This window comes from Lycium ferocissimum, chromosome 9 (assembly GCF_029784015.1).
Source record: "Lycium ferocissimum isolate CSIRO_LF1 chromosome 9, AGI_CSIRO_Lferr_CH_V1, whole genome shotgun sequence".
NCBI classification, from domain to species: Eukaryota; Viridiplantae; Streptophyta; class Magnoliopsida; order Solanales; family Solanaceae; genus Lycium; species Lycium ferocissimum.
This window is the reverse complement of record NC_081350.1, coordinates 38577058-38647067: the sequence shown is the minus strand read 5'-3', so window position 1 is coordinate 38647067 and position 70010 is coordinate 38577058. Positions and strand designations below refer to the sequence as shown.

Below are 70010 nucleotides of genomic sequence, written 5' to 3'. Positions count from 1 at the left end.
TAAAACGATCGTTTGACTTCTTTGTAATCCTAGAGAGTACTATTTAAAGAAAACTAAAGAATTTTGAGGATTTACCGCTATTTTTTTTCGTATAGTGTTTTGATATGTTTTTTCTTTAAGCTGAGGATCTAGCAAAAACAAATTTTCTACCTACCAAGATACTAGATAAGGTCTGCTTACACACCTAGCTCAGTAACTTCACCCGTGAGATTTTGGTGAGAGAGTATATCTTGTAAGGTGGAAAGTAGTGCAGAGAATGATTTCCCGGCAATGTTTTTTTATGGATAAACTTTGTGCAAGTAGTAGCTAATACAACTATTAGATTCCAATATTTTCCCAATGGAATCACAGTCCTCAAAACTTAACCATTATCGTCATCTTCTTCGTCATCTTTCTCTTCTCGCCACATACATACATAATAATATAGATAGAGAAAATTATCCTTTTCATCACGCGAAATTTCTTCAATGTCGGAACCGGAACAAGACATGAATAACACTCAGTTTTTCCGTTCAAAGCCGAAGGACTCGTCACAGCCGTTGATGATGGATCTGGATTTGGATCTGGATGCTTCCTGGTCGTTCGATCAGATCTTCGCTGCGGCTTCGAATCCTATGTCGCCGTTTCTCGTATCGAATATTAATACTAATTCTGAGCAGCCTAGTTCTCCACTTTGGGCTTTTTCTGATGATAAGACTACCGGAAATGCTCTCTCAGGCGACACTCTAAAGCTCTCCAGCTACCCTAGATTTCTCACTTGTAAGCCACGAGCTTATACTTTTGGAACTATGTGTCAAGTTTAGTCAATGGCGTCTCAATAAAATTAGTGGCCTTAGGAACAAGTTTTAATCTGCAGACTTAAATACTTGTTATCTAAAGCCTATCCTTAATACTTTTTGTTTTCTATGTTTTTGGACATATGTTTCAAGTTTATTCAAGGGCGTCTCAATAAAATTAGTCCCTCAGGAACAAGTTTTAATCTGCAGCCTAAAATACTTGTTATCTAAAGCTCTCCATTTATCCTTAGTACTTTTTGTTTCCAATGTTTTTGGAAATATGTGTCAAGTTTATTCAAGGCCGTCTAAATAAAATTAGTGTCTTAGGAACAAGTTTTAATCTGCAGCCTTAAATAGTTGTTATCTAAAGCTCTCCAGTTATCCTTAATAGTTTTTGTTTTCAATGTTTTTGAAAATATGTGTAAGTTTATTCAAGGGCGTCTCAAAAAAATTAGTGTCTTAGGAACAAGTTTTAATCTGCAGCCTAAAATACTTGTTATCTAAAGCTCTCCATTTATCCTTAATGCTTTTTGTTTCCAATGTTTTTGGAAATATGTGTCAAGTTTATTCAAGGGCGTCTAAATAAAATTAGTGTCTTAGGAACAAGTTTTAATCTGCAGCCTTAAATACTTGTTATCTAAAAAATTAGCTTAGGAACAAGTCCAGTTATCCTTAATACTTTTTGTTTTCAATGTTTTTGGAAATATGTGTAAGTTTAGTCAAGGGCGTCTCAATAAAATTAGTGTCTTAGGAACAAGTTTTAATATGCTACCTTAAATACTTGTTATCTAAAGCTCTCCAGTTATCCTTAATACTTTTTGTTTCCAATGTTTTTGGAAATATGTGTCAAGTTTAGTCAATGGCGTCTCAATAAAATTAGTACCTCAGGAACAAGTTTTAATCTGCGGCCTTAAATACTTGTTATCTAAAGCTCTCCAGTTATCCTTAGATTTCTCACTTGTAAGCCTCGGGCTTATACTTTTTGTTTCCAATATTTTAGGAAATATGTGTCAAGTTTGGTCAATGGCGTCTCAATAAAATTAGTGGCAACAAGTTTTAATCTGCAGCCTTAAATACTTGTTATCTAAAGCTCTACAGTTATCCTTAGATTTCTCAATTGTAAGCCTTGGGGCTTATCAATACTTATTGCTTTATCCAATATTTTTGACTCAAGTTAATTGACGTAGCAAATATTCTATTGACTCTTTGAAGAGAAAGATAGATGATGAATATGAGAGTATATAGTAACACATCGTATTAACAGTTCTTTTAGCACAGTACATAATAAAAATACAAGTTATGCCAGTTAGCTCCCATTTGGCTATAGGTTTTGATGTTAAAACTTGAAACTTGAAACTTGAAACTTGAATTTGAGTTTTTGAAGTTGTGATTTTGGAACTTGAAGTTGTGTTTGGACATGTTCATTTTACTTGGAAATAATCTGTGAGTGGAATTGAAATTTCTCCCATGAGCCAGTTTTTGGAACTTGAAAATATTTTGAAGATAATTTTTCAAACTCAGATTGAATTTCATGGCCAAACAAAAATTTAAAGATAAATTTTCAAAATCTGATCCAAAACCTGTGGCCGAACGCTAGCTTAGTAATTGGTTTAATTGTGAAAAAAAGGGGCTGTCTCTTGGCAAATTCAACTTTATAGGCTGAAGATTGCATACTAATAGGTTTCTGTCCTAGAACATTGATATAGCACGAGATCAAAGTATGTTCTTTTCTTCTTTTGACAAGTGCAACAGGTTAAACTTTTTTTTACTCCTATAGATTTCTGTCCAATAATATTGACCTAAACTAGTTGTTACTCGTGCTATAGATTTTTGTCCAGTAACACCCGTTTCCAATGTACAAGCACTTGATTATGTATGTACGAGTGTTACTATGACGTGCAACAGTCTTCTACAATTAGACTATGTTGGACTAGCTACACCAAGTGATTAATGTTGAAATCTTTAACATATATAATGTAAAGCTGAATTCATATGATCGGCCCCGACTAATATTGGGATTAAGTCGTAGTAGTTGTTTTTCTAAGTGAAATATAATTGAAATCATTTGGCTGTTGACACCAACGAAGATTCATATGTTATCTTTTTGTGTTTGGAGCAGATACCCGTGATCATGAGGCTGCACCTGAAACTCTGTCTGTCACTGACGATAAGAAAAGAATTCCTCCACCAATTATGGGATTAACCCCTTTAGATTATCGGGAGGGGTCTTGCATAATCAAGGAGCGGATGACACAGGCACTTCGATCCTTGAAGGAATCAACGGGAGAACAAGTGTTAGCTCAGGTCTGGGCACCTGTTAAGAATGGCGGTCGTTATGTGCTTACAACTTCAGGGCAGCCCTTTGTTCTTGACCCGGACTGTAATGGGCTTCATCAATATCGAATGATTTCTTTGATGTATATGTTTTCTGTGGATGGGGAGACTGATGGAGTTCTAGGACTTCCTGGCCGTGTCTACCGGAAAAAGTTGCCAGAATGGACTCCAAATGTGCAGTATTATTCCAGTAAAGAGTTCCCTCGTCTTAGTCACGCCCTGCATTACAATGTTCGAGGAACTTTGGCTTTGCCAGTATTTGAACCATCTGGTCAGTCTTGTGTTGGTGTACTGGAGCTCATAATGACCTCCCAGAAAATCAATTATGCTCCTGAAGTTGATAAAGTATGCAAAGCACTTGAGGTTGGTTCTTGTATCATTTCTGTTACATATCTCTCAGACTAGTTGGTATGTCTCTCACTGACACTTGACAGCTTGTTTGCTGCACCAATTCTGTGGTGTCTAAATGTTACAGTTATCTATTAATCTTATCATACTCGCAAACTTCTGAGGTTATATTCATTAATCAAAGTGGTGACAAATTTTCCAAATTTTCTGTAAGTGCTATGCCATCCATCATTCTAAAATTCTTTATGGAAGTGCGCATCTCTGGCTTGCTGTATCATATTTCTAGTAGTCAGTTTAAATGTCTTTTCAAGTCATCAATAAGAAGAGCAGAAGGAGGCGGTTTTTGAAAACTGATATCTTGCTTTTGATTGCTGTGTATTAGTGTCAAAATCTCAAACTGGACTATGAACAGGCCACTGTCCAAAGATTTTAGAGAATCTGGATGAATAACCTGTGCCAATTTCAATTAAGTACGTTATGCCATTTAGAATGAATCTCAGGTTATTTGTAAATATATACTATAAATCTAGATTTGTAGTTGTATTCTAGAATCACAGACTGGATGACGTTTCGTTCTTGTGGCGAGCAAAGCTAGTGAGGAACTGAGTATTTCTATTAGTGTATTGCAACTTACCAGTTTTCAATAATATTTCTATTAGTCTATTCATCATTCTTTTGGATATTTTGTAACTCTGTTGGATGCGATCTGATGAACTGGAATCGCCCTGTATAAGATCACAGCTGTCTTTTGCTTCCATATGCATGTAATGGATTGCTTTCTGTCCTCCTGTGATTTGATATTTTTTGCTGGTTCGTGCATGTGCTCTTCACTGCATGGGATATCAAATTATCAGCTAGTGTTGATTAAACTATTTTTATAAGTACTTGTGTAGTTACTAAGAAGTTTTTACCAGGAAGATGCATCTTCATGTAAACCAAATGCATAGCTTTTTCAATCCCCTTTTTCTACATTGAATATGAGCTTAAAAAAATCAGTTTTGTTAAATGACTTCAGTTTTTCTGCAGGCAGTGAATTTGAAAAGTTCAGAGATATTGGACTACCCAAACCATCAGGTGAGAAAAAAAAAAGTTTCTGGACACATCTCATCTAAGCTGCTGTTGATTGTTGTCTGAATAAGTCTATGTCGTTGGCTATTGTGTGAACCAGATCAGCAATGAAGGTCGGCAGAATGCATTGGTTGAAATCTTGGAGATATTAACAGATGTATGTGAAACTTATAAATTGCCTTTGGCTCAGACATGGGTTCCATGCAGGCATCGCAGTGTTCTGGCTGATGGCGGTGGGTTTAAAAAGAGCTGTAGCAGCTTTGATGGAAGCTGCATGGGGCAAGTTTGTATGTCCACCACAGATGTAGCATTTTATGTGGTTGATGCTCACATGTGGGGTTTTCGCGATGCCTGTGCCGAGCATCACTTACAAAAGGGACAGGGAGTTGCTGGAAGGGCGTATGCTTCTCAAAAATCATGTTTTTGTGAAGATATAGGGCTGTTTTGCAAAACGGAGTACCCCTTGGTGCACTATGCACGTTTGTTTGGGTTGTCTGGCTGTTTTGCAATCTGCTTACGGAGCACTCACACTGGCAATGATGATTATATTTTAGAGTTTTTTCTGCCACCAAGTGATGGAGACTACAGTGACCAGCTGGCTTTGCTGAACCCGCTCTTATTGACGATGAAGCAGCACTTTAGGAGTCTTAGCGTTGCTTCCGGGGAGGAACTTGAGAATGACTGGGGTTCAGTTGAGATTATCATAGCATCCACGGAAGAGAAACTTGGTTCGAGGTTTGAATCTGTGCCAACCACCAAATCTCTTCCTCAGCCTGCTACTGTAGTAAATGGAAGGACGCATCCTGATCTAATGGAAGAGCAGCAGTCTCCTGTGGCATTGAATGTGGCAAAAAGTGCAGAAGGCGTAAATGGTACAGCTGAAGCCCACAATCATGCTTCTTTCACTGAGAATAAGCAGACTGGTAAGAAATCAGAGAGAAAACGTGGAAAGGCTGAGAAAACAATAAGCTTAGAGGTTTTGCAACAGTATTTTGCTGGAAGTCTTAAGGATGCAGCAAAGAGTCTTGGTGGTACGCTGTTCAAAATATTAGGAACTTCTTCTTCTCTATGTTTTGCTTACAAATAATGTCCATTTTTTCCCTTTCCCAGTGTAGTAGCTGATTTGACTATTCTCGTTAATGTTCTCGTAATTACAGTTTGTCCAACTACAATGAAGCGCATTTGCAGGCAGCATGGAATCTCTAGATGGCCATCTCGCAAGATAAACAAGGTTAACCGGTCCCTTTCAAAGCTAAAACGTGTAATTGAATCTGTGCAAGGAGCTGATGGAACATTCAGTCTGACTTCACTTGCACCAAATTCACTTCCTGTTGCTGTTGGTTCTATTTCTTGGCCTGCAGGCATGACTGGTTCGCCGGGTAAAGCTTCTGAGTACCATGAAGAGAAGAATGAGTTCTCCAACTACGGAACGCCAGGAAGTCATGAAGAAGCTGAACCCTCGAATCAAATGCTAGGAAGCAGGATTATTGGGAACGGCGAGCTCTCTCCAAAGCAGAATGGTTTTGTGCGTGAAGGGTCACATAGGTCCAGAACCGGTAGCTTCTCGAGAGAAGAGAGCACAGGGACACCTACCTCCCATGGATCATGCCAAGGTAGTCCTTCTCCTGCAAATGAGTCCTCCCCTCAGAATGAGCTGGTCAATTCACCTACACAGGAGTCGCTCATGAAAGTGGAAGGCTCTTTGGAACCAGTTCGTCAGACCACAGGAGAAATAAATTTATCCACTGCATTCCTAATGCCTGGGCTCTATATTCCAGAACACACCCAGCAACAATTTAGGGGAATACTAGTTGAGGATGCAGGCAGCTCACATGATCTGAGTAATCTTTGTCCGGCTGGAGATGCTATCTTCGATGAACGTGTCCTGGAATACAGTTGGACAAACCCACCATGTTCTAGCGGAATTACTAAACATCAGGTTCCTCTTCCTGCTGAGAAGATGCCACAGTTTTCTACCAGGCCTGAAGTAACTTCCGTTACGATAAAAGCAACATATAGGGAAGACATCATAAGATTCCGACTTTGTTTGAGTTCTGGTATATTTAAGTTGAGGGAGGAAGTAGCCAAGAGGCTGAAGTTAGAGGTGGGAACTTTCGATATCAAGTACCTTGATGATGATCACGAGTGGGTTTTGATCGCGTGTGATGCAGATTTGCAGGAATGTGTCGATGTCTCAAGATCATCAGGCAGCAATGTAGTAAGGTTGTTAGTTCATGATATAATGCCCAACCTTGGGAGCTCTTGTGAGAGCTCAGGTGAATGATTAGAATTTAGGTCGTAAATATATAAAACTAGTAAAACCATTCTTGTAGTGGTAGAGTTTTGTCTTTGTGGAGTGTAGGTTTTGGTAATGGCAGCTCCTCTTGTAATTGTAGAAAGTTGTCTTTTCAATTGTGTTCTTCTTGTAAGCCTAAGGAAATAAGTGTTTGCTTTTTGTTGGTGTAACTTCCACCTCCTTTTTATTCAGTATTCATTATATTGTTCTATTTTGAATATTAATATGGATACAACAGATTCCTATAGCCCATCTCAATTGATTTAAGAGTGGAGCATGATTTTCTGGTTATTTGTTTGGAACCTTGAAGTACAGTAGGAACAAAGTGAGGTGATGTGTCATTGAAAAGATCCAGTTTTAGTGCCTAAAGACAACATAGAATAAAAAAAGTTGACGATTCAAACTATAGGATTTGACAACTTCGATGTCAAATCAACTGAGAATATGAGTTGGATATTTAGTTGATACGTGTTGAAAACTCAGACAACATAAAATAAAAAAAGTTGACGATTCAAATATAGGATTTGACAACTTCGATGTAAAATCAACTGAGAATATGAGTTGGATATTTAGTTGATACGTGTTGAAAACTCAAAACCACTATTAAAATCTGGAATACGTCCCTTCCACATATATAAGGAGTAAGTCAAATATGGCAAGCTAAATTGAGTTACTTACCAAGGGCAAGTTAGGATTTTAAACTCATTGACTTGTTATTACGTATATATAGAGTCAATGTCCTTTATGGACCGATCAAAAAGAGAAAAAGACTTGGATAAATGATACTATGATTAACAATATTTCTTTTGATCACTTTGCAAATACGATGGAACAGATTGAGGATAATCAATTGCCTGTGATCAACGATGATGTTTATGAAGTATATACATCATCTGAGTTCATGAATTACATAGGATCACCATTATACTGCTCTGAAGAACGTTCTAATTTCCATTTAATGGTTTTCTGGAGCAACAACGAAGCTGAATCTAATTGTCCAAACAATCTTACAGAAACATGTAAGTAGTTCCAACTCACTGGTCTTTAATTCCTTTTCTTTTGCTTCGGATTTTAAGTTACATATACGCTGATAGTGTAAAGAAATTTTACTTTAGTAGTAAAATTTAACTGGCTATAGCAGGTTATTACTTTATTTTCTAGGTTACCTTATTAAGCTTGTCGTGAAAAGTGTTATAATATACTGTTAGTGCATAGAACGTAGGATGTGTTTGGCAAATGTTTTTCAGGAAAATAAGTAGTCTGATGTTTGATAAGTAAGCATAAATTACTAAAATACTGCTCGAAGAGCATTCATATATAATTTAAGTAAACACTATGGGTGTAGAGCTGGAAGTTTGCGGAGGGGGTAGGGGATGTTGGGATTTATTAAATTCACCAAGTAGTGAGCTTTAAAGATGAAGTGTGAATTGGAAAACGGAGGGAAACAAAATTGGAGGGAAGTGAAATTTTGGATTCAGTGAGCATTCTACCACATTGGTGGTGGAAAATGATACATATGTACTTATATTTAGAAGCACATCTTCTAGCTCATAAAGGGTTAAGAAGAGGATCTCTTCTCGTGCCGTTGTCGTTGCTCGGCTTTGGACAAATGATTGATTGATAATCTTTTTGGACCAAATTTTGTTTTCCATTTTCATTATTTAATTTCCCACATCAGTCACCTTCTTCCCGAACAGGTACCTTTGCACCTTTTCAATTGCTATAAATTTTTAGAGGCTTCGCCTCATTTTCAAACACTGAAATCACTGAAAAAAGTTCGAACTGAAAAACTCACCCCTCTTCTGCATTCTGCATATTTTTCAAAAGAAAAACGTAAGTGTCTAGTGTGATTTGCTGCTGCTCTTTGAGTTTGCCGAAGTTCTGCGATTTGCATTGGCGCTATTGCAGAATAGTTTTCCGTTCTATCCTGGGAGAAATTAATCCATTAACCTTGTCAATAGTAATGGCATTAGATTTCTTAAGAACACACAAGAAACTTGTGGGCTCGGAAATTTTCAATTTCATTTAATTTCTGTCTTTAACGTTTTTTTTTTTTTTTCTAGTTTTATAAAACAAAAACTTGTTTTGGTAAATTACTGTTAAAATTACTGGTTGTAGTAAATTTCTGGTAAACTACTGCTTGAACACTTACAGAAATAACAGGGGAGTGGTGTTGGGGGTGGGGAAGAAACATCTTGACCAACCAAATATGGGAAAATTGGAAAATATGTTCTTTCATACCAAACACACCCTTAATGATGATGTAATTTTGTAGCCACACAAATGTCTATGATATGTTTTAGATTACAAGTTTCAAAAGTTTTTTATTTCTTAAAACTATGTGCCTAGTTAAACATCGAGTGTCACTTTACTTTCCTATGTTGCCTTTTTAGGCTTGTCGTGAAAAGTTACATGTTGTACGTCAACTTAACATGATCAAGTAAAAAAATTTATGCGTTGTCAGAGAACTTAAAATCGGTTTGCTTTTGGTACCATATTTTGTGATTCCTAATTCAAGTATATTTCTTGAAGCTGTAAAGCAAAAGATCAAAGCAGCACTTCAGAGAATAGAAACGTCCCAAGTAATTCTACTACAGTTTTGGGGGTTGGAAAAGATTGAAGGTAGACATTTTCTAACAACTTCAGGACAACCTTTTGGTCTTAGATATCTATATAAAGGACTCTGCTGGTATAGAAAACACTGTCAAGGTTATAAATATAGTGTTGATAACGGCGAAAGTTGTGAACAAGCTGGAACTGAAAAAGGTCATCTTTTCGGTCCACCTGCTCGAGTTTTCCAGCAAAAATTGCCTGAGTCAAGTACTCATGTGGGGTATTACACGAATGAAGAGTTTCCGATGAGGGATCATGCTGTCCGGTGTGGTGTTCGGACCTATTTGGCTTTGCCTGTGTTTGAACCTATTGAAAAAAATTGTATTGGTGTGATTGAGCTCGTCACAGTTTGGAAAGGTGGCTACTTGACTTATGAAGTTGATCGAGTACTCAATGCGCTTGAGGTTCGCCCTATCTCCTTATTTTTGGCTTTTAGACGGACACATATATATAATCTTAAGTTAGTGAGTGCATGAGTATCACTGCACTCACTACTCCGTTGGGTTAGTGGCTGCGAATTTAACATATAAATATAGTTCGAGTGGCACCATCAACCTTGTATCTGCAAATTTTTTTGAGCTAATTGGCTAATTTAAGTGTATGACAAAATCACGTAATTAAGGTTATAGTCTTGACCATGTTGGAGATGTCGGTTTGATTTAAGATGTTGCTCAGACTCTTCAAAAATACCGTTGGGTGTGTTTCAAATCCTCCAAAAGCTGTGCATTTTTTGAAGGATTCGACACGGGTGTGACAATATTTTTGGAGGGTCCGAGCAACATAGGATTTAAGTTCCCTTAGCAGACACGAGCGTTAGTGGTGCTTCAAACTCTCATTTTTAAGGCTCTTTACAATTCACAAGCATTAGATCATATAGTCGATTTTGTACTTTTGGACTAATATTTCGATCTCCTTGCAGGGAGTAGATCTCAAATGTCCTAAAATTTATCTCAATAAAGGTAGAAAAGTAAGTTGCAACTTCATACTTTTGATCACTTTTCCTTCTGAGTAGTAGTAATTTTCATATGAACAAGATCCTTTGTAAGCAGGTACAAGCAGGGAAACAAAGAGAAAGGGAGGAAATCAAAAGGATGTTAAAAATCGTGTGGGAAACACACAAACTACCTTTCATTCGAGTCTGGATTCCCTGTATGAATCTTGAAATGGACCATAATGGCATGTACGTTGGCTGCACCGAGCATGTAATATCTGCCAGTAATGAAGTTTATTTTGTCGCGGACGAGGAAATGGATGCTAACGATCATGTTTACGACGACTATTACTATGACGATATGTTATGTTTCCGAGACATTTCCAAGCTACAACCCTTGCAGAAAGATCAGGGTGTTGTTGGGAAAGCGTTTTTTTCTGGCAAGTTGTGCTATTGCGAGAACATAACTGAATTTGGCATAATTGAGTATACATTGGTACATTATGCGCGCTGGTGTGGATTGACTACTACTTTTGCTATTTGTTTGAAGAATAAAGACGATGCCAATGCCTACATATTGGAACTGTTTCTGCCCCCTGATAAGGCAGATCCAAAAATCTTGCTTGGATCAATTTTGTCTACAATAGGACAACATTTTCGGAATTTCAAATTTACTTCTGGTCAAGAACTAGGAAATGATTCAAGTGTTCAAGTTATTAAAGCTTCTTCAAATAAGAATGTGGATTATTTTCATATATATCAAACTAGAGAAAGTCCGTTTATGCCTGAAGTATTGCACGCTGAAGAGCGAAGGAACCAACTAATGGAAGGCAGCGAAAATCACATGGAGGAAGAAGGTAGGATGAAGATTTTTAAATTTGAACAACTAACTTGATGGTACTAAATCCGTTATGATAAGTTTATTTTCATATGCAGCTATGTCTGAGTGCATGGTTCGGAACTCGGTGGATAATGGACAACAACCAATGGTTCAGTCTGATGTCTTAAATACCTATTCAAAAGTTATTTCGGAGAAGCAATGTGTCAGTGTTACTCATTTGCAAAAAGAAAGCAGAGCCAGAACTAAAGACTCTGTAAACTATGATGATCTCAAACAGCATTTTAACAAAAACCTTTCAGATGCAGCTGAAAGCCTTCAGGGTAAGTTTTCTTGCCATTTTTTTCTTCAGTCCGAGCCTTTTTTAGGTACAAAAACGAATATGCCATTGGGCTGGCTGAATAACACTGTATATATAAGGTCAAATTATTTTTTCTTGTTTATATAGTAGTGACGAATCCCTTGGTGAAACTTCTGCCACTGGGCTGCACAGGTGGCACCAGGTAACATTTTCCCTAGCATCACACGACCTTTTATTGAGGATTTTTGATCCAATAAAGATAGTAAGATTTGGAAGCAAGGAAAATATTAAGAACCTAAAAAAAAATAAAAAATAAAAAGTATTCCATTAGACTTCATATAAGTAGGTTCGTACAAAGCAGTAAACTTGTCTATTGAGAAACTATTTTGCATGAGGCCACGGGAGTTGACGTCTCCAAGCTATATTTCTTCGGATTTTAACTTACGTACGCTACGTCTGTAAACAACTTTATAGTATCAATGCAGTATAACGTGTTATAGCAGGTTGCTTTTCTTATTCTCACCTTATTAAATCCACTTAACAGTTACCTATAGTTATCTTTTAGCTCACCTAACAGTAGAAGTTAAAACTCAATTTCTTCTTCTTCTTCTTGTTTCAGTTAGTCGGTCTACACTGAAGCGATTATGCAGAAAGTATGGTATTCGAAGGTGGCCATTGTCAAAACGAAAGAAGACTGGCGAATCCGATTGCCAGCCATTAACTATACTTCCAAAGAAGAACAAATCAATAACTTCAGAAACTACACATACAGATCATGAGAGTAGCAACAGTTTCACAGTGAAGGCAACATATGGAGATGATATGATGAAGTTTAAACTGTACTCATTCTCAAAAAAAGAAGATTTAGACAAGGAAGTGGCTAAAAGATTGCGATTACCAATTATAAGGTTTAGAATAAATTACATGGATGAAGATAATGATTGGATATGGATTGCTTGTGATGATGATTTGAGTGATTGTTTTAATAATGCTCAATCATTAGGGAAGAACACAATCAAAATGTTGGTTTTACCAGCAGCCATAAATCATCTTGAATTGTAAACTTTGTGAGTTTTATCAAAATTTAGTGATTCTTTTAACATCATTTTCCGGACCCTGCAGCCTGAACTCGAGATGCTTCGTGCACCAGGTTGGCCTTTTCTTTTAGGTGCTCATGTACTTATTATTTTGTCGTTATAGAAAACATTATATGATAATGTAAAATGTAGTGACTGAAAGATCACAATTTAAATTATGTTGTTAAAACTCACAAGTTCGAAGTTTAGTGACTCCACACTCCATGAACCATGACTGCTACTGTGCAGTTATTAACTATGTTGAAAAAATCCCCACATGTAAACAAGAGATCACAATTTGTTTAAAATGAATGACACCTTTTCTTTTTTGAAGGCTATTTAATCTTCCACATTATCATTTCATCCTTGATGACATACTTGTTGGACCTTCACCACTATCCATTTAAATGAAAAAGACATGTGGAACTCTCATCACCTCTTGTTTAAAAGGATCATTTTGGTACTTTAAACCTTTTCTTTTGTTTCTCATCTCGGCGTTCGATACGGGACTCGACTAATACTGATCTGCACCACTAAGTCCCATTTTTTTTCCCGGGTGAGTTAAAACACTTCTTACCACGGACGATTTCATTTTCAAGACTTGAACCTAAGACCTCTAATTAAAGATTGAGCGATATTTACCTCTCATACAACCATTCGATAGTCTAACTCTATGTTCAATCAAACACGGTTAGATAAAATGAGAGGAAGGGAGTATTTGAAACCTCCTACACCATTAAGGAGTGAAAAATAGGGTACAAAAGAAAAAAGAAAAAAGAAAAAGGTGGAAGTCTCAATCAAACGTGGCAGTAACTGAAGTGAAGACCACGGAAGTTCCAGTATTCCTAGTAGCATCTAATAACCCCCCCAAAAAAAATTAAAATAATAAAAAAAAAAATCTAACACCCCCACTATACCAAAATTATTCTCCCCCTACCTTTGACGACCACCAACCGAAACCATTGTTTGGAGCATTCCTCAGATCTCTCTTAAAGGTACCATCTTTACCATTTATTGATATGTTAAATCAATTTACTAATAAAGGGTATTCGATTTTTACAGTTTCACATGTATTTTTTGAATCTAATTTCTGCATTTCTTGTTTCTGATTATCCCTTTGAGAGAAAGATTCAATCTTTATTGTTTGGATATAATCTTTATGAATTTTGAACTGATTATTACTTGGTTAATTAGCAAAAGAAAGCACCCCATACAAGTAACAGTATTTCCACATCATCCTGGATTTTTTTTGGGGGGGGGGGGGGTTTCAATGGGGTGGGGTGGGCGAGGGACCTTTTTTTATTTTTTGCTTATGTTTTGATTTTTATGTTTATTAGTTGCAAATGGGAAGAATAGAATGGGCCCGAATATTTAAACAGTGGCAGAACCAGGAATTTCGCTAAGGGTGTTCAAAATTTAATATATATGTACAAAAAGTATCTTCACCCAACTGACCACCCTTCGGGGTACGTAGAGGATTTATATAGCAGACACCAAATAGTTTAGGATTGAGGCTAAGTTTGTTGATTGATTGATAGGTGCAAATAGCCAGCAATATGTGTGGAGATTTGGATTGATAAAATTTTAGTGAGATTCGAAATTTGTGAGTTTTATCCTCAATGGTCTTATGTATATGGAGTGGAAGAAATAGTATTATTCTGCGTCTTGTGTGTACATATTAGGTCCGTGTTTTTTGGCTTAGTTAAAATGGTGCTTGTTCTCTACTAGTATGTGTTTATTTTCAAAGAAGCTTGTAAATCTTCTTTGGTTGGTGGCTTGTTCGTGGTGAGATATTTGACTTAATGACACAATAAGATCTATTTTTGCATTTGCTGTCTAACTCTCTCCACAAATAAATCTAGCTTCGGAAAAACAACTCACTTAAAAAAATCATTATAGAGTTTGTAGCCTCTCCTCTTTTGCATAAATAGCTCTATACCTTTACTATGATTTCATTTCCTTTCTCTTAAATAGCTGCGACCTATGTACAAACCAGAGTCATCGGAATAAAGACGCGGTATTGTGAGTAAGAGAATTTAAGGGTAAGATGGTGTGAGACCATTACAAGTATGAGTAATTCATGCCTCTAACCAAATCTTCTTTTTGGTTTTGATTGCTTTGATTACAAGTTGAAGATTGCCTAAAACTATAAATCATTTGAAAAGTAATGGGTTGTAAATTGGGGTTGAAATGGTTCTGTAGGAAATGCAAATGCTACCAAAAGGCATGACTTTTTTAGATTTTTATTTATTGCATCTAAAATATTGATATGTCGTTAGTGGTAGAAACTTGAAACTTCTGTGTTGATAGTCTAATTGCTTTTAACCTCTTTTGCAATCTCGTTCTTGGTAAAATGAAATTTCTGTCGATCGGTGGTCTTATGCTGACCCCAACTTGCTTAGGATTGAGGCATAGTAGTAGACGCTGTTGTCGTGGCTTTGCACAGCGTTTCTTGTTAATTCCTGACAGGTCACAGAAAAGTAAACGTGTTTAGCTTTCTCCCTTTTCCATGCTATATGTTGGTTTCTGCCTATATTAGACTGTATCCAATTATTAGCAGGATATCTAGTGTTTAACTCTTCTAGCAATACTCAATTTAATTGCTAACTATTGTCATACGCTTATGTCTCAATTATTGTTCATATACCTAAGTTTGTTTAACAATTGCAGGATATTTCATATAGCTTGTCACACATGGCCGCATTCAAAGCATTTTTGAACAGCCCTGTTGGCCCTAAAACAACTCATTTTTGGGGTCCTGTAGCCAACTGGGGATTCGTCATTGCTGTATGCCTATCTACTATAAAATTTAAATTCTGTTATTCGCTCCTTCTACATAGGGGTGTCAAATGGTGGGCGGGTTGGTCTGAATTTGACGCCTAAAAGTTACTTGGGCTGAAATAGGTTGGGCTAAAAAGCAGGTAATAACCCAACAACAAGAACAACATACCCGGTGTAATCCCACAAGTGGGGGATGGGGAGGGTAGAGTGTACCCCCTACCTCGTGGAGGTAGAGAGGCTGTTTCCGAAGGAAGCGGGTAATAGCCCTATCCGCTCAATTCTTACTAAATTTTAATTTCTTTGTTTGTTCTTTTATAATTTTCTAAGTACCTAACAAATTTTTAATTTTTTTGTTTTAATTATGGCTATCTATAACATATCAAATAAAAAATGCCATTTTGAAAATATTTTGACAATTTTTCTCATGGATCAATTTGGGCTACATATCGGCCTAATTTTTAGATGGGTTGAAACGGGTTGGGCTAAAATGGGTCGAGCTAATAAATGCGCTCAAACTTGGGTGGGTCATGTTTTCTTGGGCTAATTTTGGCAGCCCTACTTCTACATTACTCTTATTACTGAGTTGCATTGATGGTACTTTGCAGGGACTGGTCGACACGCAGAAACCACCAGAGATGATATCAGGCAACATGACATCAGGTAGAAAATTTGTACTTAAATGGACGTTGATTTGAAATGATTTAGACCCACCCTCATCCTTCTTTTTCCTTGGGGTGTTGCAGCAATGTGTGTGTATTCTGCATTGTTCATGAGATTTGCATGGATGGTACAGCCTCGGAATTATCTTCTTCTGGCATGCCATGCCTCTAATGAGTCGGTGCAACTCTATCAACTATCACGTTGGGCAAAAAGTCAAGGGTAAGTGATCAATTGCACTTAAAAAGAGTGGAACATTCTGCTACCTTCCCAGAAAAATAGTACTTCCATTTTATTTTGCGTGTTTTAGTTTTACTAGATACAGAGTTTAAGAAAATAAATGAGGCTTTTGAATCTTGTGTTCTTAACTACGTCCTCCTGAACACGCAATCTCTGCTCCTCCTTCTAAACCTCTTTCTCGGCTGGGAGGGGACGGATAGGTGGTGTGGATATTTGTTATAGCCTTATCTATGATCTTAAGAGTTGAGATTGGACTACTTAAACATTCTTGCGAAACTAGATAGGTTTTTTGTTTTGTTTTGTTTTTTTAAAATAACCGTGGTGTCTGGGCCGCTTGCGCGCACCTCGACTAATTCCACGGGTTACCTGCTCTCACCAGCATTAGTACCAGGTAACTCTGTCCACCAAGGCCTACTTAAATATTCTTGCGACCGTAGATAATGTGAGGATTATGTCATGCTTTCAAAGTTTCTGCTTGCAATTACACACAAATAATGTTTTGTAGCATGTGCTTTTCATCTGATAATCTTGATCTCTCTTTTCCCTGCAGATATTTGCAGCAGAATGCAGCCAAAGCAGAGTGATTTAGTTTTCTTTCTTGTTTATTTTTGGACATTTTTTGCCTGTCGTTTTATGAGTTTTTTCATCAATTGTTGCAGAAAAACTCGCCTTTGATCATCAAAGAGCTGAACTAACAGACTACTCCCAATTAAAATCTTAGTACTATTAGTACTGGTACCTTTGGGATTCATTATCATGTCTATAAGAATTGCCACAATAACACAACACATTTTCAATGCATGACATGTTCATAAGGAGGCATTAAGGTTGCAGTTCGAATGGCTTCCAAAATTTAATGGCAGTTATTAAACTTATCGGAGAGGTAATGATTTTTGGAGTCTGTCAAAATTTATTTATAATAGTGATAGTAAATTCAAGCTTTGGTTAAACCATACCAAGAACGGTTCTAGAAAGAAGTGCAGATATGATGACATCATATTTGTATGATTGTATCTCATATAATAACATTTAATTAATTAAAAATAGTATTATTTAGTTAACTTACTTAAATCTGATCATATGATATCTAATCCGTTTGAATTCAAGTATTATGTCAGTGTACTATAAACTCATGTTGTTGCATTTATCTGATAAGTTCGGTGTTCTTATAAAGTACTACTCCTACTACATCATGAATGGTCCAAATCTTCGAAGTGAAATTTTGATAGACGAAAATAAGAATTTTATATAATAAAATTAGAGTTTAACTTTTTTCTTGCTAATTAGGTATGAAGTTGAAAGAAGACTTATGCCATTCGGATTCCAAAGTTAGTTGTAAAATCGTGAAATACATTAGATCGTTAATTGAGCGTAATTTTCTTTGTATCCATACTTGTGGCCATTGATCATTTTACTCGTTTTCTAGTTAGTTTTATCTTTGTTATTTGTTAAAACAAAAATTAAATATTGAAAAAGTGTTTGACTTAGCGTAGTTGGTGATAATTCCTTACTTGTTTAAATCACCTAGTATATTGTTCCCAATGGGATCGACCCCGACTCATAGTTGGGTAAATTATATTGCATACGACCGTGTACATTTTCTCTTTGAGGAGTGGATTTGGACGTTATCAAGTGTCTGATTGAATTTTTTCAGCATGACTGATTCGATCTCATGCTGCTTGAGGCTGTGCCCGGTGACGGGTGCTTCAAACATCATTATATGCACTTCAGGATCAGTGGTACCGTCGTATTTGGGCATGTATGGCTTTTTGAATTTCCTGAGAGTGGACGCCGGGGTCGCGCTTTTCGGGTACGGTAGTATACCATACTTTCTAGCTTTTGCGCCTTGGGGCTCTTGGGTTTTAGTTCATTCGCTCATTCATTTCCCTTTCGACCCTAAGTAACTCCTCGGTAAATGCATCCCCTCTTTCGCTGTCTCGATTTTTTTTAGTTTGTGGGGTCGTAGGGGTTTTATCCGCGCTCTGATTTGACGTCGGAGTCCCTACCCTAGAGTGCTTAGCTATGATGTGAAGGTCATGTTTGGATTGCGGGTGGATGAAGACCCATTATACAGTCGAGCCGAGCCTCCTCCTAGTCGCACATGGGAGACAGAGTTGACTGAGGCTCACCGGTTCCTGCCTCGTGGACCCCAACACTATTTTGGGACAGCGTCGGGTTAGGATTAGTCACCTCTGCAATTATTTGCGCGGCTTAGAGCATGTTCACGACGGCACTCAGCAGGTGGTTGTTGATTGTCATGCCCGTTTGTGCCTACTCATTATATTCGGGGGCATCCTATTCCCAAACACGTCGGTTTTGAGCATTGCATAAGCTGATCTCAAGTATAATTGCTATATTTCTTGCACTGGTTATGTTCATTAATTGCTTTGGGTGATTTTGCTAGTTTTTAGAAATTAAGGGTATAAATCATATTTTATATGTTTTTAGGAATAGTATATTTTAACAATTAAATATTATTTGTAAAAATTATAGCCAAACACAACTCCAACTTCAAAAGTTTAGGAAAAAGTGATTTTTTATTTTATTTATTTCTATAGCCAAACACTATTATTAAGTGTATAGACGTAGATATATAAAGGCGGGAATCCAAATGCGAAAGAAGTGAATTCACTTTTTAGACTCAAACGAAGTGACGGTTATCTCTCTCAAACACTTCACATTTCTCTCTGCAAAACACCCCTATTTTTTCTGCAAAACACTCTCATCTCTATGTCTCAATATGACGTACTCACTGAAAGCAAACGTCAATCAATGCTGGCCAACGCACCTAGTAAGTGGAATCCTCGATCAGAGGCGGAGCCAGGATTTGAGGTCTGGGGGTTCGAAATTTTAAGATAGGACAACGACCTCAAGCTAATGTATAACAACCAATGGCGTCTCAATAAAATTAATGGCCTAAAGTTTAATTTTAATCCGAGACATTAAATATATACACACACATTAAAAAAAAATCTAGTCTTGCCTTTTTTTTTTTTTTTTTTTAATAATTGTTGCATTTACTTTACATAGCAACATTATTATTAATAATTATAATAGCGAGGATTAATTCAAGTTAATAAGTAAATACATTACCTTAGATGTTGTTGTAAAAACTTTATTTAATTATATGAAAATTTTGAGTAATTTAGTTCAAAGTTCTAAAATATTTCTCTTAAAAAGTAGATAGTTTTTTCCCTTCTTTTATTATATAAATTTTGTAATTCTTTTTACAATCTTCAATATTGTCTAAGAAAAAATAAAATTATAAAATTCATCCGTAAAAATTTTGAGGCCTCAAAAGTTTGGAGGGGCTAAAGCAAAGGTTTTACTAGCTTCACCTTTGAGCCACTTCTGATAACAACCATCAAATTAATGAACAAGTATCAGTATTTGATATATTTTAAAAATTTAATTTTGGGTTTCGCTTTGTGAAAGAAAACGATGAAAAAGAATGGTAGCAGCAAGTATCGAGAGAATTCAATTTGCTTTTTGCTTATTGATTTGTCAATTTTATAAAAAAAAAAAATTAAAATATAAGTGTTAAAAGAAATTCTGTATAATATTCTATATGATAGCAAAAAAAGGAAAAAGTTACCCCCAAAGAAAAGAACTACACGAGTTCAATTTGTACGTTCTTTATGGTCATTTAAATTAAGTGAATTAAAAGAGGAATGCTATCTTATTATAACAAAAAATATGAAAAACCTTGATAATTGGTGGGGTTTTCAAACCCACATCTCTCTGGAAAAGAGATTTGTTTTTCTTTGGGTCTAATTGTTTTTCTTGGTGAATTCTTCAGCTGGTTGTGGTACCGTTTCTTGACTTTCGCTCTTATTTGTGTATGTTGATTGCTCAGTCGCTCTGAATTGTAAATAATATCTGCCTTTATTATTTTTTAGATACTATATTAACCAATTTCTGTCCCTATTGTTTTGCTGTCCTGTTAAACTACTGATTTGGCCCGAAAACTCCCTTTTAACACTGTAGCTCCGCCCCTGTCGCCGATGCGACGTGGTTGGGTGTGAGAAACAATGCCATACAATGGAAAAACTACATGATCACTACCAAGTCCGGCACCGTAAATGGAAACTTACACGAGAATTCAAGTGCTTGCGGTGCGGAAATTACTTCCGCACTGCAGGTGAAAAAGCAGAGCACCATGATTTTTATGGTCATCATCCGCCTCCACATCATTAATCTTGGTAATTTTTCCTTGGGAATTTGAGTTATTATAGTAAGGTTTGATGATATCTTGGTATTTTTTCCTTGAGAATTTGAGTTATTATAGTGAGGTTTGATGATATCTTGAGAATTTTCCTTGAGAATTTTTTAATCTTGGTAATTGTTTTCAATCTTACTGATTTCTTGGTTCATAGGAGATTTTTTTTTTCTTGGGGTCTAATTGTTTTTTCTTGGTGAATTCTTCAGCTGGTTGTGGTACCAACAACTTTCTTGGTACTTTCGCTCTTGTTGCTGATAGTCTTCCTTACGGTCGTGATTTTGATTGCTCAAGTCGCTCTGAATTATACTTTCTGTTGTGTTTAATTTCATAGTAATTAGATGGTGTCAGTGCTCGTCCTGTTATCCCTTTAACCATACTTTCTGTCCCTATTGTTTTGCTCGTCCTGTTATCCCTTTTGAATTTTTTATCAGATAGGCCCCGGTTTTAACTCTACAAATAGTTGCAAAATTGAAGTTTAAGAACCTCATTTGATCTGGAAGACAAATTCCCTTCCATACCATCGATGGGTGAATTCAATTGCCTAGAGAGAAAAGAGTTAAGGCGCGCAATGATTTAAGGGAGCAGGAACTACTTAAGGAGGAAGCTAAGCAACAATTAACTATTATGTAGAAACGTTAGTTTTTTATCTCAAAATAGCCTCTAATATGTGTGTGTGTGTGTGTGTGTGTGTATATATATACACACACACACACACTCTTAACGGGTTCTTGGACTTACGTTCGTCGGTTTCTTTGTTTCCTGAACTCAGATTGGCATCTGCCTGGGAACTATGGTGAAAAAACTCAAGGCATCATTCTTACCCCTTCTTGACAAGTTTTTGCCTAATGTATCACTTATGTGGGTAAGTTATTCTCTCTCTCTCTCTCTCTCTCTCTCTCTCTCTCTCTATATATATATATATATATATATATATATATATATGATGAACTATATGTATAAGTAAAAAGTGACCCAATTGATCTAAACTGCTAGTTTAACCAGTCTATTGACTTTCCCTTTACTTTTCGACATACTTCTGTACAGAGTAAAGATAGAACATCAGATGAAAGAAGAATTCCAGTGCACCTTTTCTGTGATATTGCTGAGCAGTGCTGAGAAGAAGTATTCAGGCAAGTTTTATGTTATATTCAATGTCTTATTAGTCATAATAAGCACAATGGGCTTAGCTGAACTTCATTTTTGATTATTTAAAAGGTACTATGAGGACTGGACACCTCTCCTGCCTAGAGTTTACTATCATAAGAATTCAGATGTTCCACAGGTTTTATTTTCCCTTCTTTCACAGCTTCTTACCTAGTAAGTCTTTAGCATATCCTTCAAACCTGACGTTCTTTATTTTGTCAGATAGTGGCAACTGTAATTGGTATTTGTGCTGAATTCGGAGCAGATTTCCTTAAGCCTTATACTACAGGTAGTTTTCTGCAATATAATATGCTTAAGATATTTGTTTTCTCCACTAGCAGCACTGACTGTTTTCTAATGTTGTTGCAGTAATATCCGATCATTTAAAAACTGTAATGGAGCATCCTAATGCAAAACACCTGGATAACATCACGGCTTATGAGGCTGCTGTTTCTACCTGTGGCAAGTTAATCCAGTTTGTCTTGGAAGGCATCCACACCTATGAGGTTCTCTCTTACTACTCCTTGCTCTATCATTCTTATAAATAACACATTCCAAAAGAAATTTCATACACCAGAACACATGACAAAGACTCATCACAAATTTACAACCTGTTGATTGTGGTTTTGATAAATTTGTCATTTATTGACAGACCTATTATAAACTTTCTCGTCTTTGTTGATTTACGGAACTGTTTTACATGGCAGTTTATCTTGCTTTGGCTTAGCCACTTACCAACAAGGTGTAATCTGGATGAGGCGAAAATCAGTCACGAACTGCTTTGTTCAATGATGGAGACGTAAGTATTCGCCGTAGCCAGCAATAAGCAATCAATGATTATCAAAACTTCAACATTCTTATGCGTTGCTTGCACTATGCCTTGCTCTTTCAGGTCAGAACAGAAAGTTATTGGCCCTGACGGATCTTATATACCGAATATGATAACACTTTTTGCTGAGGTATTTTCCCTTTTCTGTATCCTGATGTGCGGTTCCATATATCCACTAAGATATCCTCCATTTCATATGTTTGTCTTTATTTATTTTCCCCTGTAGGTTTTATGGGCAGGGAACAACTTGGCCACTGATGAAACTACGAGTGGAATTATCAATCTATTGAAGAAGTTCCAAAGAAAGCCTCCTGTCTTGTCCAAACTATTTTGAGACCTTACCTTTACCACATCAAAACATGTTGCGCACCGTCTTGTCTATCGTATAAATTGTTTCTGCATTCTTTGAATAGATAGATTCATACATGTGTATAAAACAGAAGTAGCTAACAGGAAAAGTAGCAGAGTCTTACTTGTAGACAGAGAAAGATTACTGTAAAGAGTGTGATTGTTAAATCCCTTCAATATAACTTCTTCGTAGGTTTACTTTTTTGAAAAAATATTTTTCATGTTTGGTTGGTCAAAATATTTAAATTCTTTACAAACAAGGAAAATGACTTTCATAGTGAAAGCAGGGCGAAAAGGCTATCTTTCAAGCTCATTATCTTCTCCTCTCCTCCCAAACGACCTCCAACACACACCCTTTGACCACCCCACCCCCTGCGATCCCCAAACCCCACTCCCCACCCCATCCATCCCTATAGTATTTTTCTAGATTTCATAAAAATGCTCTTGAGATAATATTTTTTGCTTATGCATCAAACACTTAAAAGTATAAGAAACTCAATTATTTTCCTTCGTACAATCACATCCTTTGTTTCACCTTTCGTTTATTCATCTTGTCATCTGGGGTCAAGGATAAATGCAAGATTTTTCCTAAAAAATTGGGTATGAACGAACCAAAAGTGAAACACCAATATAAAATTAAGTAACTTCTACTAATATAATAATTATTTAGACCTTTATAAAATGTACTCACTCTGATCCAATTTTGGATTATAAGAATCAAATGAATTACTCTTTGATTGCAATCTTTTCTTGTCTTTTAAATATTTTAAATTATTAATTATTCTTCTCTCTCTATACCTACCATGGATTTCTCTCTAATCAAGATTATGTTCATCTTCATTTCTTTCGTATACCCACAAACCAAAGCTCTCATATACCCTCAAGATCTCATTACCCATGACTTCGTTTTCGATTTTTCACCATTACCGTCTCCAATTTTGAGAAGGTGCAAATATACCCCTCGATTTTGCGAAAAGGTGCAAATATATCCTAATAATGACTTTTATTTTAATTAAAAAAAATTCCGTCAGTAAAAAATGTATATTTGCAGCAATTGTGTGACGGCGGGGTATATATGTACTACTTTTCTAATGAGCGTATATCTGCTCTAAATTATAAAATTGAGGGTATATTTGCACCCTTTTCCTAATTTATATAGCTTAAATCATTTCTTGGTATACAAAATAATAGGGCAATTTAAATGTTTGGGCTAATAGCACTTTGGTCCCTAAATTATTGATAAATACTAATTGTGATCCTTATAATATTTGATTAAGCACATTTAGCCTTCAATTAATAGAGATGTTCACTTTTAATCCCATTGCTTGTGAATATCCACAATTTGTTCATAATTATTTATCGCTCCGCCACTTAATTACCCATTTATTATTTTAAGCTTATACCGTTGCTTCATATTTGACGGTAATATTATTCTAAAAATAGTTCAAATACAACAAACTTCTTACATAAAATGACTAAAAACATCACATTTGGGTTAATTAAAGGTTAAAAATGTGTCAGATATCACAAGAACCTAATTAGAATATACCTACAAATCAGTGACCAAAAATACACTATACATTTCCTTCAGTTGGTTATATTCCCCGCCAAAAGCAGTTAAATATTAGTACTGTTAGTTTTTCCTTAAACTCTCTGTATCTACAATGGATTTCTCTGTAATCAAGAATCTATTCATCTTCATCTTCATTTCTTTCATGTACCCACAAACCAATGCTCTCAGTTACCCTCAAGAACTCATTATCCATGATTCTATTTCCGATTTTTCGCCATTTTCGTCTCCGATTTTTCGTCCTACTAAAGCTCCTCTTGTTCCGGCATTGTTTGTTATAGGTGATTCTTCAGTTGATTGTGGGACGAACAACTTTCTTGGGACTTTTGCACGTGCTGATAGGCTTCCTTATGGTCGTGATTTTGATACACATCAACCTACTGGTCGTTTTTGTAATGGAAGAATACCTGTCGATTATCTTGGTAGTATTCTTTTCTTGAGAAAATTTTCAGTTGTGAAATGTTGAGAATATTCAATTGGGTTAGTGAAAATGCTGAGAATTTTTCCAATTGGGTTAGCGAAAATGATGAGAATTTTTTTCAAAATAATGAGAATTTTTTCAATTGGGTTAGTGAAAATGTTGAGAGTTTTCAATTGTATTAGTGAAATTTTTTAATAAATCAATTGGGTTAGTGAAATGTTGAGAATTTATCAATTGGGTTAGTGAGACTTGTAAGGTTGCGATTTTTCAATTTTTTTTTTTTTTTTGTTTGTTTGTTTCAATTGGGATAGTGACATTTGTGAATAAGCTGAGAATTTTGAGACTGTTACATGTTTGGCTAATTGTCTGTGAGAAAAATGATTCAACTTTCTATGAAATGCTTTATGGATCTTTTGCTATTAATTTCTTGACTTTGTTTCAATTGGGTTAGTGAAATTTTGATAAAAATGTTGAGAATCTTGTGAATTGGGTTAGTGAGAAAATTTGTTGGGAATTTATCAATTGGGTTAATGAAATTTGTGAAAATGCTGAGATTTTAATCAATTGGGTTAGTGAGATTTTTGAAAATTTTGAGAAAGTATCGATTGGGTTAATGAAATTTGCGACAATGTTGAGAATGTTTTCAATTGAGTTTGTGATATTTGGGTTAATGAAATTTGTGACAACGTAGAGAACGTTTTCAATTGAGTTTGTGATATTTGTGAAAAGTTTGAGAATTTATCAATTGGGTTTGTGAGATTTGTGAAAATGTTGAGAATTTTTTGGATTGGGTTATAGTGAGATTTGTGTCTGACAAGTGTTTGGTTAATTGTCTGTGAGAAAAATGATTCAACTTTCTTGTCTTATTAACCTATTCAGACTCAAAATTTTGTACATTCTTGATTTTCTTAAGGAATGTTGGGGAAAGATTGCTAATTTTCTATTTTTTTCTTGATTATATCAGCAATGCGTCTCGGGTTACCATTTGTGCCTAGTTATCTAGGGCAGGCTGGTTCAATCGAAGACATGATTCTTGGTGTTAATTATGCTTCTGCTGGTGCTGGAATTATTTTCTCTAGTGGCTCTGAATTGGTATATTTTCCGTATACTTTCCGTTTTGACCAACATTAATGATTAATTTTGTGTTTAGATTAGTGCTTAAACTAGATTATTATTTATGCAGGGTCAGCATATCTCACTTGCACAGCAAATAGAGCAGGTTACTGATACTATTCAGCAATTTATAGTGAATATTGGTGAGGAAGCAACAACTAATCTGATATCAAGTTCTGTGTTCTACATTTCCATCGGGTCCAATGACTATATTCACTACTATCTCCTGAACGTATCTGATGTTCAAACTGTTTACCTGCCATGGAGTTTCAACCAGTTCTTAGCACAGTCGATAAAACAGGAGATTAAGGTGAGTGATCTATATGATCTTGATACCTACTTCATTATGCAATTGTGTTTCTGTGATCATATAATTTCATCAACATTTTTCTTGTGTAAATATTGAATTTTTCTACCATTCATATGGACGCCTACTTATTCACTTTGTTTAAATAAGCTGCAAGGAGCAAGCTTCTCTAAAGGAGCTCAACAAAATCACTAGATAGATCAAACTTTGAGAAGTAACTTTTCACTAGTATTTTGTACTATATAAATCCCCGTCAGTTTATACAAAATGAAAAACAAGATAGATTTCTGCCAATTTAATCTTTCCAATATGAAGCTAAAGAGTCTACTTTACACTCTGCTATAAGAGAGAACTATGGTATTCTAACAGATAAGCCAATTTCTTAGAATGATAGGAATACAATGCTATGACAATCTATCTATAGGAACCGAAGATAGATTCTAGAAATCTAGTCGGAAGGATGGAGAGGTCCTATCTACTGTTAGACATGTGGGAAGACCTTTGACGTTTGTGTTGAAAGACATTGGAGCAATAAAGGGAAGACTACTTGTTAGTAAAAAATTAGCTATATCGATTCAGGAAATATAACTTGAGTATCACCTAGATTTCTCCTAGATTACTTGGATCTTAGATTACATTACTTACTTTTGGCACTTTTTCCTGAGGCATTTAATTATTTTTGCCTCCTTGGATTGTTAAACTTTGTTATATGATTCAATACTCAGTGATTAACTGTTGTCATAGTGAAGTTCATTGTCTATAACCTTATTAATTAGTTCACCCTCCCCTATGGATCTACATTGCTTCCGAGATAATTTAGTTCAACGTGCAGAAACACAATACTGTTTAAGGCTTTTTGTTCGTAAATTTATCTAATATGTATGTTTATACTGGTGGAACAGAACTTGTACAATGCCAATGTAAGAAAAGTGGTTGTAATGGGACTGGCTCCGATAGGCTGTGCACCTTACTACTTATGGCTATACCATAGCAAGAACGGGGAGTGTGTGGAACCCATAAATGACATGATATTAGAGTTCAACTTTGCCGTGAGATATATGGTTGCTGAACTTAACGAGGAGCTTGTTGGTGCCACCGTCATTTTCTGTGATGCATTTGAAGGTTCAATGGACATTATTCAGAATCACGATCATTATGGTAAGACGATGCATATGATCTATAAAGATTCATTTGATTGGACGCATCAAATCTAACGCTGTTTGCTTTTCACTATAGGTTTCAATGTGACAGATGAGGCATGTTGTGGTTTAGGCGAATACAAAGGCTGGATCATGTGCATTACTCCTGAAATGGCCTGCAGTAATGCCTCGAGCCATATCTGGTGGGATCAATTTCATCCCACTGATGCTGTCAACGCGATCCTCGCTGAAAATGTCTGGTCCAGCCTACATACACCTATGTGCTACCCGATGAACTTGCAGGACATGTTAGCTAAAAGCACCAGATAGTTGGACCAAAAGACATTACAATTTCTGAATATATGACATCTGAATAATCTGTATAGAATAGTTTTTTACTTACTGAATAGTATGACCACAATGTATAGTTGGTGCAGCAATTCTTTGTGTGTTTCATTTTTTGGTATTACATACATGTAGCTGTGATATGTCTGCAATGACAAAACTTGTTCTGTCATTTTACTGTAATGACGAAATTCTTGTTCTGTCAGTTTTTTCAAGTCATTAGTTAGAAGTATGTTTCAGCTTAAGTATTTCTTAACTTGCCGGGGAATAAGGCCTATAAACCAACCAATAGGTGCAAAATTGTAATAAGAGGAATCTTCGCAGCATATATTTATCATACTAAGAGTCAAATATAGCCCAGAACAGTATAAGTCATCCAGCCTATTTAGACTTGGACAATTTGGGCCAAGAAATTTATATTGATGGGTCAAGTAGGAATATCCAATAGTCCAAATGACTCTTTTGTTTAGTTTATTATGTATGTTTTTTTCTGCATTTTCACACATCCTTTCTATGTGGAAGGAAAAAAAAAAAGGTCATTTTGTTTTGGTAGTTAAACAAATTATAACTATCAAAACGTTTTCTTTGTCAACTTGTTTGGTATTCACGTGTAGCTGTTGACGGGTTATACTATATGACTTGTTGCTTAACTTAATCTATCCAACTCATCTTGGCCAATGATAGTCAAGTTATAATTTAGTTATCAGTTTTGATCCATCTTAACTCAACCTTGTTGTCTACACTCTAAAAATCACAAAGAGATATAAAAATTTACCATTTCATACCTATTTTACCCTTATTATTAATTATTGGGTTGGAAAGTTCAAGAAACTGTTAGTGGCCGCAAAATTATAAAGTATGTTTATGTTTTATTGATTTCAATTATTAGATGACTTAGTAATAATTAGGGGTGACATACTACAGTTATCATTCTACTTATGGCTCCTTAAAGAGTGGAGTACAATGGTCCCGTTGTACAAGAACGAGGGTGATATTCAGAGTTGCAATAACTATAGGGGTATCAAGTTGATAAGCCACATTATGAAAGTCTGGGAGAGGTTGGTCGAGATGAGGATGAGGAGGGATATGTCGATATCCGAGAACCAGTTTGGATTCATGCCGGAGCGATCGACTACGGAAGCTATTCATCTTGTCAGGAGATTGGTGGAGTAGTATAGGAACAAAAGGAGAGACTTAGACATGGTGTTCATTGACCCGGAGAAGGCATATGATAAAGTCCCTCGGGAGGTACTTTGGAGATGCTTGGAGTCTAGAGGTGTGTTTTGGAGTCTAAAATATAAATCTTCCTAAGGATATGTTTTGGTAGTTAAACATATTGTAACTATCAAAACATTTTCTTTATTGACTTGTTTGGAATTGACGTGTAGTTGTTGACCGGTTATATTATAACATGTTGCTTAACTTAAATCGATCCAACTCATCTTGGCCAATGATTGTCAAGTTATAATTTGTTTATCAACTTTATCCGTTTCGATCCATCTAAATTTAACTCAACCTTCTCGTTTGACAACCTAAAACTCACCAAGAGAAAAAAGAAAACGAAAAAATTAATGAAATTAAAGTTTTGCGCTGCTTTCTTCAGCTTGAAATTAGTCAAATTTGAACATTCAAAAAGAAAAGAAAAATTATAAAAGCTGAAAAAGAGACAATGTCTGACTCAGAGCCACCCTCAACGGTCTATGGGAAGTGAACCGACAAGTAAGCTCCCCTCTCTATTTTTTTAACTTAAAATTTTGCCAAGAGCAAAGCACCGTTATGAAGTGTGTGTATGAACGTTGAATAAATTGTTCATATCTATAATAAATGAAAATTTTAACATCAATATAGGTTTAGAGGAGAAAAATACTGGGCTCCACCGAACGAGTAATCAATGGCGAAACCAGAAAGTTCGCTAAGACTGTTCAAGGTTTTAATATATGTATAACAAGTAATTTTTGACATATATAGCCAATATAGTTTCCTAATAAAGGACTATGCCCCTGTCTATAGTGATAACAGCAGTCCAGCGGGCTTGTTAGTTATGCAGAAGAAAAAATCGCATCTCAAAAATAAGTCACCTTTGTTTCACAAAGGGTTGCATTCTTTTGTTTGGTTTCTCGTTCGGAATCGCATTACGGTATAACTAAATATGAATTCGTGTTGGGAGGTTCAACATTAGAGGTAAACTGTTCCCTAACGAAAATGATTCTAAAACCTAGAATTCGAATCTAAAACTTCTAATTAAGGATGAAGGAGCACTTATGACTTTACCAGAACGTTGTTTGTAAACCGTAAAGGATTGTATTACTATAATAACTTACAATAAGCACGTCAAAATACCACCAAAGGATGTGGTGCAGCGGATGGGGTTGTTCCTTCCTTAATCAAAGGTCTCGAGGCATGGAAAAATTCTTGGTAGGGAACGCTTCCCCGAATGGGCCATACACAGTGCGAGTCCAGATATAATCGGACTCCAATACAGATACGAACACTGAGTGGGGACAAAAAAAATAAGCACGTCCAAATGGATGCAACAGAACAAAGAACCACTGTCTGAGCTCTCTCTTCTTCTTCTTTTTTTTTTTTTTTTTTTTTTAATTTGTTAATTTTTATCTTTTCACGTTCATGATGTATTTTTTGATTTAGAATAGTCTGTTAGTATTCTCGAACGTTAGAATCCATCACTGTATTACTTTGATTAATTCATGCACCAACCATTCCAACGTACTCTTTTTTTCTTTTATATAATAACATGGACACGTACCTCAAATTGTCAATTATTATCGATCTCTTAAAGTTACATGTTTAGTTTTTTTTCTTTGTTATTATGTTTGGGGACAATAATTAAGGGCGCTTTTGTTACATTGAGATACAAGGTTCAATGAACATGTCCACTTGCCTTTTCTTTATTATACAAAGAACCTTCCTTTGTTAGCTTTGTAAGTTTCAATAGTGACACAAAGTTTTTTTTTAAAGAAATTAGAGGAGACAAAAGAATGTGATACATCATTAAGTTAAACTAAAGTAAACTGTAATCTAGAACTTTAATTATACGAATAGTACTATTCTTATCCTTGTTAGATCGATATCTATTAAATGCATTTGAGTACTTTGTTACAATTATTGTACATTGTGACTGAACTTCAGATCTATGCACCCTTTTTTGATCGGTTGAAACTTCAAACTAAAGATTTTTTGCTTGTAGTTTTGTTTTCTTGCAGCTTGAAGTATGGAGATGCAAGAATTCAATATTAAAATAAACGAATATTAGCACATATTGTCCCTCAAATATTAATAAATTTTAATTTTGATTGTGATTTTTGGTTAAGCACGTTTAACCTTCAAAATTAATTGATGTGCACATTATTGATCCCTCAAACTATGAATATTCACAAATTAACGAAGTGTTAAGTGTGAAATATCTAATTATCGATGTATTATGTTAAATTTGTATTGTTACTCCATATTTGAGATTGATATATTTCTAAAAGTACTCTAAATATCAGATATTTCCTACAAAAAAAAAATGCATATTTAAATTAATTGAAGATTAAAGATGCTTCGAGGTGTGCAAGCTGGCCCGATCAGGGGATCACCAAGATTATAATAATTAAAAAAAAAAAATTGAAGGATAAATATATTTAGCCACATATTACACGGATTAAAAATAAAATATCGATAATTGAGGGACCACCTTAAAAGGGGTGACATTTGGAGTACGACCTTTAGCATTAGCTTTTGATGTACATGAGTCATAATTTCTTAGCGAAACATCGACCCGCAAAGTTCTTACTACCTAGCACATAAGTCATAATTTCTTAGCTAAATACAATTGATCAACTTTTGAAATAGTAGGAATAGTCTCGTTTAAATTGAAACAAATTTAAAAAAAAAAAAAAAAAAAAAAAAAAGGTACAAACTCTTCGCCTGTCCCAAAAATAAGTGTCGCTTTAGCTCATTTCACGACCATTATGAAAAATAATAAATATGAGGTATAATTTACTTAATTACCCCTATTTATTAGATGTTTCTTGAGAATTAAGCACTTTTAAGAAGAAGTAATTCTTTGATATAATGATATGGTTGGAAACAATAGTACTATTTTTTGTCTTGAATTCCTAAAGTGACACTTATTATGGGGAATAATTTCTTTTTCCTAAAGCGACACTTATTTTAAAACTGAGGAGCATTAAGTTGGAATGTCCTCTCTCACCAAATAGTCTATAGTTTATGCATTTACGGGAATACACATTTAAGGACATGCTTAGTGAGCTTAATAAATAAATAAGCTTTCACAAATTACCAAGTTTTTACTGTTTTACTTTTACTCTAATTATTGAAAGGAGAGAAAAAAGTAATAGAGCTTCAAAGGGAGCATTTCTTCTAGGAGACATGAATTAACATTAATTGTTAATTTTCAAGAGAGATTTTCTGGATATGTAATGCTAATTTGGAACCCATTTCTGTTGCCCTGGTGTTTTACTATGTCACTCCACTGTCTGGTATCGTTTTTTAGTGTGCAGTACCGTGAATTTTAAAAAATATTTTAAATATTAACCATTTTATCACTTAATTACTCATGCATTATGTTAAATTTGTATTATTATTTCATATTTGAGGATAATGTACTTTCACATAAAGGGATCAAAAGCACATATTTAAGTAATTGAAGGTTAAATGTGTTGTGCATAAGATTGAACTGAAAATTTACCCACGGCCGAGGGACCAAAAGTGCTATTATCCATTTTTATTTGCACAAACGATGAAATCAATAAATGATTATGGTTTAACTTTCGAAATTCCAATTAACAAAAACATTTTGTTAAATTAAACACACCATTAGTAAGCTTATAGAATATTCTAGGATGAGCTTCTGCTATTTATTTATTTTCTTTATGGATGCTTAAGCAACACAGAATATCCTCATCGATCGCATCTAAATGATATAGAGATGTATGATCAATTGTATTTTAACTTTGTATATACTTATGATTAAAGAATCACTTAAACAATGATATTATTTCAAAATTAATTACCTGAAATTGTTTACAACAAACTTGACTTAGTGGCCTGAAAAAGGAGATAAAATAACATAATTTATCCTATTACATTACACTAATAGTAAAGATTTTACACTTTATATATCCATTACGAATTATTCGCATTAATTTTTATTCTTACGTTTTCATAATTTAATTATTTTCTAATTAAGAAAATGATTGACAATAAATAAGTTCCAAATTAATGATTAGAGCTCTCGGATTTGAGCCCTGCATGTGGAGTTATTTTCGTTAGGGATTATTTTACCCTCAATGTGAGATTTGGTGGTAGTTTGGCGCACTGTACTTGTTTCTCCTTCATATCATGGTAGTAGCATTATTCTCGTAATTTCTTGTTCTTCAATTTCTATTATTATATGTTGTTTCTTGTGCTTCAGTCATCACATTATTTGGTCGTTGTTACTGTTTCTTGTTTTATGAATGCTATTTAATGCTTTCCCTATTATTTGCTAATTATTACTTATTTATATTCTTTTTCAAACTGTTTTGATATGTTTTACTTGGACCGAGAGTCTTTCGGAAACAACTTCTCTACCTCCACGAAGTAGGTTAAGGCCCGTGTCACTCTCTCTGCCCAGACCCCACATGTGAAATTACAATGGTATGTTGTTGTTGAGACTAGGGGTGTACATAGACAGGGTTGGTTCGGGTTTTTCAATACCAAACCAAATCAATTGTGTCGGGTTTTTAAATCGATAAACTAAACCAAATCAATTAAAGTTGGTTTTTTTTTTATTTTTCGGGTTTTTTTTCCAAAAACTTTTCATACAACATATAACTTTTACTTCAAATATTTCTTTAGTCCTAGTAAGATACAACTATATAATTAAGGTGTTTCTTAAGAAAAGAACAAAAATGTGAAATGAGTGATGACATTGTAATAAAATATTCAACAAAAAAGATAATGAATTGGCATAAAATAAATTTAGCTAATTAAGAAGGCATAATGAAAATGATCATCATCTAAAATTACTAAATTATGCTAAAATAAGTACGGCTAGTAGTATTAATTACAGGATAAAGTAAAAAAATAAAATTAAGTTATGTATTTTCACTATTTAAATTAACAATGCGTAACTAAATAATAAATTTCCAACATTATTATCATTCCTGGTGTTAGGCTTGAATTACTTTTGATAGCATTAATATTGATTCGGTTTTGACTTTGGTTGAGTAATAACATCTACGAGCTATAAAACTTATTGGAACATTCAAAATTTTAAGTCCAAACTCGAAACAATATGTTAAAAGACAAAAATTATGAAAAAACTTCAGAGATATTAATAAATTACATTATAAGTAAAACTTTATGTATAAAATATTTTAAAAATTTATATACATGTAATTTCGGGTTGGTTTGGTTCGATTTGACTTTTTTAGATAAAATCAAACCAAACCAATTATGATCGATTTTTTTTTTCCAACACCAAACCAAGTCAAATCAAATCACTAATCGAATTTTTTTCTCGGTTTGATTTGAATTATCGATTTGATGTTGTTTGTCGATTTACTTTGTACACCCATAGTTGTGACTTGTGAGACTTTCCGGCTCTAATCGAATAGCTGGGCCTCAATGCATGTACCAGACTCTCAATAAAATAAAAAAATAGAAAAGAGAATAATTTATTTGAGAAGAAATTCTTACTTCGAATATTAGTTTCAACCAAAGTTTGAGTGACACTGACACATGAAATAATTTGAGATAAAGTCATAAGATACTACGTATAAGATAATAAAGTTATATAAATCTCAATAAATAAAAGCTATGCTTCTCAATGCTTATATGAGTCATATAGTCAAAAGCAAATTAGCTTCACTAACGGCTATAATTCCGCTAATTCCACTCTTCCTTCACCTTCTCTTTCTCTCTTACATCATCGGAAAAAACAACTTCAAAAAACCGGCGAATAAACCGGAGATAATACTGTTTCAATTTTCCGACATGTAACCAAACCAAAGCTTTCAATATCCAATTACGGGAAATGCAGGGAGGATAAATAAAGATTATAAATTTTTATTCAAAAAAAATCCTTCCTATTTGCCATGTAGTTTATATAAGGTTTTATTCATTTACACATTTGAATTTTGATTCTTTCCTAGCTTGGTAAAGAATCCACTATCCTTGTGGAAAAAAAGAAAAAAAAATTATTTGGCCCCAAAGTTCCAGTGATCTCACTTTTCTTTGCACTCTTTTTGTGCCTTGGTGTTGTTTGATAAAATTCCCCAAAGGAAAAAAGATCCCATTTTGATATATAAGCTTTGATTCATTGACCCATTAGCCTTTTGATTCTTTCTTACTTGGTAAAGAATCCACTATCCTTGTGGAAAAAAAGAAAAAAAAAAAATTGCACCCTTTTGTGATTGCACCCTTTTGTGCCTTCCACTTGTTTGATAAAATTCCCCAAAGAAGTGAATCATTGAAGATTTACTGCATTTCTGAGGAGTTTTTGATCATTATTGAATTGGGCATTTCCTGTATAACAGTTTAGGTTATGCTCTTTTTAGGTTTCTAAAAGTTGAATCTTGATTGCTTTGAGTTCTTTCATTGGTTTTTGATTTCATCTCTTTTTTGTGTATCCTTAGTTTTTTTTTGTTTTCTTTTGTTGGTAAAAGGGTTTGCATTTCTGCATTAAGGATTTAAGATTGAGCCATTTTCTTGCATTTTGCGCATAGTTGATGCCTTGTTTGAGATTTTGAACACTTACATAGTCATCAAGGGGTCAAGAACTTGAGGCTGGTTTTGTAAAGCGTTAGATATCATCACTATGTCAGCTGTTGATGTGGCTTTGAGTCCGGTACAGGAAGAATCTGTCCGGGCTACGAGGCATATCTATGGCCCATTGGCGCTTTGCACAAACGAATCGATTGTAATATACATCACTGTAGCTGGTTCTGTGATTCCAATGCGCGTGTTGGAGTCTGATTCGATTGGGGAAGTAAAACTTAAGATCCAAACATGTAAAGGGTTTGTGGTTAAGATGCAGAAGCTAGTTTTCGGAGGTAGAGAATTGGCAAGAAATGAATCTTTGGTTAGAGACTATGGTGTCAGTAATGGGAATGTTTTGCATATGGTCTTCAAGATATCCGATCACCTTGTTATCACTGTTCGAACCACTTGTGGAATGGAATTTGAATTTCCCGTTGACAGGCATCAAGATATCGGGTACCTAAAGCGTACCATATTGAAAAAAGGCAAAGACTTTGGTGAGGAGCTTAAGGTTCAAGAGCTTTTTTGTAATGGTGAGAAGCTTGAGGATCAGAAGCTAATCGATGATATTACTGCTGATGCTGTGATTCACTTGGTAGTTCAGAAATTCGCAAAGCTTCGTGCTAAGCATGCCGAGAGAGATGTTGAACTTTCTGTTATTGCAGCTAATTGGAATGAGAAGACCCAAAGTTGGGGTGTACATGAAGGAAATAAACCTGATAGATACTTGTTGTTGGAACCTTTTGTTGTTAATCCAAATATAGAACTGCCTGGATATATATGGGACATGATCAACTCTGCAAGTGATGGGTTGACAAAAGGAAATAGACCGATCCGATCATCTGAAGGGACTGGAGGAGCTTATTTCATGCAGGATGGGTCTGGCAACAAGTATGTTGGTATTTTTAAGCCGATTGATGAGGAACCGCTAGCTGTGAATAACCCTCAAGGGCTACCTTTATCAACCAATGGTGAAGGGTTGAAAAGGGGAACCCGAGTTGGAGAAGGTGCATTTAGAGAAGTTGCAGCTTTTCTACTGGACCATCCAAGGACCGGGCACCGAACATTGTCCAATTATAAGATTGGCTTTTCTGGTGTGCCTCCCACTGCTATGGTTCAGTGCTTGCACAATGCATTTCATCATCCTGATGGATTTGAGTGGTCATCCGAATACATTAAAGTTGGTTCGTTGCAGCTGTTTATGAAGAATGAAGGAAATTGTGAGGATATGGGTCCTGGGATATTTCCTCTTGAGGAAGTCCATAAGATTACTGTCTTTGACATAAGAACAGCAAATGCAGATAGGCATGCCGGGAATATTCTTGTGAGAAGGGAAGGAGAAGAAGGGCGAATCGTGCTTACTCCAATTGACCATGGCTACTGCTTGCCTGAGAATGTAAGCTATGATTCTGTTATTCCATATAAATGTTGTTTGACAAATTAGGTGTTAACAAATGCTAGGATTGTGATTGCTTCCTTGCAAGTAAGTTTCTCATTTTGACTAACTTGATTATTGCGTATGGAAGTCCTTACTGCTTAGAACCCTAAAGGCAGTGGCGGATTGACACCCCTTCTCTAGAAAATTACACTGTGTGATAGGTAAAAAAAAAAAAAAAAAACTTTTTATGTTTATCTACTATGTGTTGAATCAGCTAGGTTTCTTGGTTTGTTTACTTCTTTTTTTAACGCTCCACCACTGCCTAAGGGTACGACTACACAACTCCATTTATGTGCCTTGTGAATTTTTCTAATATTTATTTATATAAAATTGATTTCTCTGGTGTGGAGGAGGTGCATAACTTGGATGCCAAAAAAATTCTTCTTTCCATGCATGCATTGTTTGTAATTAATCAGATCTCAAGGAAAGTTATGCTTACCATGTCGATGAGCTTAATATTTGCCTTGTACAATGTACCTGACAATAGGGATAGCGATGATTTACCTCTCCTTTCTTTAGGTTCAGTTCCCTCCTCCAAATTACATAGTAGTCTTTGAAATTTCTTAAGATCTGTGATATTGCTATATCTGTTATGTCCAAGAATCTCCACTGACAAAGGGAAAAATTTATCCTAATTGAACGTTTACTCGCTTTCAAAGAGTTCTAATAACTGAAGTTTCTTCCTCTTACAATTCAAAAAATTTGCACTCACAAATTTGTGATCTGCAGTTTGAAGATTGCACCTTTGATTGGCTCTATTGGCCACAAGCCCGTCAGCCTTATTCTCCAGAAACAATCAATTACATCAAATCACTGGATGCTGAACAAGACATTGTCCTTCTTAAGTTTTACGGATTGGATTTGTCTGTTGAATGTGCTCGTACTCTTCGTATCTCAACCATGCTTCTGAAGAAAGGGGTAGAGAGAGGACTTACTCCCTTTGACATAGGAAGCATGATGTGCAGGGAAACCTTGAACAAGGAATCCGTTATCGAGGAAATCGTTCGTGATGCTCAAGATTCTATGCTTCCTGGCATGACCGAAGCTGCATTTCTTGAAACTGTCTACAAGCTCATGGATATCAAGCTTGAGAAGCTAAAATATAAATCTTCCTAAGGATTGTAAGTATGTGTATCTTTTGATTCTTGTTGTGTATGTATATAGCATTCGGTCCATATATTATATAAATGGACTGAATGGAGATAGCGAAGGTGGATGACTGACTTTGTCGTCTTATGGTCAGAAACCTTTTTTCCTCTCAGCTTCTGCTCATTACCAATTTGATGGTTTTCCAAATATGGAACAGAAGTTGCAATATGCAATAAATAAATAAATAAAACAAACTGTTATTACAGTTGCCTTGTATCCTTTCTCAATGAGTATAGTGATACTGAGTTATTTGAATAAGGCAGACTTCTCTACTATTCTGTGGTCTGTGGACAAAGCTATCAAATTCCTTATCTCCGTAAGTACCAACTAACCTGTGAAATTTAATGTTTACTTGAGGATTATAGTTTGAAGGGGAGCCTTGGCGTCCTTGTGTGACTCGTGCACAATTGCAAGGTAGGCTGGCTGTATACGTAAGGCCCAATGTGGTCCGGCCCTTTTTCGGTATCCGCGTATAACGGGAGCTTAGTGCACTAGGCAGGCCTTTTATTTGTATTCTTTTGATTTGAAGAGTCAAAAGTTTTAGCTTGTGACAACTCCTTTTAAGAATTAGTTCAATCCAATAATTTATTGGAATTGTGATCGAAGTATAGAAAATGACAGAACTAAGCAGAATAGTTAACATTAATGTGATCGAATTACAATTGTACCAGAGTTTGAAAAAGCACATTAAGTTGTCCAAATTCAACATTTTCTGTTGGTAACTAACACTGACGAATTATATAAAGATTTCTTTCTCAGAAGCTATCAACACTATAAAAAGAAAATTTCCCATATACAGTTGTATAGCATCATTTTAGGCTAAAACAAGGTTTTGTGTTAACTAATCTTTTTGTTTTCACCCTACCCCACAAGGCCACAATCCCCGCTCTCTCAGCAATTATAAGATAATGTTGTTCTAATTTTTTCTTTAATGTTTAATATATACATAGCATCTTTTTAGCTACCTTTTTCAAACCATGCTCTGCGATATAACAATTACGCCTCAATCTCGAACGCTTCATAATACAATAACTAGGCCTTAATGTTGAGCAACGCTTCGCCAATCAACCTAGAAAACAACTTAAAGAGTGTTGTTCTAATTAATTGACGGCAAAATTTAGTATCATTCATTCCTAACTGTTGTTGTTTGCTTAAGACTAAAAGCCACAGTAGTAATTTTGGTGTTGGTTGTCTAATTCTCGTACATACCAAGGTTTTGTGCTTGCTAGCTGTCTCCCATATTTGCTGAAATGAACCTTCTTTAATGGTTAAAGGCAAAGGAAATCTATCATTAAAGTAATTCTTTTTCTAGCATTATAGTTGCACTTTCATCTAATATTTGAATTTAGCAAAAAAATTTGTTTCTTCTATCTTCTTTTGCCTTAGTGGAGTCAAATTTAGGGACTCATCCGCTTAAAGAAAACCTAAAAAAAAAGAAGTTACGGGTGTGATTTAGTAATCAATGAGGTGAGTTGTGACTTATGAGGCCTCATATTCAAATTTCAATGGATGCAAAAATATTAAATAATTTTTTTTTTTTATCTGTCTAAGCTTTGTGGTTATATTTGCCCCTCTAATATTTGAAAAATGTTTAATAATGTCCTTCGTTATACTATAGGTCCATATATGCCCTCAATATTATGGACTGATAATATAACATTAAGGGCATGTATTGGATGTCCTTCGTTATACTATCGGTCCATATATGCCCTCAATGTTATGGATAGATAGTATAAAATTAAGGGCATATAATGACCGATGATATAACAAAGGGCAATACAAAACCTTTTTCAATAATAGAACGGCAAATATGACCCTTTTCCCTACCCGGATTCTATGCTAATAAGAAGTTGTAGGTATCTTTTTCCATCCGTCCAAACCTTGGTGGATAAAGTCATCTAGATAATTTATGTTAATGAGAAGTTGTAGATATCTCATAAAATTAATTGAGGAGTGAGCAATCTGACTCGAACACAGTGATTAAAAGAAAAACATTCCATCCAACTCTTTTCCCGGATCTCAATTCTTTTTAGAAAGAAAAAAAAAAAGTGGCCAAAGAACAGAAATTACGCATGGCAATTTGCCAAAAAGTCTCCATTTTCACACTCTCTCCACAGACAGTACTCTTTATCACTTTGCAAAATCAAACAAGAACACAAATTTCTCTCTCTCTCTCTCTGTCACTACTCACTTGTCATCAAACACCGATCCAAAAAAACAAAGTATCACTATCTTTATCTCAACTTTAAACACTTCACAAAGGTTCAGAAAAAAATGGTTAAGTCACGTAAACCACCAAGTGGACGTACAAATTTAGCTTCATGTATAGTTGTAACCATTTTCTTGATTTTCATCATCATTGTAATCTTCATCATTTAGTTCACAGTATTCGAACCAAAAAACCCCGTTATCACTGTTAACTCTATTCAACTCCCTACATTCGCTACTTCTAACAACACCGTTAACTTCACGTTTTCTCAGTACGTGTCCATTGAGAACACAAACCATGATGTTTTTGCTCATTATGATAGTTCATTACAGTTGCTTTATTGGCGTAATCAAATTCGGTTATGTCCAAATTTCAGCGGATGCAAAAATACTATGTACTGGTATCCCAATTATGTGACGATGTTTGACTGGCCACAAAATATAAAAAAAAAAGATTTTAAAATTTGTGGTCTAAAATAAATCATAAAAATTTATATGCTTATAAACAATTTTGTAAAGGGTAAAATGTAAAGTTTGAAGTTAGATTATTATACTAACTATAAAAAAATGTCATTCTTTTTGAGATTTACTAAAAAGGAAAGAGTGTCACATAAACTGGGAAGGAGGGAGTATACTCCCACTATTTTAATTTATGTGAACTCATTTGACTGGACATGAACTTTAAGAAAAAAAAGACTTTTAAACTTGTGATATTAAATGAGTCATACATATTTTGTGCGGCAATAAATCATTATATAAAGATAAATGGTTTCCCAATATAAAAAGGGGTCATTTTCTTAGCATGAACTAAAAAGAAAATAGGTTCACATAAATTGAAACGGGGGAGTATAATTTATTGTCATCCGATCAAGTATATGTAGACTTGAGTTACTTAGTACTTGTGCTAGTAAGAAGTTGTATATATCTATAAAATTAATCGAGATATGCGCCAAACTGACTCGAACATCACAATTTTAAAAAAAAATAAAAAATTCCACCGGTCAACTGTTTTCCCGGATCTCAATTCTTTTAAAAAAAATAAAAGGAAGTGACAAAAAGAACCAAAATTACGCAAACCAAATTGCAAAAAAGTCTCCATTTTCACACTCTCCACAGACACACTCTTTATCACTTTGTTGTATCAAAAAAGAACACAAATTTCTCTCTTTCTCTCTGTCTTTATCTCAACTTTAAACACTTCACAAAGATTCAGAAGGAAAAAAAAGATGGTTAAGTCACGTAAACCACCAAGTGGACGTACAAATTTAGCTTCATGTATAGTCGCAACCATTTTCTTGATTTTCATCATCATTGTAATCTTCATCATTTACTTCACCATTTTCAAACCAAAAAATCCTGTTATAACCGTTAATTCCATTCAACTTCCAACATTCTCTACTTCTAACAACACGGTTAACTTCTCGTTTTCTCAGTACGTGTCCATTGAGAACCCAAACCATGATGTTTTTGCTCATTATGATAGTTCATTACAGTTGCTTTATTCGGGTAATCAAATCGGGTTTATGTTTGTACCCGCTGGTAAGATTAATTCGGGTCGGACTCAACATATGGCTGCTACATTTTCAGTTAAGTCTTTTCCTTTATTAGTGAATGGTGTGGGACCTACTACAGTTACTGATGGGTTGAGTGGGTCTCGGGTCGGGCCAAGTATGGAAGTGGAGTCCAGGTTGGAAATGGCGGGTCGGGTCAGAGTGCTACATTTCTTTACGCATCATGTTGAGACTAAATCTGAATGTAGAGTGGCTATTTCTGTCAGTGATGGATTTGTTACAGCTTTCCACTGTTAATTTTTTTAGTACTGAGTTTTAATATATATATTTTTTTGTTTAGTTAATTTTTTGTTGTTTGGTGATGAATTTTTCAGAGGAATTGTAAATATTGTTTTAGTTAAAGGGGTGTCTTAATTAATTACATTTTATTGTTGAAGATAAGTTTTAGTTTTTTTTTTTTTTTGCCACCTGGCATCCGGTACTTATATTGGGCTTGACTAAATTTAGATTCTCGTTGAAAAGTCCTATATTGAGGTAAAACGTTTCCTAAAGAAGACGATTTTGTACCTATGGCTTTCAATTTGAAATCTTTGATTGAGGATAAAAGAGTACATATTTACTACTCCACCGCCTTAATTTTCAATTTGCTTGGTAATAGGTGAGTCCAGGCTTCTTTGATCTAGTCAAACGTAGAATATGGATTCTTTAATTTAGTATTTGAGTGTTACTTTCAAATTTTGTCTACTTAAAATATGTTTTGGAATAATAACTAAGCAGATAAAAGAAAAAAGAAGCAACGGAAGAGTCAAGATCTCTCATTGAATTTGTGATGACTTAAGCTTCTTGCTTAATTTGTTTTATCAAAAAAAGAAGAAAAAAAAACTTGTTTTGTTACAATATGTTAAAGTTCGCTTTTCTTATTAACATGAGTAGAAATTATGAAAGTGCTTATGCTTTTGAGTTTTATGAGCAACATTAGCTGGAAAGGATATTCTTTGTTTCTTTCTGTTTAAAGTTAATGATTATTGATTGGCAAAAGATACTACTACTCTTTTGTAAGTAGTGCCAATTTAATATACTACTACTAAAAAGCAGATTAAGAATATACCAAAGTAAACCAAAGTATTACTATTAGAAGGAAAAAAACAACTTGGGATGAAAATGGTGAGGATTGTGGTTCAATTTATAGTAAGATAGTGGGTGATTAATGTGTGATATAACAGTTAATAAAGTAGGATAGAAATCATGCAAGATCAAGATTGTGGTTCAAATTATATTTATTCGTTCGCTTTGTATCTCGCTCGTAAGCTCCAAAACGAGCAAATAGCTTGCTTTGGACCTCGCTCAGTGAGGTTTTGGTCTTGTTCCACACTTGGCCAATTTTAATCTCTATTTCTCCGAAACGGAGCATTTTCAATGTATAATATCTAGATTCCACATTAACACACAAATTGGTTCCATATCGCCGAAATCACTATTGGTTAGCGATATTTAATACATTTAGCTCTAAAATAAGGTACAAACATGGACAAAAACTCAGAAACCACTATCTAGAAAGAAGACAGTGAGTGATTAGGCGAGGAAAGTGGGCACCAAAACAAAGCACATGCTTCTGGAGCCTTAGTAGTGGACACGGCGGAGTTAGCTTATAAGTTACAGATTCACGTGAAATTAAGTATGAAAAATCTTTTAAATAATTACAATTATTTTTATTATAAATCCAATTATTATTGTATATCAATTTGAAATCATAGTTAGAATTCAGAAATTTTTAATTTAAATACGACTCTAGTAAAAACTCATAAATTTTAGTAAAGTTTAGATTTGCTATCTGTAAGTGGACAGCCCGTGAATACTGGCTAGTGGGTACAACAGGAAATAAGGACATTGCAAGAGTTCTTTTTTTTGTGGACCAATCTCCAAAGAAAGTGAATTATTGTGAAGTCCTTTTCTACAAAATTTTCATTTTCTTTGTGGGGTTAGGTCCCTTGGGTTTAGAGTTCGTAGGGTACTTCTTTTTCAACCTTTTTCTCTACGCATGCAGAAACGTATCTAAGAGTTTAAATTGGATACCATTCAATGCTCTTTCACAATAATTTGTGCTCTTTCCGTCTCAACTTATACGAGAGTTGACCTATTTAAAGAGTTAAAATAATTCTTTCTTAGACTATAATTTCAAATATAGATTCTTCAATTATTTTATAATAAAATTTATATATTTAAAAATTACATAAAAAATACTATAAGTTTGCATAATTAATAATTCACAATATATGAACAGAGTTGGAAAAAAATTATAGTCAGAAAAATAGATGTTTGACTCTCAAAATAGATTAACCCTCGTATAAATTGGGACGGAGGAGTATTGTAGTTAGTAGGAGTATTAAATTACAATTTAACAGTAGTAGACATCTTGACAAAGGTTTTCAACAGTATTTACCTAATTTTCTCCTATAATTGTGGTGTTCGAGTCGGCTTGTGCTCACTTCGATTAATCTCAAAAAGTATCTGCTACCTCTTATCAACATTAGTACTAAATAACTATATCCACTAAGACTTGAACAGATGTGAAGAAATTACCTAGTTTTTCGAACTGGATATATTACTATTTTTCAGTCAGTTTCTTTTATGCATTTATGAGTGGTTTAGTTGTCAATTGTGCACATAAAAATCATGCAACCAAGGTTCAAATTTCAAACATAGATTAAAAAATGTTACTCCCTCCGTTCACTTTTACTTGTCAGGTTTCACTTCTCGAGAGTCAATTTAACTAATCTTCGGAGCTAAACTGAATTAGTTATCTAGATGTTCAAAAACTATATGAGAAATACCATAAATTGCAATTCTTCTCATATTAATATGATGAGAAATATATGTTAAAATATTTGTCAAAGTTCATATAGTTTGACTCTCGAGAAACGAAAACCTAACAAGTAAAAGTGAATGGAGGTAGGGGTGGAGCCACATAGGGCCGAGGGAGTTCATCCGAACCCCCTTCGGGGCCCAAAAAAACACTATTTATACATAGTTAAAATGATATTTTATCTATATATAGTAGATGTTGGGATTGACTTCTTTATATGTTTACTTTTTTATATCTTGCACCCTGAGTGAAAATTTTGGCTCCGCCATTGAATGGAGGGAGTAAATGATTTTCTTTCTATATGGGTGAGAGATTAATAGCTGACCAAACTTTAAAATCGACTTATTAGAGTCGTCGGAGAAAATTTATTGAACTTTCTTTATTTGTATTGTTGATTGAGAAGCTTCTTGTGGATGGATTAATCTGAACAACACCACAGAGCAAGTCAAAGCAAGACGAGTGAACATGTCCTTTTCATAAAAGATAATAATAACAAAAATTAGCAGCAAAATTTTCATTTTCCTGTGGGGTTAGGTCCCTCGGGTTTCGAGTTTGTAGGGAACATCTTTTTCAACCTTGTTCTGTATGTAAACAGAAAGGGATGTAAGAGTTTAAATTGGATAGCATCCAATGCTCCTTGCCAATAATTTTTTGAGAAAACAGAGACACTATATTAATATTACTCCGAATAAACTATTACATCAAACAGTGTTATTCCAGAGCATTAGTAGTAGTAGCAGTAAGCAGTTTCCAAAACATAAGTAATAGCAGTAATAGCAGCAGCAGTAGTTTCCAAAACCATATTAGTAGTTGTTGTGCCAGGGATGTCACGTGGGACATTTTGATTTCCAAAAGTAGCTAGATCATTACAACTTACAAGCCTTATTATTTACATACTTTAACAAAAAGAGGGCCACCATTACGATCAGCTTCAAGATACTTGTCAACAAAAACTGGAGGTCTTGCCATATATTTTACTTTATTTATATTGGACTGACTAGGAGCTGCCTTAGCAAGTGGCACTACTAGATTCCCACCGATATTCAGTAAGAAATTTGTGCTATAAAACATAATTTTCTCACTTCATTCTCACCGATTAAATTTCATGGGAGAACACATGGTCGAAAACTGGTTCTCTTCTCACTGTAACGTTGGAAAACTTCCTAATTTTTATGTGTGAAACACTACTATTTAAGTTTTTTCCTATTTTAGTAAAGTGGTGCGCAACTTCATTCCCCTGTCGGAAGTTGTGCCTCAATATCGGAGCCTTCAGCTGGAGCATTATTAAGGACCTGTATTCACATATAAGATCAGCATAAATTTATGAGTTTTGATTAATATATTGTATCACCTCCGTTGAATCTGTCTCGATTTCCAGGGGTGATAATGAAATTGTGCTGATGTGCCATGACCAGAGAGTGACAGAACTTCTGCTTGCGTCGGAGAGTAAGCATAGCCATGTTTCTACAACTACTACAATTTAACATTAATAGATATCTTGAAAAGTTGGATACCTAGTCTTGTGTTCTTTTTTTAATCGTGGTGTCGAGAGAGTTTGTGTGCGTCCCGATTAATTCTACAAACGCATACTTTCCACGGCATAGATATCGAATAACTATATCCATTAAAACTTGAACATATGAAAAGAAATCACCTAATTTAATTCAAACACTGAATAAATTTGCACTCAACAAATGGATCCATATGCGTGTCTATGTGTAGTTTTTTCATAGTCATTTTTCATGAATTTAAGAGTTTGATCTAGCTAGTTGTTAAAGAAGTAGGTAAAATCATGTAAAATCAAGATTCAAATTCATTTAAAGAAAATGTCTAGTAATTTTCAACACGTTGATGAGAGATTAGTAGCCGGTTTGGCCAAACATCAAAATCTATTTATTTTGAAAAGAATTTTTTGTCAAAAGTATTTTTCAAAAAGTAGGAGGAGAAAATTATAAAGTAATTTTCGACGAATTTCATGCCTTGGAATTCTTGACCTACTTGTGTAATTGAAGATGAAGCAACAAAATTAGTTTATTCAATTTATAATAATGATTTTGACGAGTTTAGTCGACTCGAACAAGTTGTTTTTCAGTTAATTAAAGTCGTCGAAGAAAATTTATTGAACTTTCTTTGTTTGTACTGTTGATTGAGAAATTTCATGTCGATTAATAATCTGAACATCCACTAAAGAGCAAGTCAAATCAAGATTTGTGAACATTTCCTTTTCACCTTGAACTTGGAATTTAATTCAGCCAAGACTTTTAACACTTATAATTCCCTTGGCAAAGCTTCAAACCAAATATTCATTAGGCCATTGAGCTAGAAAGTATACAAGCATATACTTAAAAGTACACAACCAAAGTAGAATTCAATGGCTTGGAGTCCAGCAGATATTGTAGGCACTAAATTGGTCTTTTTTGGTGATGATGGTGGCTATGGATTAAACGAATTGCTAAGGTCGACGGCCAGGATTTTCTGAAGGGAGTGTTTGGGACGACTTATAAGTCAAGAGTTGCAAAGGGAAAATGCAGTGGCTGTGAAGAGATTGAAGGTTGTTTCTTACATGAGGAAGAATTCAGAGAAAAAATTAGTGATGTAGGGATGCTAGTTCATGAAAATTTGCTTCCTCTTAAAGGATATTGTTGGCATCAAATGAGATTCTTGTGATATGATTATGTTGGAATGGGAAGCTTAGCTTTCCGTTTACATGGTATGTACTCTTTAATTTCAGCATCCCATGTGACGAGTTAAATTAGCTAATTGAATTATCTTGAGAAAACTACACAAAACGGTCTGTTATTTTTGAACTAGGTTCAAAATAGCCTCTTTAAGGATGCACTTAACAGTCTTGGTCTTTTAAATTTGCCAAAAGTCCCGAGCTCTATCTATTAAATTTTACAAGAACTACGAAAAGAAAAAGAAAATCTAGGGGAACCCATTTAGAGGTACAATTTTTGAAATTCCTCTATTTTTGACTTTATTTTTAGTAGGCGCGGCTTTTTTAGCTGTGATTTTTGCTATTTGATATCTTTTTAATGCCTAGTGTGGCTTTTTATGTGGTATATTTTAGGTTTTGATGGGACTTTCTTGATATTTATGATTAAATATTTTTTCCCACTATTTCCGTCAAATCGCAGAGATTAAAAGTATTAATTTTTGGCAAACGTAAAGGACTAAAACTGCTAAGTACATACTTAAGGAACTATTTCGAATCTACCTTCAAACATAAGGGACCATTTTTATCATTTATCATCTTCATTGTATGCAACTTTGATATCCACATATAGGGAATGAAGGTATCAGCAAAGGCTCACTCACTTGGGAAGTAAGAAGTAGCATTGCCTATGGGGTTGCCCGTCCTATTGAATTTCTCCATTCCGGAGGCTCGAATTTCTGCCATGGAAACATAAGATCATCCAATGTTTTCCTCACCGATTTCTCATCAGGTGTTTGTCTATCTGAGTCTTCCATTGCACGAATTCTCTCACCCGATACAAAACTAGAGCTCACGGCTGGTTATCGTGCACCAGAAGTGACAAATGCTTATATAGTCTCACAAAAGTCTGATATCTATAGCTTTGGTGTCTTTCTCTTGGAACTATTAACCGGTAAGGCTCCATTAGATGCATTTACCAAGAACAAAGGAGTAGATTTACCTAAGTTCATCAGTTGCATGTTTCAAGAGAAGCCTATCCTTGATGTTTTCGATACTATGATACCTGAACATGACCAGAATAATGTTGAGCAAATGGTCCAATTGTTACAGCTTGTAGTTTGCTGTACTTTTCAGTATCCAGATAAAAGACCTTCAATGGCTGCAGTGACAAACCAGATAAGGGATACCTGCAGTGACAGACCTTCATTGTTGACGGGCAATATACAAAAAGAACATCTGTTCCCGCATTAGTCTTTATACAGTCAGACCTCTCTATAACAACAATCTTCTATGACAACATTTCACTATAACGATCATGCCTTCTAAGGAACCAATCATTTATGTTATGTTTTATTATATGTTATCTTTAATAACATTTCGCTATAGCAGTATATCGGAACAAACAACGCTGTTAGAGAGGTTTGACTGTATAAAGTCTTGAAATTTATCTTACCATATGTTTTTACAAATATTATAGTCTCGAATCAGGCTCCTCTCGATTTCCCTCAAGTTCCTTCTTGGATGTGTAAGCGTGTGACACTTGTCTTATTTAACTATTGCTCTATGTAGAAAGATCATAGGGAATTTTCCTAATCGATTCCTCTGCCATGAGGACTCGACTGGACAAACCAGTGTTCTGAAAAGGTGAAAAGAATCTCAAAAGTTGTTCCTCTTGAAATGCGACATTAGTTCAAATACAAAATACCAAACGAAAATAATCTCACAAGGGATACTTCCATAGGGAAAATAATATCATTATCCATACACACAATGACTTGCAAAAGGGAAGGATATAATTTCTAAAGAAACACACACACACAATGAGTAGTATATGCACTATTTCAATTTTAGCACCAGTAGAAGACACGGCCATTAAGCCAAGAGCAAAATGTAATGTGTCTGATAACTATTAAGTATACCCGAGCAGGGGAACAAATAAGACAAGCATACCATCTGTCGCGTGTAGAGGTATTTGTTTTATATCATCATTCATGTAAACTGGTGCTTCTTGGACTCTACAAGTAAATCAGGTTTCCACCATTGGTGAATCCCGTGAGCATCTTTGAAGTCCGCCGGAGGAGTCAAATTAACCGTTAAATTGGCTGATGGAATAAGGTGCAATGGCTCATCACACTCTTTGCCCATGAAATTCAAGACAAGACCACCGAGCGAGTGTTGGGTCGCTATCTTCTCGATAACTCCTGCTCCCATCGTATCCATCTTTTCCCTGTGTTCAAAGTAGCCAATGTATTCTGCGCAGATGGGATCCGATGGATTCACATATAGGCATGGGGTCCACGCAGATAATGCAACAAATGTATCTTCTCCAGATCGAGTATTAGCGCTTTTAGCCTTCGCAGCAAAAGCAAGTCCGGCTGTTATAACACTGGTCGCAAATCTGATCCCATGTTTCACTTTTTTATCTTTAATTCTTTCAATTGGGGCTGACAAGAATGGCGGATTAAACAAAAATGCATCTAGAAATACACCTGTCTTTGCCATGGTTTTGCCAGCTTGCATTGCCATTGCAGCCCCCAAGGAATGACCGGCTAGCCAGATATTTGAACTTCCAAATGTGGCAACCACATGTCGAACAGCTTGAATGGCTGTCTCAAATCGAGATGTCCGATGAAGTCCATTCCTGATTATGTCGACATCCAATTGTATATCTCGTGTAAATGCATCACCTTTGGTTAATGTCCCACGGAAAGCAATAACAAACCGTTGGCTTTTATCTTTGGAACCATCAAAATAAGATTTTGAGGGTGTGAATCTATATATAGCACCAAAAATGCAGGAATCAACATCATCAACAAGCACGCGATATAACTCAAATTGGAAATGTTTCCACCATGGAGGAGCAAAAGCTTGATTTCCTTGCCGCTTTTCTTGCTTGTCACGTTCTAGGATGTAGACACCCTGAACCAAACTGGCAGCCACGGATCGTCGATGAGCAACATTTTCCCTGTATTTAGGTAGCAGAAAAATATTATTTGTAACAACTGTCTCTGGAAAATGGCTCGACACTTCCAGCTTTCAAGCAAGAGCAAGTGTCGGGCAGCCTGAGAGTGAGTAGTCTTGCCCAAACAATAACAATTTTTACAATGGTGTCCGAGCCAGCTTGCGCGCACCTTGACTAATTCCATGGGATACCTGCTACCTCCCACCGGCAACAGTTACCAAATAACTCTGTCCGCAAAGGCTAGGACAAATGGAAGAAATCACCTAGTGTTTTGCCGAAACAATAACATTAAGCTTCATGATTTGGAAAAGAATGCACAGAGGCAAACTAATTTCAGCTCCCTCTATACTTCTTTGCTTGTTGTATCTTATTTGTTTATCGGGTGAAACATCAAGGAAACTTGTCATCAAAAGAGAGCCGGCCCATTCTATCAGAACGATATCAGGCTAATTTAGGCACTTGCAGGCATGACATCCTCCAAATTATCAAAGAGAACATGGCTCCCCCCTCCTCTCTCTTCTCTCTCTCTTCATGCATGCACGTCTTTTATCCATTTGTTTTGTTTTTCTAGAGGGGGACAAATAATTTATTCCTAGTAATGTGACCAAAGTAAATTTCTATGTCCTCTACCATGGAGGTAACCGTTACAGTCATGCTCATCCTTGATAGGGTGCAAGGTGTACTAAGGGGATTTACACAACCAAAGCAAAGTGATCTAAAATCTTGGCAGCATTCTATCACTTGGTAGATGGCAAAATCAACCCCCCCCCCCCCCGGGACATAGGGAAAAGTGGTGTAGGTCCTCATTCTGATGCTATATTTGACAGACCTACACTTATTATTCATAGTTGAGACAAACAACTAACAAAAGGGTAAAATCGGGAGAAAAAATCTAAACTGAACAATATTGCACCTGACAATCTATGCCCAACTTCTCAATACTAATTTACATCTTTGATAATTCCATTAATTGCATAGTGTTCCATATATAACTACAAGTTTATGCTATATTACATCTTCCATCACATTTATGATATGCAAAACCTTTATTTAACTAAAAAACATGGAAAAGAATTTACACACCAGTCAATAGAAGTTAGGTGTGTAGGTCCACATAGGTCGAAAATTTCCCTTTCAGAGATTAATATATTTTGTTCTTCTTGTCCCTGCAAAACACAAAGGGAAAACAACAATGGTGAAAATTTGACTAGCCATACATCTATCAATAACACTAAGCCATCTTATCCAGCTAAGAACAGCCAAATAATTTCTTATACACCATCTCAGCCTACTCTCCACACGGACAGTAAATGATAGTAAAAACTTTCTAGCACGACCAACTCTTTTACGTAACTTTTACAAAAGGGACAACAGACCCTTGTGGTTTGGCCCTTCCCCGGACCCCGTGCATAGCGGGAGCTTAGTGCACCGGGCTACCCTTTTTTTAAACAAAAGGGACAACAATTAATTTAAATGAGTGAATTTTCCAACTTTAAGTGGGCTGGTTTTGCACTAACCAATGGTTCTTGACCCAATTGAATGATTCAAATAACACTGATATCATTTCCACAGATAATCGTGCCTCTAGGCATAAATCTCACATCTTCCCCCTATTATACCACTCTTATAAGTTTTAAAGAGAGTTATAAGCTATGGTACTCGAACTCCCCAAAAATACTACTGTATCCGCCAGATCCTCCAAAGATGCACCACTTTTGGAGGATTAGACACGCACTCGCTGACATTTTTGAAGAGTCCAAGCAACATAGATTATAAGGATACCTAACTTCACATTCATGTTTGAGTTTATCTCCTAGGGTTCAAATTCTAGTTTCTTCAGCATTCTTCTGTTTAGCTAACCATCCGCAGAACATTTGTTTAACCTTTCCATCAAAAGTGCCACTGAAAAAGAAGTGAACTGCTAAACCAAATTCACCAACTTCATTCTTCAATACCAACTATATTACGTAAAAGGATGCAGTACTCTCACGAACTAGAACCAATAGCAAGATTAGAAAACGAACATCCAAGTTAATTCCCATATCACATGATTCTCTAAGTTACTCTATTTACTACCCTAATCAACATATTTGTAGTCATTCATCATCAATCCTAACCTGACTGATAACCATTATCTAATACATGGATCATAAACAAAACACTAAGAGGGTGTTTGGATTGGCTTTTTAAAGTAGCTTATAGGCCAAAAGCCATAAGTTGGGAATACCTAACTTTTGGCTTTCGACTTATTTTTGTACTTTTTAAGCCTAAAAGTAAGTGCTTGAAAGCACTTTTTATCATATCCAAACACCACAAAACTAGAAAAGAGCTTAAAAGCCAATAAGCACTCAAAATAAGCCAATCCAAACACCCTCTAAATAGTCTAATGAAACATCTATATAGCAACTGACAAACGAAACATCAAGGCTCATGGATGCAGGGGTTCTGGTGGTTTTTTTTTTTTTTTTTTTGGGTTGGGGCGGGGGGGGGGGGGGGGTACTTGGGTTTAAGGAATAAAATGAGACTTTTGAATCTTGTGGGTCTAAATTAAAGATGTGTGTAATGTACCTCCTTCGAACCTGTGGTTTTAAACTTGCCATGTAGGATCTTTGAATTGTGAACTTACTAAATATATAGAAAGAGGCACTCTTTTTGGGACAGACTAAAAAGAAGAGTAAGACATTTAAATTGGGACGGAGGGAGTAAAATTTTGTTTCAAAAAAAAATAAAAAATAAAAATAAAAACTTCTAAATAGCAGCATTTGCTTACAAATAAAACTCTGAATAGCAAAATGAAACATCTACCTTACTTCTTTTAAAACAATAGCAAAATGGAACAGCTACATAATAACATTTGCTTTATTACTCAGACACTTCTCAAGGTATATAAATTCAAAAATACCATTTTTTCCAGCAAGTTGGATCAATCAAAAACAGAAAATAAAATGGCAGGAACATAAAAAATAAAAATAAAAAAGATACAATCGTTAGAATAAAAATACCAGAAACATTAAAAAGATACAATCTTTAGAATAAAAATGACAAAAAAATGAAAAGGTTGAATCTTTAGTGAAAATGCTATAAGGGGTATAAAAGATCCAATCTTTGTAGTTGTTAAAATGCCATTACCCGTTCCATTTGTTAAGATTTTCAAGAACCCACCTTTGCCTCTCTATCTCAAACAGCCAAAAGGAGTGTAACATCTATATAGCAACTGACAAATGAGGGATTAGCCTAATGTTAAGGACCCTCTATCTCAAGTAGCATAGTGGAAAATGGCTACTATAGGCTCCTGGATACAAGGGTTCTCGTGGTTGTTTGTAAGGGGAGGGTGGGTTGGGGAGGCGTGTGAGGGGTTTACCATATAATATTTTGCTTAAAGACAACCCTTCAAAATAGCAGCATTTTCTTACAAATAAAACTCTGAATAGCAAAATGAAACATCTACCTTAAAAAATAGCAAAATGGAACATCTACATAGTACTCCCTCCGTCCCAATTTAAATGTCTTACTTTCCTTTTTGGTATTTCCCAAAAAGAGTGCCTCTTTCTATATTTAAATGACGTTTTCCAATTTCAATATCCTACACGGCAAGTTTAAGGCCACAAGATTTAAAGGACTACACATCTTTAATTTAACACCACAAGATTCAAAAGTCTCTCGTTATTTCTTAAACTTCATACCCAGTCAAACTAAGACACTTAAAATGGGATGAAGGGAGTAGCACGTGCTTTATTGCTCAGACACTTCTCAAGGTATAAAAATTCAATGTATCCTTTTGGATTTATCAAAAACAGAGAATAAAAATGCCAGGAACATTAAAAATAAAAAAAATGCAATCTTTAGAATAAAAATGCCAGAAACATTAAAAAGATACAATCTTTAGAATAAAAATGACAAAAACATTAAAAGATTGAATCTTTAGTGAAAATGCAATAAGGATTATAAAAGATCCGACCTTTATAGTTGTTAAAATGCCATTTGCCAATAATTTCAAAAACTCTAAATACTATAATGAAACATCTATATAGCAACTGAAAAATGAGGGATTAGCCTAATGTTAAGGGGTTTACCATATAAAATTTTGTCTTAAAAAAACCCCTTCTAAAATAACAACATTTGCTTACAAAGAAAACTCTGAATAGCAAAATGGAACATCTACACAGTAGCATTTGCTTTATTACTAAGACAAGCTATAGAAATTCAAAATACCCTTTTACCAGCAAGTTGGATCAATCAAAAACAAATACCAGGAACATTAAAAAGACACAATCTTTAGAATAAAAATGGCAGAAACATAAAAAAGATTGAATCTTTAGTGAAAATGCAATAAGGGCTATACAAGATCCAACCTTTGTAGTTGTTAAAATGCCATTTCCTGTTGCCATTTGCTAAAATTTTCAAGAACCCACCTTCCAAAAAGGGGTGTTGTTAGAGGAAGTTGGGTCGGTGAAGCTCAACTGTCGTTTTCGATTGTACAAACAATTGATGGTCTTGTTTATTTCCTCGACAGAGAAGGTTACCCCTTTATTATTTTCTTTTTATTTTGTATTTTTGTCGGTATGTTCTTTCATCTTCGAGGGCGACAAAACGATATAAATGGTCTTTTTAACTACGACGGTAGGTTCAAATAGTGCCCCTTTTAATTACTGTCATGCCAAATATTCATCAAACTCTATTAGTTAAAATTAACAAAAATTATGAAAAAAACAGAAATTCGAGAACTTATATTAAGATGTACACATTACTAAAGAAAAGGTTAAATGCCTCGGGACAAAATCGACGGACGTCCGTCGCTTATGGAGAAAAATTGAAAAAAAAAAAAAAAAAAAAATCAGACCTGATAATATCATAAAATAGTGTCTCGGAAGACTAAAACCAGAGAGTCCATCGGCTAAGTAAAATACACTAGATTTGGTTTTTATGAAAAACCCCGGTATAAAATAAATAATTCCATTGTAGTGAATTTTAAAAAAGAATTGTTTCCGCGCATTTTTACCCGAAAATAACCGACAGAGGTATTTGGCCTTTTCTTTAGTAATGTGTACCTCTAAATGTGAGTTATCGCTAATGTCTCTTTTTTCTATAGTTCTTGTCAAGTCTAACAAACAGAGTTCGATGAATATTTTATCGGAGACTAAAAGTGTTAACTTTTGGCGAACTTAAAGGACCAAAACTGTTAAGTGCATATGGACTATTTTTAACCTACCCTCATAGTTAAGAGATTATTTTTGTTAACTTGTGGCAAACTCAAAGAACCAAAATAATTAAGTGTATAGTTAAGGGACTATTTTGAACCTACCGTCATAGTTAAGGGACCAGTTATGTCGTTTTCTCTTCGAGGGCAAGTGCATGAAAAAACCTTTGGAGCATTTTGTTAAAAGAATGATTGAAAATTACAAAATATGTAATATTTAAAATCAATTCTATCTTTGCTATACTAAAATTGAAAAGCTGAAATTGGAGTCCGTCAAGTCTAATTTCAAATCCAAATATATGAAGTTGGCAATGTCAAGGTTGACATAGTCACGTACAATAAATGAGGTCAGTTGAACATCCGTCATCAAAACATTGTCATTGTGCACATAAGAAATTATATTAACTAAAAACCAAAAATTACTTTATGCATATATATTAAATCTCGAACACTTTTAATAAATTTTTTGATTTCATCCACTGTCAACACCAAACTCTTATATCTGAAGTTTAAAAACTTTTCCAAAAGGTTTGAATTCGGTGATTACAAGGCTCAAATATTTGAAGTTGGCATATTAAAATTTACCAATAGATCCTCTTCAGAGAAGCTAATTAATTCTAGGCTAGTAATTACTCGAATTAAGCACTAGATTATTCCTATTCCGTTTCAGTTGTTAGTGTAGCTTTGTGGTATGGGCAGAGACGGATCCAAGATTTTAAGACAGTGGGGACACTATTTACTTAACATAAACGCCAATAAAATTTTTAATGATGACTGATGGATAATACTGTGTCGGACCGGTCACTAATAGCGTAGCAGTGATGAAAATACAAGTATATAGGTCAAATATGTGTAATAAATAAAATTTAACACAGTAAAGCAAATGAAAGAGATAGCTCGAAATAATGGGCAACATGTGATGAAATCTCGAAGTTCGAATACGGCGAACTCATTTAACGCCTATTATTTTCCTAAAAATAAGCTAAAAATAATAATTAAAAGTGACATTCAGATTTGATCCGGGGTGACATATAAGGGAAGCATCAGTTGCAATCAATGTGCCCCAAAGACACTTTCGTTTGTTAGAAGACATTAAATATATCTTAATTCTCGATACACACATATCTACATAATTTTTTCCGAAGGGTGGGAGTGCACGTCCATGTTGGCCCGCCTCTGGGTATGGGACTATGGGTGTTGGGTTGGACTAAATTTGTTAATTGAAGCCTTCCTTATACATAAGAAAATAGTACTCTGTCTCAGTTTATGTGATACACTTTTCTTTTTAGTCTGTCCCAAAAAGAATGATATATATTTAGAAATAATTTAACTTAAAACCTCCCCTTACCCTTAATGAAATGATTTACAACCACACAAATATCTATAACTTGTTTTATATCACAAGTTTTAAAAATATTAATTTCTTTTTTAAATTCCGTACTTAGTCAAACTAAATCACATAAATTAGGACGGAATGAGTAATATATTGAAAGCGTAAAGAACGAAAGGATTATTATGTCTAACTTTACTGTTTACAATTCACCAACACTGGCTTAAATTAAATATTTTTAAAAAGTTAAATAAAAATTTAAATGACACATGTAAATTGACTACATGATGCAAATCCTATTCATCTTCTTCCTCCTCTTTTTTCTTATCGGGCTTTTTAGGAGTAATGGACCCCTTATTGGGTAAAGGCTTGAAGTTACTTTGTTGGACCAGTTAGATTGATTAGCTTTGGGTTTTAACCCAAGTTAGGTTAGAAGTTGACCCATCTGGCCCAATATTTAATGGGCGGTGTAAAACTAGATAATGACATTTAACTAATTGTTTTGCAAAAGAAAAAATATCACTAGGCATAACACTATTTGATTTTGATATTTAGTGATAGTGCAAATGTCATTTAAACGATTAATGGAGTTTGGTCGACTCGTACAGATTATTTATTTGTCTTTTTCATATGCAAATGCTAGCTACAAACAGTTACATTAACTTTTAAATAATCTAATAAAGCAAAATTGATTAATTCACTACTAAAAAGAAGTAATCATAAACTTTTTTTAATTTTTTTTTTCTTTTTATTACATATGGGGTAGGGGAAGGGGAAAATGAGGAAGGGAGTTATAATGTGGAAATTCGAACCTTCACCAACAAGTAATCCCAAACTTAGTTAAGTGGGTAAACCATTTTTTTTGAGTCACTTTCGCCAACGGGCTGTTAGAGAAGAAAATCCCTCCGCGAAACATCGATAATAACCTGTCAACCCAAAAAAGTTTCAGGACAAAATAAATGTGTCAACTATGCAACCGTCTATATAGTGACGAAGAAAGAGTGGTCAGCAAATTGGCAGGATATATATTAACAGATTGGAATTCCTGGGACTGTTTTGCCTTTTAGCTAAATTTAGACAAGTGTTGTAATAGGCATGAACAGTTTGGTTCTACTAAATTGACTTATATGCCTCTCTCTTTCTTTCCTTTTTTCTTTCTTTCTGTTTGTGTAGTCTCTTTTTGGATTTAACACCTTCCATCATTCTTGAGTAGCTAACGTGTGGCAAAAGATGATGCAACTATAATGATACAGTCAAATCTTCCTATACCATGTCGTTTGTATGGATATGTTTTGTTGTTATGATGATATATATTATTATAAAAAACATATAAAATAATATATATTTTTGTTTAATTTATTATTACCGATGCTTTTTCATCTCTTCTTAGTGGCCGGAGGTCTATCGAAAACAACCTCCCTACCCGTCAAAAGGTAGGTGTCAGGTCTGCTCTACACGACACTCTACTCTTCGGGACGCTTTCAGTGGATTATCTTCGGGTATGTTATTGTTCTGCAATTTATGTGAAACTTTTCGTTTTTTGAAATTCAAACTTCTTATTTTGACCGTACTTTTGGACATGGAATCTTTTAGTTGTTCAAAATAAAATTGACACATTTGAAAACTACGTAAAATGTACAAAAAACAATAATTAATACTTAATTCATAATTAAAAGACATTGAAAAAGTTGCAATCGAAAAGTAACTCGTTTGACTCTCGAAATCGAACACTGCCACATAAATTGGGTCAGAGGTACAAAAGCCAATTCCAAAGAAAATTCATTATAGTGAAATGTTGTTACAGATGATGATTGCTATATAGAAGTCTTGATTGTATATCCTGAGTAATAGATCTCATTTTCTTTATTGTCCTATTCTTCTTTTAACCATCTGATATTCAAAATATACTAGCTCGACTAATCTAAATTAATATTTGGTATTCAAAATTCACCCCACTAATCTAGATTCACATCTCATATTCGAAATATATTGGTACGACTAATCTGTCAGGATTCACATCAAACTCAAAACTTTTGGTTAAAGTAGAAGAATCTCATCCGTGACCCCTTTTTTACTTGTTAAAATTGCTAGGGGTCGTTTGGCAAGAGGGATGTGATTATTAGTTACACGGGATTGAAATTATCCCAGGTCTGATTGGTCAGATAACTCTTTTAGTAGTCCACCCAATTCCATCTATGTGGGATAAATTATCTCATATTGAGGGTGGGATAAATTATCTCATATTGAGGGTGGGATAAATTATCCCATATTGAGGGCTGGGATAATTCCGAAAAGGACCTGGAAAGGAAAGGATATAATTTCTAAAGAAACATACACACAATGAGTAGTATATGCACTACTTCAATTTTAGCACCAGTAGAAGACACGGCGATTAAGCTAAGGGCAAAACGTAGTGTGCCAATAACTATAAGCATACCCGAGCAGGGGAACAAATAAGACAAAACATACCATCTGTCGTGTGTGGTAATATTTGTTTGTATATCATCAGTCATGTAAACTGGTGTTTCTTGGACTCTACAAGTAAATCAGGTTTCCACCATAGGTGAATCCCGTGAGCTTCTTTGAAGTCCTCCGGAGGAGTCAAATTAACCGTTAAATTGGCTGATGGAATAAGGTGCAACGGCTCATCACACTCTTTGCCCATGATATTCAAGACAAGACCACCAAGCGAGTGTTGGGTTGCTACCTTCTCGATAACTCCTGCTCCCATCGTATCCATCTGTTCCCTGTGCTCAAAGTAGCCAATGTATTCTGCACAGATGGGATCCGATCGATTCACGTATAGGCATGGGGTCCACGCAGATAAGGCAGCAAATGTATCTTCTCCAGATTGAGTATTCGCGTTTTAGCCTTCACAGCAAGAGCAAGTCCGGCTGTTAAAACACTGGTCGCAAATCTGATCTTATGTTTCACTTTTTTATCTTTAATTCTTTCAATTGGAGCCGACAAGAATGGCGGATTAAACAAAAATGCATCTAGAAATACACCTGTCTTTGCCATGGTTTTGCCAGCTTGCGTTGTCATTGCAGCCCCTAAGGAATGACCGGCTAGCCAGATATTTGAACTTCCAAATGTGGCAACCACATGTCGAACAGCTTGTATGGCTGTCTCAAATCGAGACGTCTGATGAAGTCCATTCCTGATTATGTGGACATCCAATTGTAAATCTCGTGTAAATGCATCACCTTTGGTTAAGGTCCCACGGAAAGCAATAACAAACCGTTGGCTTTTATATTTGGAACCACCAAAATAAGATTTTGAGGGTGCGAATTTATATATAGCACCAAAAATGCAGGAATCAACATCATCAACAAGCACGCGATATAACTCAAATTGGAAATGTTTCCACCATGAAGGAGCAAGAGCTTGATTTCCTTGCCGTTTTTCTTGCTTGTCACGTTCTAGGATGTAGACACCCTGAACCAAACTAGCAGCCACAGATCGTCGATGAGCGACATTTTCCCTGCATTTAGGTAGTAGAAAAATATTACTTGTAACAACTGTCTCTGGAAAATGGCTCGACACTTCCAGCTTTCAAGCAAGAGAAAGTGCCGGGCAGCATGAGAGTGAGTAGTCTTGCCCAAACAATAGCATTTTTTTACGGTGGTGTCGTAAAGCTAAGCACTTGAATAATTAAATGGGATCTTTACCTCCACGGCCCCTTGATTCTGATAACTCTGTCCGCAAAGGCTAGGACAAATGAAAGAAATCACTTAGTGTTTTGCCGAAACAATAACATTAAGCTTCATGACTTGGAAAAGAATGCATAGGGGTCAAACTAATTTCAGCTCCCTCTATACTTCTTTGCTTGTTGTATCTTATTTGTTTATCGGGTGAAACATCAAGGAAACTTGTCATCAAAAGAGAGCCGGCCCATCTATTAGAACGATATCAGGCTGATTTAGGCACTTGCAGGCATGACATCCTCCAAATTATCAAAGAGAACGTGGCTCCGCCCCTCCTCTCTCTTCTCTCTCTCTTCATGCGTGCATGTCTTTTATCCATTTCTTTTGTTTTTCTAGAGGGGGACAAATAATTTATACCTAGTAATGTGACCAAAGTAAATTTCTATGTCCTCTACCATGGAGGTAACCGTTACGGTCATGCTCTTCCTTGATAGGGTGCAAGGTGTACTAAGGGGATTTACACAACCAAAGCAAAGTGATCTAAAATCTTGGCGGCATTCTTATCACTTGGTAGATCCGGGGCTACAAAGGCAAAATCAAACACCCCCCCCCCCCCCCCCCCAAAAAAAAATCTATCACAAACATACTTTCTCGTTTGACTATGCGTACACGGAAAAGTGGTGCAGGTCCTCATTCTGATGCTATATTTGACAAACCTACACTTATTCATTCATAGTTGAGACAAACAACTAGCAAAAGGGTAAAATAGGGAGAGAAAATCTAAACTGAACAATATTGCACCTGACAATCTTTGATAATTCCATTAATTGCATAGTGTTCCATATATAACTACAAGTTTATGCTATATTACATCTCGGATAAATCCATCACCTTTATGATATACAAAACCTTTATTTAACTAAAATACATGGAATAGAACTTACACACCAGTCAATAGAAGTTAGGTGCTTAGGTCCCCATAGGTCGAAAATTTCCGTTTCATTTTGTTGTTCTTGAACCTGCAAAACACAACAACGGGAAAACAACAACGGTGAAGATTTGACTAGACATGCATCTATTAATAATACTAAGCCATCTCAAGTCATCCAGCTAAGAATAGTCAACTAATTTCTTATACACCATCTCAGCCTACTCTCCACACGAACAGTAAATCATAGTAAAAAGTTTCTAGCAAGGCCAACTCTATTATGTAACTTATACAAAAGCGAAGACGGACCTTGTGGTCGGCAATTTCTATTACCTCGCGCGCAGGCGGAAGGCAGTCTTATTTTGGACTCTTGCTTTTCTTTTTATACAAAAGGGACAAGATGAATTTAAATGAGAGAGTTGTCCAACTTTAAGTGGGTTGGTTTTGCTCTACCCAAATGGTTCTTGACCCAATTGAATTATTCAAATAGCACTGATCATTTCCACAGATTGTCGTGTCTCTAAACACAAATCTCACATCTCCCCCCTGTTATAGCACTCTTATAAGTTAGGACAAAGGTGCAGATATACCCTCAACTTTGCGATTTAGAGCAGATATACCCTTCGTTAAAAAAGTGATATATATATATATATCCCTGCCGTTACACAAATGGTGCCAATATACCCCTGTCATTACACAAATGGTGCAAATACCCGTCATTACACAAATAGTGTAAATATACCCTTTTTGCTGACAGATTTTTTATTTTAAAAAAATGCCACGTGACTTTAATAGATTTATTTTTTTTAAAGCCGCGTGGTAACTTTTTTTTCTGGTGGGTCTGGTTTGGTTCGTTTAAAAAAATATCTCTGTGACTTTAAAATTTTTTTTACACAAACGTTGCATTAAAAAATAAGTCTACCAAAAGTAAATGGGTAGACTTTTTTTAAAAGCCACGTGACATTTTTTAATTAAAAAATAAACTAAATGATTTTTTAAAAAAAAAGTTTCGTCAGGAAAAAAGGTATATTTACACCATTTGTGTGACGACAGGGTATAATGCATCACTTTTTTAATGAGGGGTATATCTGCTCTTAATCGCAAAGTTGAGGGGTATATTTGCACCTTTGCCCTATAGCCATAAGTTATAAAGAGAACTATACGCTATGGTGTTCGAACTCCCCAAAAATGCTACCGTATCCGTATCATGTCCTCCAAATATGCACCACTTTTGGAGGATCAGACACGCACTCGCGGACATTTTTGAAGAGTCCAAACAACATGGATAAGTATACCTAACTTCTCATTCATGTTTGAGTTTATCTCCTAGGGTTCAAATTCTAGTTTCTTCAGCATTATTTTGTTTCGCTAAGCATCCGCAGAATATTTGTTTAACCTTGCCATCAAATGTGCCACTGAAAAAGAAGTGAACAGCTAAACCAAGTCCACCAACTTCATTCTTTGGCACGAACTATATTACGTAAAAGGATGCAGTACTCTCATGAACTAGAACCAATAGCAAGATGAGAAGACGAACATCAAAACTAATTCCCATATCACTCAAGAGTTACCATTTACTACCCTAATCAAAATATTTTTCTAGGAGGGACATTGTAATCATCCATCATTAATCCTATAACTTAATTCATAACCATTATCTAATACGTGGATCACAAACAAAAACTTTAAATAGTCTAATGAAACATCTATATAACAACTGACAAATGAGGGATTAGCCTAATGTTAAGGACCCCCCTACCTCTAACCACAAAAGTTGGGATTCAAATCACCAAGTACCACAGTGGAAAATTACTACTCTAGGCTCATAAATGCTCTGGTGGTTTTTTTTTTCTTCGGGGGTTTCGTAAAAAAAAAAAACAACGGAAAAGGCTTAAATATGCCATCGAACTATCGAAAATTGTTCATTTATGTCACTCGTCAATAGTTTGGCTCATTTATGCCATCGAACTATCGGAAATGGCTCATTTATGCCACTCATCAATAGTTTGGCTCATTTATGCCATCGCCCGTTATCAAAATGGCCCATCCATGGCATTTTCATTAACGCCGATCTTACAATACCAGATATGACACGTGGCCTCCAACTAGATTATGGTTGTGGGTGGGTAGGGTGTGGGTCGGATTTTTATATTTTTTTATTTTGGTTTTCTACGACTCCCCAACCCCCGCACCCCTTACCCCCTCCCGAATTTTTTACTTCATATTTAATTTTACCCTTATAAATTTTTTATAAAAATAAAAAATTTGTGTGGTTAAATTTGATGTGGTGTGAGTGGGGGGCGGGGGGTGGGTGGTGGTGGGTGGATAAGAAAAAATTTCCCATTTTTATAAAAGTTAAATAAAATATATGAAATAGAAATTTTGGGAGGGGGTAGGTGGGTGGGAGGGTTGGATAGAGCGGTGGTGGTGTGGGGTAGGGGTGGGTGAAGATGAAGTGGTTGGAGGGTGGTGGTTGGGTGGGGGTGGAGGGTGGGTACTGGGTGGTGGGGGTGGCATGGGTGTGGGGTGGGTGTGGGGGTTGGTGGGGCGTGGGTGGTATTTTTCGAAAAAATATTTTCTACCAACCAACCGAACATGAGAAAATAAGTAAAAAATTCACTTATTTTTCAATACCCAACCAAATTTAGAAAATAAGTAAAATTCACTTATTTTCTAAGATCACATTTTCCAGGAAAACATTTCTCTTGGAAAATCTTTTCCGTCGTACCGAACAAACCCTTAGTGGAAATGCCATAAGGGTTCTACAAGATCCGACCTTTGTAATGGTTAAAATGCCATTTCCTGTTGCCATTTGCTAATATTTTCAAGAAACCACCTTTGCTTCTCTATCTCAAACAGCCAAAAGGAGGGTAAGGGATTAGCCTAATGTCAAGGACCCTCTATCTCAAGTAGGATAGTGGAAAATGGCTACTATAGGCTCCTGGATGCAGGGGTTCTGGTTTTTTTTTTTTTTTTTTTTTTTTTTTGGGGGGGGGGGGGGGTGGGTGGGGGGGTCGAGGGGGTTTACCATATACTAAAATTTTGTTTCAAAAAAAAAAAAACTTCTAAATAGCAGCATTTGCTTACTAATAAAACTCAGACACTTCTCAAGGTATAGAAATTCATAATACCCTTTTTGCCAGCAAGTTGCATCAATCAAAAACAAAGAATAGAAATTCCAGGAACATAAAAAAAGGTACATTCTTTAGAACAAAAATGCCAGAAACATTAAAAAGATTCAATCTTTAGAACAAAAATGCCAGAAACATTAAAAAATACAATCTATAAGGACCCAAATGGCAGAAAACATGAAAAATATTGAATCTTTAGTGAAAATGTCATAAGGGTTATAAAAGATCCAACCTTTGTAGTGGCACCGGTTGCCATTTGCTAAGATTTTCAAGAACCCACCTTTGCTTCTCTATTCCAAATAGCCAAAAAGGGTGTTGTAGAGGAAGTTAGAGAAGGAGGTGGGTCGTTGAACCTCAACTGTCGTTTTCGATTGTAAAAGCAATTGATGGTCTTGTCTCTTTTTTTTTTTTTTTTTAAAAGAATTTTTTTTTTTTTTTGGTAATTAAACTTTTTATTAATCACCAAAGTAGGCATTACAATTCGAAGTAAGTTTACACATCTTACTTACGTCTAATAAACTTACCAGGTTACTAGCCTTAGAAAACAAGAGGTTGTAAAATATGATGCAAACTAGGTGGAGCTCTAACACAAGATACATAGACTATCTCCTTAGTCACCGTTTTCCCAATTTCTCGCTCGCCTTTTAAACATCCTCATATTTCTCTCTATCCAAATAGCATGGACAATCTCTCGTACTTAGCATTTTGAAGACTCAACTCTCTCTGCGATTTACTACTTGCGTATTTGATTATCCATAGCTGATGTTGTTCCCATGTAGCTGGCCGGTAGCTCTGCATTTGTAGCCATTGTAGGACCCTGTTCCACACTGCTCTAGTGTAAGAGCACTGGACAAATAGATGTTCTCGTGATTCATCATATCTTTGGCAGAGGCTGCATTTAGACTCCACCTCTATACCCCAGTTGCTGAGCCTGTCAGCTGTCAACAGTTTGCCTAGTAGGTGTAGCCACGTGATGAACAGTGCCTTAGGTCGAGCTGCATTGTGAAACATGATACATTTCCATGGCACCCTAGGTATATTATCAAGGGCATGGTAATAAATCTGCCTTATCAAGCCTGTGTTTTTCTTGAATTGCATCTGTGATACCATTTCCCTAGCCTCAAATATTTTCCTGATCATCCAACAAGCCTGTTTAGGCACTTCCATAAGCAGCAAAGATTGGTTCTTTATACAGTAAGCGTGGATCCACCTTATCCATAACTTATCCTATTTATGCGCAATGTCCCACCACTGCTTGCCTATAGCAGCTCTGTTCCATATTGACAAGTTAGTGATATTTAAACCTCCTACTCCTTTCGTATTACACACCCTCTCCCATGCTACTAATGCTTTTTTTGTGATATTTTCTGTACCCGACCACAGATAGCTTCGGCAGTGAGCTTCTATCAGCTTCAGCACTTTAGTAGGGATGATGAATAACTGGGCCCAAAAGGCTTGGATCCCAAACAAAGACAGATGTAATAAGTTGCATCCTACCTGCATATGACAACTTCCTAGCAGTCCATGATGAAATCCTTGCAGTGATTTTGTTGACAAGGGGTTGCCATTGTATAAAGGATATTTTTCGTGTAGACAAAGGGACCCCTAGGTATTTAAAGGGGGAGGATACCCACCGAGTAACCCAGTTTGGCGAGAATACTTTCTTGTACCCTCTGCTCGACACCCCCAAAGTATACTGCACTCTTACCCAAGTTAGCTAAGTCCGAGCAGGCTTGTGAATGTGTTAAAGCATTCGTGAAGCAATGTCACTGAAGATATGTCTCCCCTGGCAAATAATAATAAGTCATCCGCAATGGATAAGTGACTTATACCCAACCTAGCACACTTAGGGTGGAATTTAAATTCCTTATTCTCCTGCAGTCCATTAAGTAGCCTGCTAAGGTACTCCATCCCTATAGCAAATAGGAAAGGTGACATTGGGTCACCTTGCATGAGACCTCTAGTAGCTTTAAAGGGTGGGGTAGGTTCTCCATTGAGCATTATGCTATAACTCACTGTGGACATGCACTCCATTACCCAGTTTACAAATCTGGTAGGAAATCCCAGCTCGACCATGACCTGTCTTATATATGCCCACTCTAAGGAGTCATAGGCCTTTTGTATGTCTATTTTAATCATGCATCTAGGTGAAATTTATTTCCTGTTGTATCCCTGTACCAATTCGTGAGCTAGGATTACATTATCACCCAATTTTCTACCAGGAATGAAACCAGCTTGTGCCTCACATATCACACTAGGCATCACTTTTTGCATTCTATTTGCTAGGACTTTGGAAATCAGTTTATATAGAATTGTGCAATAGGCGATAGGTCTATACTCTTTGATGGTGGTTGGGTGTTCATTCTTTGGTATGAGTGTGACAGATGTGCAGTTTATAGGGTGGTACATGGTACCTCGCCTGAAGAAGTCTAGTACAGCATCAATGACATCTTTATGGATTGTATCCCATGCTTTCTTGAAGAACACTGCATTGTAGCCATCTATTCCTGGGGCTTTATCATCCCCTATTGCCTTCAAGCTTGCTATCACTTCTGCTTCATTAACTGGTTCACTCAGTATTAGTTTTTGCTGCTGTGATAAACCTGGTCCTTTCTGCATAACGAGCCGATTAACAGCAGGCAAGTGGTAAGTAGATGTTCCCATGAGTCCCTTATAAAAGCTAATGATCTCCTCCTGTATATCTTTAGCTTCATTTAGTACCTGCCCTGTCAGTGAAGTTAGGGAAGAGATATGTTTTTTGTGGCTTCTTTCCTTTAACACGGCTAAAAAATACTTAGTGTTCGAGTCTCCAAGTTTGATCCATTGAGCTCTCGACTTTTGTTTAAGTGCACTTTCCTCTATGATGGACCATTTTTCCAGTAATTGCAGGGTGTTTTTTTTCCTGTTTCTGTAAATCTTCATTCCATGCTATCCTCATCTGTCCTTGAATGCCTGTTAATGTCTTCCTTGCACTCTTCATCTTCTGTCCGATATACTTGTACTCCTCTATGTTGAGCTGCCTCAACTTTGATTTTAATGCTTTTAAGTTCAACCAAACATGCTTCATCTGTCCTGGCCCCTATGTTCGGCTCCAATCGGTCTTTGACTATAGCTTGAAAACTACGGTGATCGACCCGCACGTTGAAGAATCTGAATGGTACTCTAGTATTTCGTTGTATGTTAGCCAATGTCAGCATCATAGGGGTATGATCAGAAATACTAGGCAAGTCATATATTAGTGGGACGTGTCCCTAGGTCAAAGATCCACTCATGGTTGCCAAAGGCCCTATCTAATCTACTACATACTCTATCCACCGTCTTTCGCTTATTTGTCCAGGTGAAATAGTCCCCTCTCCAAGATAATTCATTCAGATGTGTTTCCTGTAGGCATTTGGCAAAGTCTTTTATCTCAGCAAATTGGACAGGATTTCCACTGAGTCTATCCTGGGCAAACAGCAAGGCATTAAAGTCCCCACAAATAGCCCAAGGGCTGTTAAGGCCCTGAGCTATATCCTTAAGATATCCCCACAATGTTCTCCGTTGCTCAATGCTGTTAAATCCATAAATAATAGTTAAGTAGCAATTAACTTCAGAAGCATTTTGTACCAAGCAGTGAATAAGTTGGTCTTCTACTCTAAGTATTATAACTGTGTAGTAATTCGGGTCCCACACTACCCATATCCTCCCATTACACGCAGCAGAATAGTTATTAGCATGTCCCCATCCTGGAGCAATGCACTTAGAGATTGCCTGTGCATTGTGTTGTTTCACCCTAGTCTCGATCAAGCCTGCTAATTTTACCTTATTATTAACTAACAACGTTTTTACTTCCTTCTGCTTATATCTCTTATTGATCCCTCGAACATTCCAAATCAGCCAATCATAGTAAATTTTGTCCTCCCTTATCGGGAGGTATAACTGTTTGCTCACCACTTAAACTCATGGCCTTTCGCTACCCATCCTTGGTTTAGCAACCGCACTCAAAAATTGGAAAGTTTGTCATATCAAGTGCCAATACGAAATGGGCTACAACTATCCGAATCTCCATTGTCTTTGCTAATTTGCATACATCGCCCGAGGCTTGGGGCTGTCGACCTTGCCGCACCACCATAGCAATACCAGTCTCCTTGGTTACGACCTTTTCAATAGGCTTAGCTACATCGATGCCTACATTTTGCTCTAGCTGTGGAGGAGCTGTTTGTTTTTGCGGCTCTTTCTGTTGTTGACTAAGCCCTTTTGAGGCCCAAGTTGTCACCTACTTGTGGTATCCTCTCCTCCTTGTCTTTGCAGGTAGTTCAAGGGCACATTTGTGCCTAATAATTTGGCATTTTTCATAGTAGTGTGGCTTCCATTCATATAGCACTTTCTGAGTAAAGGTTTTTCCACTAGGGCCCCTTACTACAATTGTATCAGGCAGTGGTCTGGTGATATTCACTTCTATGAGAACTCGAGCAAAGGACACCCTTGCGTGTTTAGCGATATGCATCCGCGAAAAGACCGGGGTGCCTATAGAACTTGCAATTCGACTTAGCGAGTTAGTACCCCAACAATTCATGGTAAATGAGGTAGTTTGATCCATAGAGGATTTCGAGGGAATTCCTCATTGAAATCAAATTCCGTGTCCATGGCTTGAGTATCAATGGCCTGTAGTTAATCATATAGGGTCCTGCGTACAATATCTCTCTCATGTCCTCCATGGATTAAAATTTGACAATGTAATACCCTCCTCGTGTAGATACACTTCAGGCTCAGCTACTGAATTCCATGACTGAGAAATAAATCTACACATACTATTGTACCCTGGGCACTCACCGATAGAGTACACAATGAGCGAACACTTCCACTTTGCAGTTTCTCGATCTACCTCTTCTTTCTCCAATTGAACGACAACTCCGTCCATCAATAACCTCAAAGTGATATATCGTGGTGGTAGCCCATTCTCCGCGGCCTCTGTTCTTCCGAAATAGATTTACCCATGGCTGCGAGAGCTTTTCCATGTCTCACCGTGCGCACCTCACGCCTTCCCCTTTATCTCGATTGGTTGCCCCGATTTAGCCGAGGCCTCGATCGGTGTAACCACAGAGCGGTGTGTCGCACCCATTTGCAATTGTCTACTCGCCTCGAATTTAGAATACGATCCATCCTCGGTGCCACTACGGGGCTCGGGCCCCCGCGGTGGAGAGACCACCGGCGTTACCGATCCGAGTTTCTCCACGGCTTCCACAAAATCGCTAGGATCTTAACTTGGCCGCCCTCACCTCGAATTCTTTGGTTGTGTGTTGTTGCCATGTACTGATTGCGCGTTATTTCCTTTGCCTTTGCTCCTTCCTCTCGCCATGTTTACCTCACTGGCGGTGGTTATCTACCAGTCGCCATCTCATAGAGAGAGAAAGGGTTATTCATAAATTTATATATTGGACAAGGGAAAGGGAAGGGGAATGGTGAGAGATTACAACGTGAAAATAAATAAGTTTACGTAGCCAACTAACTGATCTACTAAGATCCTTATTTTTTTTAAGAGGTAGGG

General features: G+C 35.8%; 9 protein-coding genes and 1 pseudogene across 9 annotated transcripts; 7 read left to right on the top strand and 3 right to left on the bottom strand.

Moving 5' to 3' along the window:
• The first annotated feature begins 272 nt into the window (after positions 1–272).
• LOC132030654 (protein NLP7-like) lies at positions 273–7072 on the top strand. The gene is made up of 5 exons (XM_059420366.1): positions 273–759; positions 2896–3473; positions 4485–4532; positions 4627–5557; positions 5684–7072. Exons 1-5 carry the CDS (start codon positions 468–470, stop codon positions 6808–6810), a joined length of 2976 nt encoding a protein of 991 aa, XP_059276349.1. The 5' UTR covers positions 273–467; the 3' UTR covers positions 6811–7072.
• A 471-nt stretch (positions 7073–7543) lies between these two features.
• On the top strand, positions 7544–12799 carry LOC132030653 (protein NLP6-like). Its single transcript, XM_059420365.1, has 6 exons — positions 7544–7841; positions 9355–9839; positions 10355–10402; positions 10485–11223; positions 11303–11527; positions 12125–12799. Exons 1-6 carry the CDS (start codon positions 7610–7612, stop codon positions 12565–12567), a joined length of 2172 nt encoding a protein of 723 aa, XP_059276348.1. The 5' UTR covers positions 7544–7609; the 3' UTR covers positions 12568–12799.
• Positions 12800–13432: 633 nt separating this feature from the next.
• Positions 13433–17058, top strand: LOC132030651 (mitochondrial pyruvate carrier 1-like). Its single transcript, XM_059420364.1, has 5 exons — positions 13433–13576; positions 15252–15368; positions 15968–16022; positions 16106–16241; positions 16810–17058. Exons 2-5 carry the CDS (start codon positions 15276–15278, stop codon positions 16841–16843), a joined length of 318 nt encoding a protein of 105 aa, XP_059276347.1. The 5' UTR covers positions 13433–13576; positions 15252–15275; the 3' UTR covers positions 16844–17058.
• A 7407-nt stretch (positions 17059–24465) lies between these two features.
• LOC132031896 (GDSL esterase/lipase 7) lies at positions 24466–27896 on the top strand. The gene is made up of 5 exons (XM_059421767.1): positions 24466–24793; positions 25757–25884; positions 25976–26215; positions 27115–27370; positions 27449–27896. Exons 1-5 carry the CDS (start codon positions 24466–24468, stop codon positions 27679–27681), a joined length of 1185 nt encoding a protein of 394 aa, XP_059277750.1. The 3' UTR covers positions 27682–27896.
• A 6629-nt stretch (positions 27897–34525) lies between these two features.
• On the top strand, positions 34526–38264 carry LOC132030650 (phosphatidylinositol 4-kinase gamma 4-like). The gene is made up of 2 exons (XM_059420363.1): positions 34526–36859; positions 37631–38264. The coding sequence occupies exons 1-2, from the start codon at positions 35522–35524 to the stop codon at positions 38015–38017; spliced, it is 1725 nt and encodes a 574-aa protein (XP_059276346.1). The 5' UTR covers positions 34526–35521; the 3' UTR covers positions 38018–38264.
• A 3052-nt stretch (positions 38265–41316) lies between these two features.
• On the top strand, positions 41317–42250 carry LOC132069491 (uncharacterized). Its single transcript, XM_059462833.1, has 2 exons — positions 41317–42165; positions 42218–42250. The coding sequence occupies exon 1, from the start codon at positions 41485–41487 to the stop codon at positions 42064–42066; it is 582 nt and encodes a 193-aa protein (XP_059318816.1). The 5' UTR covers positions 41317–41484; the 3' UTR covers positions 42067–42165; positions 42218–42250.
• Positions 42251–47314: 5064 nt separating this feature from the next.
• On the top strand, positions 47315–48539 carry LOC132031894 (probable inactive receptor kinase At5g16590). The gene is made up of 2 exons (XM_059421766.1): positions 47315–47342; positions 47920–48539. The coding sequence occupies exons 1-2, from the start codon at positions 47315–47317 to the stop codon at positions 48537–48539; spliced, it is 648 nt and encodes a 215-aa protein (XP_059277749.1).
• Positions 48540–48922: 383 nt separating this feature from the next.
• On the bottom strand, positions 48923–54842 carry LOC132030648 (GDSL esterase/lipase At4g10955-like). The gene is made up of 3 exons (XM_059420362.1): positions 54603–54842; positions 51334–51416; positions 48923–50253 (listed from the first exon to the last, which is right to left on the bottom strand). The coding sequence occupies exons 1-3, from the start codon at positions 54636–54638 to the stop codon at positions 49278–49280; spliced, it is 1095 nt and encodes a 364-aa protein (XP_059276345.1). The 5' UTR covers positions 54639–54842; the 3' UTR covers positions 48923–49277.
• Positions 54843–59075: 4233 nt separating this feature from the next.
• Positions 59076–64874, bottom strand: LOC132030649 (GDSL esterase/lipase At4g10955-like; annotated as a pseudogene).
• A 2837-nt stretch (positions 64875–67711) lies between these two features.
• LOC132031893 (uncharacterized) lies at positions 67712–69383 on the bottom strand. The gene is made up of 2 exons (XM_059421765.1): positions 69206–69383; positions 67712–68271 (listed from the first exon to the last, which is right to left on the bottom strand). Exons 1-2 carry the CDS (start codon positions 69381–69383, stop codon positions 67712–67714), a joined length of 738 nt encoding a protein of 245 aa, XP_059277748.1.
• Positions 69384–70010: the final 627 nt, after the last annotated feature.

Excerpts from the sequence above, each read along its gene's own strand:
- LOC132030654 (XM_059420366.1), top strand. The coding sequence starts at position 468 with ATGTCGGAACCGGAACAAGACATGAATAACACTCAGTTTTTCCGTTCA. Across the intron at positions 760-2,895 it reads CTACCCTAGATTTCTCACTT|ATACCCGTGATCATGAGGCT; the intron begins GTAAGCCACGAG and ends TGTTTGGAGCAG. Across the intron at positions 5,558-5,683 it reads TGCAGCAAAGAGTCTTGGTG|TTTGTCCAACTACAATGAAG; the intron begins GTACGCTGTTCA and ends TCGTAATTACAG.
- LOC132030653 (XM_059420365.1), top strand. The coding sequence starts at position 7,610 with ATGATTAACAATATTTCTTTTGATCACTTTGCAAATACGATGGAACAG. Across the intron at positions 7,842-9,354 it reads AAACAATCTTACAGAAACAT|CTGTAAAGCAAAAGATCAAA; the intron begins GTAAGTAGTTCC and ends TATTTCTTGAAG. Across the intron at positions 9,840-10,354 it reads GAGTACTCAATGCGCTTGAG|GGAGTAGATCTCAAATGTCC; the intron begins GTTCGCCCTATC and ends ATCTCCTTGCAG.
- LOC132030651 (XM_059420364.1), top strand. The coding sequence starts at position 15,276 with ATGGCCGCATTCAAAGCATTTTTGAACAGCCCTGTTGGCCCTAAAACA. Across the intron at positions 15,369-15,967 it reads ACTGGGGATTCGTCATTGCT|GGACTGGTCGACACGCAGAA; the intron begins GTATGCCTATCT and ends GGTACTTTGCAG. Across the intron at positions 16,242-16,809 it reads CGTTGGGCAAAAAGTCAAGG|ATATTTGCAGCAGAATGCAG; the intron begins GTAAGTGATCAA and ends TTTTCCCTGCAG.
- LOC132031896 (XM_059421767.1), top strand. The coding sequence starts at position 24,466 with ATGGATTTCTCTGTAATCAAGAATCTATTCATCTTCATCTTCATTTCT. Across the intron at positions 26,216-27,114 it reads CGATAAAACAGGAGATTAAG|AACTTGTACAATGCCAATGT; the intron begins GTGAGTGATCTA and ends CTGGTGGAACAG. Across the intron at positions 27,371-27,448 it reads TCAGAATCACGATCATTATG|GTTTCAATGTGACAGATGAG; the intron begins GTAAGACGATGC and ends TTTTCACTATAG.
- LOC132030650 (XM_059420363.1), top strand. The coding sequence starts at position 35,522 with ATGTCAGCTGTTGATGTGGCTTTGAGTCCGGTACAGGAAGAATCTGTC. Across the intron at positions 36,860-37,630 it reads GCTACTGCTTGCCTGAGAAT|TTTGAAGATTGCACCTTTGA; the intron begins GTAAGCTATGAT and ends TGTGATCTGCAG.
- LOC132069491 (XM_059462833.1), top strand. The coding sequence starts at position 41,485 with ATGGTTAAGTCACGTAAACCACCAAGTGGACGTACAAATTTAGCTTCA.
- LOC132031894 (XM_059421766.1), top strand. The coding sequence starts at position 47,315 with ATGGGAAGCTTAGCTTTCCGTTTACATG. Across the intron at positions 47,343-47,919 it reads CTTAGCTTTCCGTTTACATG|GGAATGAAGGTATCAGCAAA; the intron begins GTATGTACTCTT and ends ATCCACATATAG.
- LOC132030648 (XM_059420362.1), bottom strand. The coding sequence starts at position 54,638 with ATGGCAACAGGAAATGGCATTTTAACAACTACAAAG. Across the intron at positions 51,417-54,602 it reads GCATTTTAACAACTACAAAG|GGACAAGAAGAACAAAATAT; the intron begins GTTGGATCTTGT and ends TGTGTTTTGCAG. Across the intron at positions 50,254-51,333 it reads CACCTAACTTCTATTGACTG|GGAAAATGTTGCTCATCGAC; the intron begins GTGTGTAAATTC and ends ACCTAAATACAG.
- LOC132031893 (XM_059421765.1), bottom strand. The coding sequence starts at position 69,383 with ATGGACGGAGTTGTCGTTCAATTGGAGAAAGAAGAGGTAGATCGAGAA. Across the intron at positions 68,272-69,205 it reads AGTGTATCTACACGAGGAGG|GCTTGATCGAGACTAGGGTG; the intron begins GTATTACATTGT and ends TAAAATTAGCAG.